We start from the raw sequence: 72,089 nt of genomic DNA, 5'->3' as shown, positions 1-72,089 counted from the left end.
AATGTTTGCTCTATTTATTAGATGGTGAGGAAGATGGGAGGCATTCCATCATTCCAAGATTTTATCATTCATTCTCTTGGGAGAATAGTGTTCTAAGACAAAGGATTCCCTGGCAGCAGTACGTTGATTGAGGGCTCGGGGGTGGCCAGTTGTAGCAATACCTTGCGCAATTGAGCCTACGGTTGGATGGAGAGTTGTCCCCAAAACCTTGTTGCAATTAGCAGACTTCAACTGAAATCACAAGTAAGTGTTTCTACTCATAGTTTTGAACTTTGATGTTAATTAGTTGATAATTTCATGTTGAATATAAATTACTTGATTAATTACATGTTTATTTTGGGCTATTACATGAACTTAAAGAAGATAACACCATAGAACACAATTAATCTCTTGTATTAAACAACTTCACAATTTTTACAGATAATAGTCTTTCTTCATAGTAAACATATGAAATGAGAATTAAGTAGCTAACTCCTCATCCTTCCTGAATCTTGTCTTTATAATAATACATTAATTTATAGAAACAAAATTGGCTCATAGACAGGGTTTTGTTCAATATCTTCATGAAAATACAAACAAATCAATATACGAGAAAGAAAATACGAGTCTATGGTGTGTTGTTCAATCTTCTCAAACTTCTTTTGGATGTGAAATCTGTTTCCTGGGAATCAGACCTCAAATTCCAGTTGTTAGCATTAATTATGCTGATTTGTCTAATTGAATTACAGGAATTTCTGAACTGATAACTAGCGTTCACTTATCATTGACTTTGAGGCTATGAGTGGCTATCGTAAGATGGAATATGAATTTATCCATCTCATGAAGATTTTGAACATCCTCCAAGTGTCAGATTCAGATTTGTTGACATGGAACAATGGAAACCTTGGAGAGATTGTGGGAAATCATTCTGAAATTGTTGAATTTTTTAAATTAGTAACTTAATAAATGATTTTAACTAATATTTAGAAACTAGAAATAAAAAAGTTATCTATGAAAGATAATTACCTTTATTATGCCCTTTTTATGCCATTATCCTCGCAAAACTGGTAAAACAGAAGAGATTTTGGTTCAAAAATGAAGATAGAAAGGTTGAATAAGATGGTTAACAAATATCAAAATTAGCACCCAACAGATGTTTGAGAGTCTTGTGGCTCTAGAAGTTCCACTACTCTCATAGGTCTTACAAGCCCTTATGCAACCAAGGTACCAAACCCAACAACCTCCAACCAACAGACTCACATTCCTTGTTAGCTTGCACCCGAGAAGTGCGCACCCTTCTCTACACCTGCAGTCCCTCGATATATGCCACTCCCCAGGGCACCTTACTCAGTCTAACATGAATTTTCCATAGTCCTGCGACATCTAGGAGTTCCATTACCCTCAAAAGTCTTCCAAGTACCCTTATAGGCTCTCATTCCATAATTGTCTCCATGCTTCCATGGCTAATCGAATCCCCGCCTATTTGCAAGAATGGATGAATATCCCCCTTCATAGTGCCAACATGCTTCTTTTTATATGCATGCCCTTTTTCTACCACTTGAAATTCACCCAATCCACTTAATGGACCTTGGGTTATATGCATGTGCTCTTTTTTTAATGATTAATAAATCATATGAACCTCTTTTATCATCCATGGATTCTCAACCCCCCTAACTCTTTATGTCTTCTCAGTTTGCAGTCATTATTTTTTTATTAAAATGTATGCGTTATCATAATTGCATTTCTATGCCTTCTAGCTACAAAACATACATAAATATAAAACATGTGCATATGGGCATACCAGTCCAAAAACACAAAACACTAATACACATGGGCACAATGGCACTCAAACGAAACCCTTGGCTCACTAACCTAGTTTCACATATACATGTTATTTACATTCAATGGGTCGAGCAAGGGTGTTACATTATTAATTAAAGTTAAACATGAAGTTTTGACCTCGATAGGAGTGCCACCGCAGTCACATAATGAATGATTAGTGGGAATTTTTGTGGTATAGCACCTCCTCCCTTTGAGGCCAACCACACCCATCAATTCTCATAAATGCAGTGTGGTGTTCAATGAGCCAACAACATGGTAAAAGAAGAGGCCTTAATAGCTAATGTGATAATCATTTTAGAGAAATATATTGCCACTCCTTCTCTAGTTGCATGCACTAGATTTCTATTCTAATTAGGCTTCTCTTCACATGGTTGTTTTCCTCCAGTGGCCATGACTTTCAACTCGAATCTTTAGTCTCGGCCATTGCAGCTCAACCTTCCTTCGATTATTTCTCTCCTCCCTTTGGTGATTTTGTAGGAAAAGGATTTTGTCGCATTATGAAACTCAGTCTTGGCCCTTTCCTTAAGCGCCAACCTTATCTTCTTCAATGGTCTCCACTCTTATCATCCTTCTATGCTGTTGAGTTTTAGCTTTATTAGTATTTTTCTCCCCTCGACTGCCATGACTAGGTAGCATGAGCATGCCTATTGCCATTGTGGGGGAGGTGGTTGTGGCTCTGTTGGTGGTTCTCAAGCTCATTTTCAAGTGGCATCTTCAACTCATCATTACCAGACCCACATCTACTTACAATTTAGTCTGAGATTAATGAGGTGGAGGTCGAAGTGCGCTAGAAGCATCAGACTACATTGGACTCATAAATTCTAGATGGTGTAGTAACATGGCTTCTAGAAATGAAAAATACCAGAGGATGCCAAAACCATTGTCTCCATACGATCGACCTCTATTGGCATATCCAATTAATTCCAGGAAAGGCTCTCCTTGACATATAAGAAGCACATGATCATCTTCGGCACAATATTAAGGAGCTTAAGGAGTTGTTGCTAGACGCGGAAGGTTGTTTGGACTACTCTGGGATGGGCTCGCTACAGGATCTCCATATCAACTAGGAAAGAAGGGAACACATCAACCCATCAACCTAGATACCTCACTTTCCTCTCGACATTATGGTTCCTCTTGCTCCTTTTAATGTCTCACTGGTCTAGGTTTTTTTCTTCCATGATTTCAGCTTTCATATTTCATTTCTCACCTAGGGGGACTGTTACTTTTATTTTATGCCACTCTAGGTCTCTCAAAGTTAAGCCTAATTACATTTTGTGTCTTGTAACTGTTGGTTTCCCCTACATTGGGGCAACAAAGCTCACTTGTCTTTACCAATTTTAGACTTAGCTTTATGCTATAATTTTTTGGATTATAAACTAGCTTCTCTTTTATCACTGGTTTAGTTTCCCTTGTGGTGGACCAATAATAGTTGACAAACATAATTTGGTGTAAATTTGGTTGACTTTATCAATGTAAACAATTAGCTTAGAAGAAAAAAACATGAAATTTAACAAGGTTATGAATATGAATTATCATTATTTTAGTTAATCTATATGGTAAGATGGATCTATGATTTATAACTATTATTTATATTGTATATATATTTCGCATATCATCCCCAGGGGGTTAGTTCAATTAGCGATGGTCGTAAAAATGAAGTGTTATGTACAAGGAGGCTAGAGGTTCAAATCCCCTCAATTCATTTGTGCCTGTGGAAGGGGCATACATAGGCACCTAGAGGTTATAGTGACAGCAATTGGAATCAACCCCATGTCAAGCGAGTACAAGACTAGCCTAGTTGTTTATTCCTCTACACACACACATATATAGGCATACATACATGTGTGTGTGTGTGTGTCACATATCTATATTTTTTCCCTAAAAAAAGAAATGTAATTTTATTTCATTTGGAAAATGATACAAAATTACATTCTACGTATACACATCATTGGTGTGTGTGTGTGTGTGTGTGTGTCACATATCTATATTTTTTTCCCTAAAAAAAAGTTGTAATTATATTTCATTTGGAAAATGATACAAAATTACATTCTGCATATACACATCATTATGTGTATTCTGTTGGATATCATAGATTCACTGTCTTCAAGTTAGTCCTTGTAAAAAGAGTATTGTTTGCCTTCAGGCCCTTACATATTCATATTTAAATTAAAATTACAAAATTGTGAAGATATACTTCACATTTAAAACTATTTTTAAGAAAGTAGTGTACCGCTACTGTATGAAAAACTGTAAATAAAGAGGAAGGAAGAGATATATAGTTTATTGTCTCATTGGCACAGCTAGTATGATTTCATCTATAAATGGCATGTGATAGAAAGAAGAGTTTTCCAGTCGTTAAGTAATCTGCCATAAGTACAGCTCGAGAGCTAAGCATTTTTTGGATAAGCGGTTTGCTTGAGAGTTCATCTCCTTCTAAATATGTGTGCATAAAACACTACCAAATTTTGATTTTAGGTGCATAACCTCATCCAAAATTGGAACAAGTAACATAAACTATTGTGATCCATTGATCCAATTTATCACTAGTAAAGAGCCACCATAAAATTGATTCTTATCACAACCTTAATTACTGAAGACCGTTTTAATTTTAAAGAAATGATTCTTAGAAAGATGAAGAATGACACTACCCTCACTTTGTTGGTTTTCTTCTTGTGACACCCCCTTAAAATATGCTCAAAAAATTGCTTTTTCAAGATCTTTTGAAATAATGCATCGAGAAGGGGGGGTGTCTTTGTCTTGAGGAAAATGTGTTAGAAAAGATACACCTTCTCGGCCATAGAAGAGGAAAAGAGAATAAAACCTGAAAGATTGGCTTGTTCCAGGCCAACCAAACCCCCCAATAGATGATTAAAGGTAAGGCCTTGAAGTTTCTTGTTGTTAGAGAAGAGCTACATGTTCTCCAAGACTCCTATACTATGTTGTCATCCCAGACAGAAGCCTGGCCTAGAGTCGATTGACAACAACTCCAAACCTGTAGAATAAAGGGACAACTTATGAAGAGGTGAGTAAGAGATTCTTCATTCATTTTGCACAATGCACACCATCCTAGGCCTATCTTAAATCTTTGTTGCATAACATCCCAAGTAGGGGCTTTATTGCTTAGAACACACCAGATAAAAATGTGTGCTTTTGTTGGACATTTAGGTTGCCACACTGCCTTCCACCACCATTTTAGTTCCCCCATTGCTCTACCCGTTTTCAGACGAACATACCCAAACTTAGGAGAATAAGAGCCAAATGGGGAGAATATCCATACTAGTTCATCTTTTATATTTGTTATTCCAATATGAACCTCTCGGAGAGCTTCCAAATATCTAATCCAAACTTCCTTGTATTCAACCTCTATGTAGATTTTTACTTGTAGATTCAACAACTTATGTGATATGCTAAAACATAAGATAGAATCTACTCTACTCATCAGTGGAAGCCAAAATTGATCGATGAAAACAATAAGCAAAAAAGGAAGAATTCCAATTGCACATAACACACTATTTTTTCTGGGGAAATCAACTACTCAAAACCCCGACTATCTATATTGCATTAACCAGGAGACCTGAGAAGAAAATACAATGCTTGTTCAACCCAAGCAATCTCTGCATAAGTACAATCTATCTCACTACTTCACAAACCAGCTCAAGCCAACACTTAGCCAATTCTACTGCCTGTCAAGCCCCTACTTCCTTGCACAATTCCTAAGAGAATTAGCCCATATTTAATTGTGAAATGCTCTCTCCATAAATGCGCAATCCATCCATATGCCCTCAACTAATTACATGCGCCATTTGTACAACTCGGAAAATTATACAACTAATAGTACATTGTCCCTTAACTCTAATCTCAATTGGGTCTTCCTAAGAACCGACATGCATAAGTTATTTATGATTGAATCTTCAGTTAACTGGTGGAGTAGTGAAGTTGCACTGGTGCTTGTCCCCACTATTAGACCTCCTACTAGTTCCCCCAACTGTTTGAACTAATTTAACTGACTTTAACTCAGTTAAACTAAGTTAATTAATTACAACTCAAAATAACTCAACCTGGACCCCTGAAATTTGGGAATCACTCTACACGACTCTAGATAGACTTCCAACTCGAATTTACTGAGCCAACTAAGTCAAATGAACTTAGTTAACTATTACAAGTTGCTATGAGAATAGAATTTCGATTTAATTCCTAATTTAATTCAAGGACAAATTAAATTAGGATTTTTTGTGGCTATTTTTAACACTCTATACCCAGATCAACTGCAGAGTTTCATCCATGGCTCCAAATAATAAAATTAATAGGATTTTCTAGATGGGAGAGCTTATAAATTACTTTGTCTCTAAGGAAGTCAGTGGGTAGTTGTGGAAGAATATGGCTCTCCCTATTTCCAAGCCAAGGATCCACTCTTATCCTTACCCTGTTGTTGTTTCTTATGCGACATGCAAGGCTCGAACCTATAAGTTCCAAGGAATTTAGAACGACCCTCCAAATGACAGAAATATTTGACCAAGGCTTTTCCTCTCTTCTTATCTATTATTCGAGCATGTTTAGAGTGATATACTTATGAGTCGCAACCATGGTCCAGAAGCTTTGTGTGTTCAAAAGCCTCCATCCACATTTTGCAGCTAAAGATTTAGAGAATGGAAAAAAAAAATTAACCCCTAGCCTCCAAGAACTTTTGGCAGTGATATCTATTCATATTTAACCCAAGGGAGAATAGATCATTCATGATGACCAAACCATAAGAACTTGAAGCATAATCATGTTTCCTTTTCCATAACACACTTGGGGATCCAAGTTGGTGACATCTAGTAGACTGGAATTGCCTCAAATACTAGTTTTACCAAAACAAATCTTCCTTCCGTGGAAAGCCACTTGTGACTCCATATTCGTTAAAATCCAGTTCCAGTCCTCCTTATTGTATTCGTTTGGTTTAAGATGGAATCCCAAGCATTTCAACTAAACGTCTAAATTTTTTAGCTCATATGGAAAATTATCTCTCTAGTGTTGTATCTCACTATCATCCAAGTTGTGAAAGGAGATAGTGGATTTCCTGTCATTTATAATCATTCTAGTGGCTTTCCCAAAAATAGGTAAAATTTCAAGGAGTTTATCAACATCACTAATGGAACTTGTTGACGGTGTTGGATATTGCCAACATACAAGGGATCTCCCCAATATGAGGTCCCAATTAGACCTTACACCATTTGATGTAGGAGTCTCATTCAGAAATACGACCCGACTATCGATTACTTAAAGATTTTCCTTGGCTTAAGAAGTTAGCATGAGAGAGAAGCGTGCATGTGTTTTTGAATGAGCAAGAGAATGTGCCTTCTAAAATGTTCAATTGTAGATGTATCAAGGTTCTTTCACTGCAGGGGAGAGGAAATGAGCCTCTAAAAGATAAGTAATAGTACTAATCTAAAGGAGACACACGCACATAGACGAGTGTTATCACCAAAAAATTGATCATCTAGACTAATTTACTAGATGGATCAAAGTACACCGTGTAAAGCCAATTTTACCATAGTAAAGTTGTTTTCACTGTGAGAAATTACTTAATAAACCACCTTTGTTAAGTAATTTATAATTAAACCTATGAAGAATAATTAAATAAATCACCATTTATTTGATTTTCTTCTAGGAATAATTAATTAAACCATTGTTCAATTATTATTCCTTGTCATATTTTACCGAGTTACGAAAAATCAACAGATAAATTATTAATTATCTTATTTTTCTCTAAGAATAATTAATTAATCACTAATTAATTATTATTCTTTGTCAAATTTGACTAAATCCCCAGGGAATAATTAAATAAATCATTATTTGTTTATTATTCCTTGACCAAATTCTTGAGATGATAAATAAATCATTTATTTATTTATTATTTCTAGATAAAAGTTTAAATATTTTTTCCCTTCTAACCAAATATTAAAAAATATTCCAAGTGGCTATTCCAAGAATGAGGTTAATAATATTTTATTATTACTCATTATTCGAGGATAACTCAATATTTTGTTATAAATAGAAGGGTTTTCCATTCATTATTCACTTTTGATTATTTTCATTGTTGCACTCAATGTTATAACTCTGATTATTTTCATTGTCCACCACCACTTTTCTTCCATTTGAGTTCCCATTGAGCTCAAACATTTTATTTGCTGGGCTTACACATTATAGAGGAGAAAGACTCTAGCAAAACGTTGAAAACGTTTGAGGATAGCCAAGAACCCATCCCATAGAGGGGGGCTGGTAACGTTTATTTGTTCCCTTCACAGGTGTTATAATAAAATATATTCTTTGTATATCTGGTTTTCATTGGATGATTGGAGTAATTACTGTTTATTCTTGTTATTTAGCTATGATTGTGGCATAGATCAGGACTTTGGCAGATTTTGTTTCTATCAGTTGTTGCAGATCTACAATGTTTGGCAGCCATTTATATTGTTGAGACTGTTTGTCATCCACAGTCTTAAGTGGGTTCTTTTCATACATCTTTGAGAAGAAAACACTACAACAACGAGAAAGAATCGTTAGACATTCTGAGCACACCAGCTCCAGTGGAGTTTATGTAGTGTTGTGCATGCGGCCAAGCATTTTCACAAGTTTTTCTCCGCATTCCTTGCGCAACTAATTTTGTTATTATAGCGACATTTTTGATCAAAAATTTTCAACATAAGGTCAGAAAAGTTAGTGGGGCCTCTAGAATCCAATCAAAGTTGGAAATATCAAAAGGCGAGTGGAGTTAGTGGCTTGATCGAGTCAATGAGCTGAATTTGGATCAAATGAAGCATATGAACAGAGTTTGTGGAGCTCAGTAGTTCTTGGTAATTATCGAGTTGAGCACCTACATTCATATATATATTGGAGAAATCTCAGTGATAGTTTGGTTGGATGAGTTATGTGTTGAGTGAGTGTGAGAGTGGAGAAAGTATGCAAGTTATGTGAGAGTTGTTGATGCATATTTTCTGAAGCAGTTTACTGGTGTTGCAATAGTTAGATGAAGTATGTTTCAACCAATATTTTGTGCAGCTAATGAGGAGATGATTAGAGTTTGATTGCAAGAGTATTTGGAGATTGTTTCGCAGTTTGTGTGGAGATATTTTGACTGCAGTTTGTGGTGTAGATTTGGTTTTTCATTGTGTGTTTTGATGATATGTTGTTGTAGTGCTCATGTTGAGTAGTTCTTGGTTCCAGTCTAAAATATTTTGAAACAAGAACCACACAGAGTGGAGTTGGAGGACATTGGTGAAATCAATATAAGTGAGAATTTTTCTCAATCCAATGGTGGTTGGATAGTTCGAAAGAAACTAGGTGAAGCTCATTGGTCGTGGTGGCTTCCAACAAAATGGAGTTTGTAGATTCGATTGATAGTTCAAGAGTAACTGGGAGAGGATCGTTGATCATGGTGGCCTTTAGCGGATGGTAGTGTGTAGATCTGAATGAGAAAGAGTCTCCATTTGAAAGTGGCCATTTGAATCTCTATGTAAAGAATTATTTGACATAATAGAATATTTGAGCAGTGCAATAGCAGCAGGTACTTTTTTTCCCTCAAGAGGGTTTTCTACTAGAAATATTTGTACCTATTGTGTTGATTGCATTCATGGTTTTACTTGTGTTTGCTGCTCTAATATTTGATTATGTGCTTCATTTTGTGCATGGTTTAAACAAATAATAATTTGGAGAAAATTTCTATAAGTGCCTTCACTACTGATTCACCCTCCCTCTCAGTAGTGAACTAGTTTCCAAGCAAGTTTAGAGCCAATATCTCTTTTGCATCTCATTTAACAAAAGAGGAAATGTTAGCGGGTAAGGCAACTATATAATAATCAATAGTAATTGAATCGTGAGGTTGCATATATGGGGGAAACTTGTTCAATATACGGTTAAACCTTTGATTAAAATCTTAAACTTTCACCTTTTGCCCCATCTTAATGTTTCCGAGCTCCTTTAACAACACGACCGGAGTCTTGTCATCGGTGAATTTTTCCAAAAATAATTTCTTAAAGTCCCTCCAATCATGGACTAAATTAACAGGCAGACTATGGTACCGTGTTGTTTCTCTACCCTCTAAAGTGAAAGGAAAAATCCTATAAGCAACATCATTGTACCATACTTCTAACATTCGTAGATGCATGTAGAAATCATCGATATGATCTCGTGCCTTAGTCTTCTTCTATGGATCAAACTTAGATAACAACTTTTCTAGATGTTTGGGCATTTTATGAAGGTTATCCAGAAGAGCGAGTGGCCCTTGGGCCATCCAATCCAAGTCCTGATCTGCCATGTCTTTGTCTCTTATTTCCTCCTTTATTTCAGAATCTGATGAGCCTTCTCCTTTACTGTTCAAACCATAATTAAATTCTCACTCAACTGCCAGCTGCTCTCCGTCAAAGAGAACAATATCTACTTTTTGTGAATGGGTGGAAGCAAATCTTGTTGAACTATCTTCTAAAGATTGTTAGTTCCTCGAGAGTGGCAAAAACTAAAATCTTCCACCGATGTGACTAACACACTAGTATGAGTTGCCTCTTTCTTCTTAGGATGATGAGGAAGATTATGAGCAACAGTGAGTAAATCGATAGCTTTCACAAATCGACGGGTAATAGGTTGAAGTGTCTAGAGTTGTTCATAGGTAACCTTGTAGGCCAACTCCGGACCAAGTTGAAAAGACCCTCCTACTTCGGGAATAGGAGTTGGGATAGTGCTCGGGATATTATTGCCTTGTCTAAGTATGAATGATTGGGATGTGAAGAGTTATCAACCATAAAAAAGCTTGTTGCCCTCCTTCTAGCGCTAGAATTTTGACAGTGTTAAATACCACCAACATACAAGGGATCTCCCTGATATGACGTCCCAATTAGACCTCACACCATTTGGTCTAGAATTCCTATCCAAAAATATGGCCCAACTACCATTTACTTAAAGATTTGCCTTGGTTTAAGCAGTTAGCACAAGAAAGAAGCGCACATGTGCTTTTGAATGAATAAGAGAGTGTGCCTTGTGAAATGTTCAATGGTAGATGTATCAAGGTTCTTTCACTACAAGGAAGAGGAAATGAACCTCTAAAAGATAATTAATAGTACTAATCTAATGGAGACACACACACATAGATGAGAAAGAATCGCTAGACATCAAGCATAGTAGTTCACATAGATGCAACAATCATTAAATCATTACAATACATTTCCAACAAGTTAAGCACCAAAGTCACCAAAATATTTCAATTACTTCAGTACATATGAAAAGCCAACATAAACCACAAACATAAGAAGAATAGTCTCAAAACATCTATGATTCATGCATGAAAATGTGATGGTCGAAATTCTTCAAGTATTAAGCAAAATATCTAGGGTACATAAGTATAATGAACACCACTGGCCCCAATAGTGGAGTGTTAGAGCCACTGCTTTCTCCCTAAAAGTACTATCTTTATCTCTCTAATGCCTATGGGAGAAGCCAAGGTTAAAAGTCCTTTGCTTGAGTAATGAGGATCCTTTTATAACTTGAGGCATGACCTTTCATATCCTCATGACTCTTGACTTTCCAACTTCTAATGACTCTTGGACTTCTAGAACCTTTGGACTTCCAAATGACTTTTGGAATTACATATAACTCTTGGAATTACATGTCTTTTGGACTTCTATACATGACTCTTTTGTCCATACATGACTCTTGGAATTACACTTCTTTGCCTTTACAATAATGACATGATTACATCATAACTTCCACATCATCATGTGGTGAGGACGTGGCAAGTCACTATCATTGATGACTTGGACTCATAGTGACTAATGGCATGGAATTTCTTCAATAGGTGTCATGGATGCCACTGTTAGGCCCCTATACTACTAGTGTAACCCCTTATTGTTATTAGTATAACCCACTTATTATATTGATGTACCCATGTAGTGCCCATATTGTTACTATTGTGCCCCATAGAAGCCCACTATTGTTATTATTGTGCCCTTACATTATTATTGTTATGTCGACTCTGATCATGTTATGACCCCTGAGACTCCTATATATAGAAAGGAGGTCTTTTCATTTGTATCATCCAAGAATTGTTCATTTATGTAATGTAAAGGAGGTTGCCCCCTCGAAGAGGCTGAATTCTAAGGTGTTGATCTATCTTTTTAATCTTTTCTTGAGCTGGTTTCATAACATTTGGTATCAGAGCTTTGGATTCTAGGGTTTCGCTGCTCCAAACAGGTCATCGTGGCATTTTCGCTATAACTTGTTTTCTGCGACGTTTCAAAAGTTGCAAAAAAAACCCATTTGAGAATAAATCGCGCTGAAGCTCGGGTCCAAATTTCAGAGTTGTTCGCGCTATATTTGCGGAGATATGATCTGAGGAAGTTGGTCTTTTTGCAGACTCCTGAATTACATTCCAAACAGGTGACCTGGTGTTACACTAAAAAATGTCACCATGACCACTTACAGTTAGTATGGCTCAAATCAACAGTCATGCTACCCTCTTAGGCAAGTCTTATGCCTCTGCTATCCATCTCAAACTCAAAGAAGAGAGAAAGTCTTGTCAAAAATATGTTTATCTCTGGGGTCGCAGGTTCTCTCTAGCCTTACCTGCGGGGACGCTCACAATGTTCACAAAAGGTGCGTCCTTGGACGCTCTGTATGTTAAGGGACAGGTGCGTCCTTCTGTAAAAGGCAAAATGCGCGAGTTTCATCTTAAAAAAGTTACTTGTGGTTACTTCTAGAACTTTCTAGAGGTCGGTTTGATGAATTGGATGCGCCTCCAGTTGGTTCATGTATCTCTATTAAGGAGGAACTTATCCCATCAATAAGGGAGCTATCCCACCCAAAGAGGGGGATTATCCCATTGATGGTGGACCTGAATAACCTCTTTACAGCACTATAAATAAAGACATTGAGCCAGAGGGAGGGGAGGTTGGAGCTATACATTTTCTTTGGGTAAATGCTGCAGGAATTAGGACTCCCATTTAGAACCTTGTGAGGAGAGATTGTCTTTGCTTGATTCTACTTGGAAGTGGGTGAGCTTTGTCAAAGTAGAGGAAAACCCTTGATGGACCCTGGGAGGAACTTGCACAACACCAAGGCCAGGTTGTAAGAGTTTCTTTGTTTCGTTATTAATACAAACTGGTTTATTTTTCTCAATAGCTTGTGTTAATGAGTTATTTCATGTGTTCCTTGGTCTGCATGTTGAATATATGTTTTATTATATGAAATGCAAGTGCTTGGTAATTGTTTGATTGTTTGTGGTTGCAGGAATTGACTTGAAGGAGGAGCTCATCCGGATCGGCAAGGACGGACTACAACAACCGCGTTTTGGAATAAGGTAAGCCTAAACACTTGTAGTTTTCATGTTTTAAAAGGTATATTTAGAGAAAGATCACTCCATTTTGTCTTGTTTGTCGCTAGAGAGTTTAGACTCCTAGGGAGGTCAGTTGTGTCCGCACAAACGACTTTTTCCGCCACGACAAATTGGCGACTCCGCTAGGGAATCCATTAATGAGAGAGTCTTTTCCTTTGTGTGAACTTTGCTCTGTGAAAATCACTTTTATTTTCTGGTTTTTGACTGTGAGAATTAGTATTTGGGTGGCTTAGCTTTAGATTTAGTTAGATTTGGTTTTTCTCAACTTTTCCAGAAGGACGCACCCTCTGAGTACTGCACAGTGCGTCTTTGGACGCGCTGTTGCCGTTTGCACAGAGCGGGCCCGCACCTGTTATAACGGGTTGCCTGCGTCTTCCTGTAAAATTTAGGAAAATTCCATTTTTTGCTTTAATTGCTTTTAGATTTTGATTTTTCTTAGTGTTTTCTACCCAGATCCTTTAGTACCCTGTCAAGAATTTTCACCTGAACTTGTTTTGTGAGCTTTGAGTGTTTTAGTGGATTTCAACGAAGTTTAGGCCTAGGGTTTGATTTTTCAATAGGTCCTGTAGTGACTTTGACGGTAGAAAGTTGTCCAGCCTTAGATCTCTCTGGTTAGTCAGCCTTCTTAGAAGTCGGGCCTGTCGTAAAGTCTCCTTGTGTGAGCAGCTTGCCATTTAAGTTGTTTTGGGTCAAATTTCGAATTACTTGTTTATAAAGTGTTGATTTCCATTTTACAAAAGAACAAAAAGATTGGAGTTTTGTTTTGACTAGTTTTTGGTTCTGCAATAAGTTAGTCCTTGATTTGATTGTGATCAAGTAAAACACCTTAGAATAATCATTGTTGGTTTTGGCCTCGTTAAGATTGCTTAGAGTAAATTTACCTTTTAGTTTGCTTATGAGTGCATTTTCATAGATTTTAATAGTTGTTAAGATTGATTTTTGGTTATATTAGATTTATTTGCTTTATTAAAAGAAAAATACAAAAACATCTTCTTTAAAAGTCTTGTTTCAAGTAGCTTTTTGTTTTTGAAAGAGAAAAAGAGTTTTTTCGTGCATGTAAAGAGCGGTCATGTTTTTTATGCTTGGAAAAGACAAACGAATTGTTTCTTTGATTGTCTTCAATTAAGAAGTTGCTTTTATAAAGATTGCATTCTCTCAACTTTTTAGTTAAGCAATTCATCGAAAAAGTAAAGTAGTGGGTAAATCATCCTAGGTGCATTTTGTAGTGGTTTCGAGTCGAGTCAACACACCACTGGTTTCACTTCCATCACCTTTTGACTTAAGAAACAACCTTAAAAGTAACGCTTAAATTAAAATCAATCTAGTAATTTTTATTTTTCTAGGGCTCTGAAACACCAACATAGCTTAGGCTAGGGTCTTGGAGTAGGTGAGTACTTAACTCTCCAAGACTACAAAACCAAACAGATAGTTTATCTTGAGTAGATTAAATCCAATTGTTTCAGTTATACTCTGGGAAAGCTCCTCTTAAAGGAGAAGCACGAGCTCGTGTCCGAACCAATGAGGGGATCATTCCTCCCTCGTTGGGAACGACGCCAGACAGTACGTATTACAAACGGTAAACCTCGGATTAACCATTGTCGAGGAGCCAGGGGTCACTTATCGGTAAACCTTGGATTATTGTCAAGGAGCCGGTAAGGGGATTGAGCTTGTTACTCTGCCCTTGCGTGCTGTCGGAGTTTAGACTGTTCCCCCAGGTGTAATTGTTGTGATTGGTAACTTTAGTGACCATAATCTTTAGGGTTCTACCGAGGTGACGGTGGAGGGAAGGTCCCACTGTACCTGGAGCAGACGTCGGTTATACTCACTTGGATTTTCCGGGGGGTTCACTTCACTTCGAGACGGTTAAAGTGGAGGAACTTGTGCCGGTCTATTCATTAAGCAGGTTGCCGGGGTAACTGTTCCACCCGCCATTTCTGTACTGAATCCTGCGAGGTTGGGCCTAATCACCAACTAGCGCTTTTGGTCCGGAAGACTACTGTTTGTGTGTGGTTTGACGCTCTAGATTATTTAGGCGTGTGCTTCAAATTTGTTTGCTTCTTTAGAAGACTTTAGGTGGTTTGATTTGAAATTTTTACTTTGTTTTCGTGTGTTGTAGTTAAAAATCTTTAATTGTGGCGGAATTACCGAGACAGTCCCGTAGACTTCGGGGCCAGTCTCCTGAAGTTGTTTCTGTGGCCGAATTGTTGAGAAGATCCCGTAGACTTAGGGGATCCCCTCCTCGAGACGACCCGGGTAATTTAGAAGGGTTAAAGGTCCTTGTAACTCCTCCTAGTGACAGTAGAGTAGGTTCACCTGAAGAAGGAGAATCTTCCTTGGTAGTCCATCCAGATTACCAAAGTTTAGAAACAGGTTACAATCCCGAAACTGTTACAGTTTCCGAGCTTGCTGGTAGTTTTTCATCTGCCAGTGAAACAGGCGAAGAACCTGAAATTTCCGAACCTGTTACTCCAACTTCTAGTGTCCCTGATTCACCGAGAATAGAAAGAATTATCACCGAAAATCTACCTTCTGGTTTGATTGCTATAGAAGAACTTGCTCCAGAAGAAGATATAGGTGTCTCTCACCTTGAAGGTCAACTTACTATTGATCTAAGGGAGCGTGAATCCATCTTTTACAGTCCTCCTAGAAGTACTTCTTGGTACCTTGCGTTAACCAATTTTTTAGACAACTCAGTCGGTTTTTCCACACCTCGTACTCCTTTTCCACCTGGAGGTATTCATACTCCTGTAAATATGTCTGGTCAGTCGTCCGTGTTTACACAAAGTCCTGAATCTTTTTTACACGGCGGTCCTTCTGTTCCCACTGGGTATCAGTCACTTTCTGGTACCTTTGCGGGGGCATCTCCTCAACCCATTGATCATGGGTTATTTGCTGGAAACAGTGGTAATATACCATTGGGTGTAGGAGACATTTACATGATGTCAGGTTCAGTTCCCGTTTCCCAACCTCAAGGTGGCCAATTACCGCCTGGGGGGCAACCGCAGTTAACGCCTGGGGGGCAACCTCAAGGTACACAAATCGTGTCTGGGGGGCAACCTCAAAGTCAGTATGTACCTATGGTGCAATACTTGCCTCAAGGTCAACCTCAGCCTCAATATGTACCCCAAGGTCAACCTCAGTATCAATATCAACCTCAAGGATGGCAACCTCAAGGATGGCAACCTCAAGGGTATCAACCCCAAAGTTATCAACCTCAAGGGTACCAACCTCAAGGTCAAGGTCAACCCCAGTATCAGTATTTACCTCAAGGTTATCAACCTCAAGGTCAATACTCAAGTCAAGGTTATCAACCGCCTCAAGGTCAGTCATATGTTCCAAGTATGGGAACTGCACCTTACAATTATCAATCCTACCCTCAATCTGGTTATGGATCTCAGTACCCTCAACCTGTTACGGGTCAGTACCCTGGAATGTTAGTGTGGGATCCCTCACAGGGTCAACAGGTGTTGCAGCCAAGTGTACAGATGCTTCCTCAAGCTGGACAACCCGTAGTTTCTGGTCCAACCCAGCAACCGCAACCTGTCCAGCCAAATGTTCAAACTTCTGTAGCTTCGGTAGTTACTCAGCCGTCAATTGCACCTAGTACTCCATCTCAAACGGCTGCTGCAACTATCGCTACATCTACCATACTTACTTCTGGAGTATCGACGGCTCCAGTTTCTACTGTCCCTGTTACCACACCTCAGACATCTTTACCGTTGTCTGGATCTACGATTCAAACCACGGTCCAGATGCCTGTAGGTCAGCCTGGTATAAGTACGGTTGTGACTACTCAACCTCAATTTGTTCAACCTCCGTACCAGGGACAGTACCAACCTGGGCAAGCTGTCCAACAACCGGTTTACCAGTATCAACCGTATCCTGGGTACACTTATCAACAACCTCAACAACCCCAGTACGGTCCGGTTAATCCTGGTTTTCCAGGAGGATATAATATCCCAAATGCGACTCCTGTTCCTAGTTATCCTGGATATCCTCCTCCTGGGGCTGGTATTGTGACCCAGAGTTTTAGAGATCCTAACCGGCAGTTACCGTTTATTGCAACTTTAGATTTACCCGACTTGACGCGCCTAACGAACGATCCAATTCAATATCTTCAGTTCTGGCCGCCAATGCCAAATAAGTTGCCCAGTGATATACCCAAGTTCGAAGGTAAGTCTGGAGAGGATCCGTCCAATCATGTGATGACTTACCACCTCTGGTGTGCTTCGAATTCTATCTCAGATGATTCCATCCGCTTACGTCTTTTCCAGCGTACACTCATTGGTCTCGCGGCCAAGTGGTACATTGAGTTACCACGGGCCTCTTTTTACAACTTTAGCCAGTTAGCTACCTCGTTCTTAACTCACTTTCAGTTGCCGGTCAGATACGATAACGGCACGGAGTTATTAACTTCACTAAAACAATCGACGTCCACGTATATTTCTGATCACATTCATGAGTGGAGACGTCGAAGGCGATTAGTGAAAGTTTTTATCCCGGACCAAATCTTAGCTGAATGGTTTGTCAAATCATTATTACCGAAGATTACTGAAGATGTCGCTAAGGCCGGAGTAGTTACTGAGGAGCAAGTCATTGCTCAGGCACAATACCTTGACTTAGTTTACACTCAGTCGGGTACGTTACACGAGAAGATTCCGGATCTTCCAAAGTCGAATCAAATCGCTGCTGCTCCTTCGGGATCTCATGCCGCTGATGGTATGATTGGTATCGTGACTACGAAGAGTAAGAAGAAGTCTTCCAAGGCCTCCAATACTCCAATAATCACTTTGCCTGATTCTCCGACAGGAGAGTCTTCTCCTCCTGAACTTACCGCCGACATTCACGCTGTAGAGTCATCTACGGCCAAATCAAAAAACGGTGGAAAGAAGAAAGGAAAGAAGAAGGCTAAAGCAGACAAGGCTCCAAAGGAGAAAACTGAAAAGTCGGAAACCAATGACGACAAACGCAAACCTCGATATCCTTGTCTTATTTGTGAAGAGGATCATTTTACGAGAGATTGCCCTCATCGGGCCGAGGTTGTAAAAATAGTCAAAGGTTCTCCCACTCCTGCTGTGTTAAAGAATCCATTTCCAGAGCAGGAGAATAAGATGATAGGTTCTTCTTCGAATGCCAGTGAAGAACCCATTTTGATGATGTCTCATGTGAGGATTGCGACTCGATCGCAAGATTATGGTAGTAAGGCTCCTGTTGATGGCAAGGAAGCAGAATCTTCTCACTCTAACCCATCAACCTCAGCTCCTGGTTCCGATCCACTACAGATCGAAAAACCTAACCCAGACTTAGTAATTAAGCCGCCCGCCAAGGGTGTACTTCGAAGGTCTGCTTTCAATCCACATGCGAGAGCAGCCCAGAATTACAACATTGTTGAGGACTTAGCTGTTTCACCTTCAGCAATGTCGGCACTCGAAGTGCTGCAATCATGCCCAGCACAACGGAAATTGCTTTTGTCGGCTATCGGAGCTGTCGATGTTCAGGACCCGAACCTAATGATCTTTGATCTAGAAAATAGTACACCACGTCTCCCCCATCAAATGGCTTTCCAAATTCCAGTGATAGTCAAAAACAGGCCTATTCATCGGACTGTGATTGATGAGGGAGCTTCTACGTGTATTATGTCGATTCAATGTTGGAGATCGCTTGGTTCTCCTTCGTTGAACCAATCCCCCACCATCCTTAAGGCCTTTGATGGCCGTGGGTTCCGTCCGTTTGGTATTCTACAAGAATTGCCTATAGGGGTTGAAGGTAAAACCGTTAGTCTGGATGTGGAAGTGGTTGATGCCCCTCTAGACTACAACCTTCTTTTGGGTCGAAGTTGGTCATATGCTATGACAGCGGTCGTTTCATCGGTCTTCAGAGTAATTAAGTTTCCACATAACGGTAAGATCGTGACTATTGATCAGCTGACATACTTTTCATCCGACCCAACCTCTTCAGAGAGTATCCAGCATGTTGGTAAAACGACAATCCCTTATAGGGATGTTGGTGTAGGTTTAGTTAAGGATTCCGGTTTACTGGGAACTTTTCCTCTCCCTCCACTCAGCGCAGATCCTTCGTTTGCAACCATTCATATGATTACATCAGAAAACATTATTTATGATGATCCTTGGTTCGTCCCATCTGACTCTGAGATAGACTCACTCGGTGATGTTATGCCTTTGAGTCCATATGAAATTGCTTATGAAGCTCTCATGTCTTTTACTGATTTTCATTCAACCGAAGTCGACCAAATGAATGTGGTCAGTGAAGAGTCACTTTTCACCTCACCCTTAGAACGGATAACGTTTCCCGAAGTCGTGTCATCTGACGAACAACTTCGCGAAATCCTAAGTGTAGACGATCTACCATGGGAAGATCTCCATCACAGATCTTCGTTTTTACCTAAGGATGATGCATTTGAAAATGATTTTTCATCTATCTTTACCGCTGAATATGTCAAAGACGCTCAGGATCCAACGAAACATTCTGATTCAGAGTTGAATTTAGGGAATATTTCTCGTACTATTCCCATTGATATTTCAGTGAAGCCCGGAATCGAGGAAAACATTCATATAGGTGCCGCATGTACTGAAGAAGAAATCCAAACTTACAAGGCCCTATTCCAAGAATTCCGCGACGTGTTTGCCTGGTCTTACGAGGAAATGCCGGGAATTGATCCTGCCATTGTTATTCATGAAATAAAGACCTACCCGGATGCTAAACCCGTCCGGCAACGGTTGCGTCAAATTCACCCTCGAAAAGCGGCTGCGATTAAAGCAGAAGTCGAAAAGCTGTTGAAAGCAGGTTTCATTTATCCGATCCCGTTAACGGATTGGGTATCGAATATTGTTCCGGTCAACAAGAAACAAGGAACAATAAGAATCTGTATCGACTATAGGGATATAAATCGAGCTTGTCCAAAAGACAACTATCCTACGCCTTATATCGATCAAATTATTGATGATTGTGCCGGAAGTGAAATGTTTTCCTTCATGGATGGTTTTTCGGGCTATAATCAAATCAATATTCTACCTGCCGATCAACCAAAAACGGCATTCATTTGTCCATGGGGGACATTTGCTTATTGCAAGTTACCTTTTGGGCTTAAGAATGCCGGGGCCACTTTTCAACGGGCGATGTCTTATGCATTTCATGATATCAAGCACATTGTGCAACCCTATCTCGATGATTTGCCTGCTCATTCTTTACATCGAGCTGATCACCTTGTCCACCTACGAGCAATCTTTATGAGGTGTAGGCATTATCGAATTCGGTTGAATCCCCACAAGTGTGTTTTCTGTATAGAAACAGGTCGATTGCTGGGATTTGTTGTTTCAAAAGCCGGCATTCGCGTCGATCCCTCGAAAGTCGAGCTATCATCAAATTGCCTCCTCCTTCGAGTTTGCGCCAACTCCAAAGTTTGCAAGGGAAAGCGAACTTTTTACGCCGATTCATCCCAAACTACGCCGAGGTCACTAAAGGTTTTACACGGTTGTTGAAACAGAATGCACAATTCTTTTGGGACGAGATTGCCCAACAATCTTTTGATGCACTTAAACACGCGTTGACCCATGCACCGTTATTGCATCCTCCCAACTACAACCAAGACTACTTCTTATACCTCGCAGCTTCGCATTCCACCATTGGAATGGTGTTAGTTCAAGAAGATGAATTCGGAGCGGAGCATGTGATATATTATCTTAGTAGGACCTTGAATCCAACTGAGCTAAAATATTCGCATGTGGAGAAATTGGCCCTGGCAGCCGTTCAAGCTGTCCAGCGTTTCCGTCACTACATTCTTCTCCGCAAAACTACAGTTATTTCGGATTGCAACCCTATGATTTATATTTTGACAAAACAACTGCTAGGGGGCAAGTACTCTAAATGGATTGTTATCCTGCAAGAGTTCGACTTGGAGTTCGAGAAGTCCAAGTCTAAGAAATCCTTAGTTTTTGCGGAATTGATGTGTGATTTCCCGAGTGCTGACACAGAGACTGTGGCAGAGGAGTCCATTGCGGACGAATCTTTGTTTCTTATCAGTACTGTAGATCCGTGGTACGGGGATATAATCATTTATCTCCAAACCCAAACCTTTCGGCCTGAAGCTTCCAAAGCGGAACGTCGAAAAATTCGGTTTCAATCCCAGCCATACAAAATTATTGGAGATACACTTTATCGCCGGGGGGCAGACTTAGTTTTTCGACGTTGTTTAACTCACGAAGAGGCTGAGAGGGTTTTGAATGATTGTCACTCTGGAGCATGTGGCGGTCATATGTCTGGGTATGCCACAGCTCAGAAGGTGTTGCGCGCTGGTTATTTCTGGCCGTCTATGTTTAAAGATTGTATCATTGCAGTCAGGAAGTGCCACAACTGTCAAGTGTTTGATCGCAAGATGCGCGCTCCACCTGCTCCTCTCCACCCTATAATTGCCGTTGGTCCATTCGCCAAATGGGGTATCGACTTTATTACTTGTAACCCTCACTCGGCCGGGGGGCATGCGTATATCATCCTTGCGGTTGATTATTTTACTAAGTGGGCCGAGGCGATGCCTACATTCGACGCAAGCGGCAAAACAGCTGCAGTTTTCGTATTCAATCATATCATAACTAGGTTTGGTGTCCCACAAGCAATCATTACTGACCATGGGAGCCATTTTCGAAATGTCATGATGACTGAGCTTACAAGCCAGCTTGGTTTGCGCCACGATAGCTCTACTCCTTATTATCCGCAAGCCAACGGTTTGGTTGAGTCTATCAACAAAGTTCTAGTTACCATGATCCGACGAACCATTGGTGTTCATCGGTCGAATTGGCACAACATGTTATTTTCAGCGCTATGGGCATACCGAACCTCAGTGAAAAATTCAACAGGGTTCACTCCTTTCCAGCTAGTTTATGGCTTAGAAGCTGTGTTACCCATTGAATGCGAAATCCCATCACTTCAAATGGCTGTCGAATTACTTCCAGCTACTTCCGAAGAGGAGACACGTTTATTGTACTTGGCTAAATTAGATGAGACTCGACGTGACGCTACATTGGCAATCGAGACTCACGCGAAACGAATGAAAGCTCAGTATGATAGAAATGTAACCCCTCGAAGTTTTTCGGAAGGAGACCTAGTACTATTATATGATCAAGCTAACGATAAGCTAGGTGCCGGAAAATTCGTTCCCATGTGGCATGGGCCCTACATTGTAAAGCGAAAGCTAGCAAAAGGGGCTTATGAGCTAGTTGACTTTGATGGGGACTCTTTGGGTAAACCCAGAAATGGACTTTACCTAAAGAGGTATTATGCTTAAATGAGGGGAATGGAGAAATTTTTAGATAGATTAGATTTTCTTTCTAGCTAGCAAGTGTGTTAGTTTAGTCAGTGTGCTTAGCTTAGAGAGTGTGGTTTTATTCTCTTATCTTGGTTTTACTCTTGATATTGCAGATGTCGACGCCTCTCCAAACATATATTGGATTTGCTGATGGTGCTTGTCGTAGTACACGGAACATCTCTTCCGCAGCTTGGGTTATCTATTCGCCCTCTGACGAGTTAGTTTCTATGCATGGGGTAAGCCTCGGTCAAACAACGAACAACATTGCAGAATACAGTGCAGTGATTGAATTATTATCCGAATCTATTTCATTTGGAATTCGACGTTTGACAGTGAGGTTAGATTCTGAACTTGTTGTATTACAGCTTAATAGAGTTTATGCCATTAGGAATCCTGTGTTATTAAGGTTGTTTTTGAGAGTGCGTCTCTTGGAACGTGAATTTGATTACATTGAATATCAACATATTCCAAGGTCTTTGAATACATTAGCAGATGCAATTGCTTCTCGAATGTTGGACAGACATTTACGATAATCATGCAAGTAAATTTAAAAACATTTCATCACATATGTTAAACAAGATAAGCCGGTAATAGTGATATATATAGATAGAAGTGTGTCAAAAAATATATACATCGTCTTCGATCATAGGTTGAAAACACCTTATGATCGGCAAAATGATAGTACAAAAAATCAAAATGTCACATGTGACTACAAAAGTGACTAGTCAATCACTGGTGGTGCTCTCTGTATGACACCACTGCGCGGGCTACCTTACGCAAAAATCTCCTAAACGGTCCAGGGACCGCGACTACGAAGCGCTGAAGCCGGGTAGGAATGTCATCCATAGTAGTCTCAGGTATATCTGCCGTGAGACGCTCTAGATCATGCTCCAACTCAGCTAGTACTTCTGCAGCCGCGTCCTGTGGGGCCGGTACCGGTGCAGCTGGATGTAGTCTATCAAAAGGCCGGAGGTTGGCTGGACGCTGTGGACCAACATCTGCATTTTGAAAATTTTACTGTTAGTTTTGAGACGATATATATGAAAAATAAAAAATACATAATTAGAGAACTTGTGAAAATAAAAGTACCTCTGTCATCCCATTGTTCTCCCGGTGGAAGAACCATGTCCGGATCACCTCTAAAATCCACTCCGGCATACGGAAAGTCCTGTATCGAAAAAACCTGGTCCTCTAACCAGTGAAAATAACTATCTGAGAATCGAACCACTGTCGCACCCTCGTCAGGATGCCGGGCCATCACCGCAACCCATCGTATCAGCTTTGGCTCCCGAGGACCCAAGATATCAACAGTGAGTTGCTGAGGGATCAGCATTGGAACTCTCTCCAAGGCAAAGCTCACGACTAGAGGCCCATATCCAAAAGTCTTTAGTCGTCCGTTCTTTGCCTTGGTCAGTTGGCTCTTCATATGAGCCGACACAGCTTCACACCAGTTGAAAATGGTGCCTTGGTAACAGTCAATTGCCATCCGCATTTGGGATCCGGAAGCAATGTGTAAAGCGGCCGCGCCGCAAATTCTGGTAACCGTGAACGCTATGACTTTGAGTTCCGGCAAAGTGATGTGTTTTATCTCTATGCCTTTTGAATGGTGAGCCCCAGGTGTGCACCACTCGTCGCGGAGACTATCAAGGGATTGGCCACCCGGCCTAGTCCCCGCAAGACTGAGTTGCTCACCTCTATTCGGCAAGCCAGTGAGAAAGTATACATCCAAGGGCTCTATCTCGAGCTGGTGCCCTCCTATGTAAAAGCATTGTTCTTGAACGTTCCATCGCTCAACCAGCCATTCCAAGAATCTTACCTGGCCCCTCATGCCCGGTATGGTCCAATATTTGTATAATCCGCATGCTCTTAGGGCATCCAGGGAAGGTTGATGATTTATTGCAACTTCATCATCCTCTACATGCTCTCTTTCTCTCCAATCTAACATGGTTAATACCCTGCACATCAAAAATAGCAATTAGAAATTGATTTGGGAATTTTTGGTGGTTTTTGAGGGAGTTGGGGTTTTGAAATGCGCACTTCTCGGAAGACGCACCCTGTCTTTGTAGCACAGGGCGCCCGGACGCGGCTGGCCTAAAGGCGGGCCGCGTCTTCCGACCTTTTTCCCGTATGAGAAAAAGTCGGGGAACGCGGGTCACCCGAAGGGCACCCGCGTCCGCCGAGAGGCGCATTCCAAAACCAAAACCCCCCCAAAAAATGAAACTAAGACCTAAAAATTGATTCTAAACGGATAGAAATGCAGAGTAGGATGTGTAAAATACCTGGATAAGACAGCGTTCGATTCCGACGGTCGGATTTTCCGCAGCGACCACGGGAAGTTTCTTGTCAAAAGCTCCTTTTTCAACCTCAACAGTGAAACGGTAAAAATGACATGGTAAAAGGTCTTTTTATAGGTTTTTTGGATGAATTAGTTCATTTTTTACCATGAAAAGATGTTTTTCTATGTATTTTTGCCTATTTTAAACAGGTATGAGTAATGTGTTGCTTTTGTGCAGGACAAAGGGGTTTCGAGGGAAATTGTAATTTTTCACAAACAAAAATATCAGAGTCATCTTTTAAGCCCTTTTCTGACTCCTAAAACATGAAAAGATCGTCGAGCGTTTCTTTCACACTTTTGAAAACGGAATTAAAAGACGGTCCCCTTTTAGCTCTTTTCTGACCGCAAAATCAGGAAAAGATTGCCGGGTTTTTGTCGTTTCGAACTCGATAAGGAAATAAAACGACGTGTCCTTGATCGCTTTTTACTTTTCAGGTCAACGACACTATTATGAAAGTACTCCTTGGTCGCAAGATCAAGCGGTTCCCCCAGGTATTATTTTATACTTTTTCGGGCTTGAGGGACACAAATATACGAAAAAGTTCAACGTGGAGTCTCCTTTTGTTTTTTCAGACTCTCTAAAAATGAAAAACGCCGAGTTTCTCCTATACTGGGCTCGTTAAACTTTTACAGTAAAGGACCTGTTCAATTACAAACAGGAACGAACCACTCCTTCCTAGGGTTCGAATTTAAACTAGGTTGGACTTGTCCGAAGGATGAGCTTATAATCAAGCATATGTTATCCTCCTCAAGCTTGTTAAAAATAAAGAGGTACTTGCCAGAAATGGTGGGGGAAAAGAGAGAAGAATGAACCTGTTTGTTACCTTTTGTCTCAAAAGAAACTTTATTACCACTCTTGAACACGATACTTTTCATTCACCTGGGTTGGGAAATCTTTTACCTCACAGTTGACCAAACCACTTTGAAAGTCTTTAACCGGGTTCCGGGGATTAACTTTGAGTTATTCGTCACCAAGCCATCTGTCGTGTCGTTATGTGTTCAAGAGGTCTGCAAGCAAAAACTTTCATCTGCAAAATACTTGTCATCCATTTGACCATCCCTGAGTCAGTCCTTACAGCAACATTTCTTCAACTTGAACAATGATTTCGTGTTGCGGGCTTGCCTGCAACGGGTCGCTTTCTATCGACATCGACACATTATCTAGAAAGATGACTTAGGAATCGACAGCACCTTGAAGTCTGCATGCATCAATGGCAGGTTTCTCGCCTTTGACGTCAGTTTACATCATTGACTTTCGATCAAAGGATTCCGTGAAGTGTTCGACATCAAAACATCTATTCACATTGCACGGGTTGTGCTTGGTGCTTTGAGAACCATTGACATTACTGGTGGTTTCTCTCACGCTTGTTAACAGTTTGCATCATCGACTGGTAATCAAGTGGTTTCTAACATGTTCGACACCGAATCATTTAATCACATGGCTAGAATCGTACCAATTCGGGAAGTAGAAGTGAAGACCCTGGATCTAGTTTCTACCATCCAGGCTGCGAGGAGTTTTGTATTCATTATCTATGTAGACTAATCATAAACAGATGGCTGCGTCCATACTGTGTCTACAAAAGTCTATAAAAATGATGTACTGCAAGATCATTCCTGTATCAGAATAGTTAGTCCATTAGTTAAAGTTTTGAATCTGAGTATGGGAATGCCTACCTCAGTGATGATATAATCTTATACATGTATTTTGTGTTGAAAATTGCAGGTTCCAACCAGGTCATCCACAAGACAATCCTTGAAATGATAAAGCGCTTCACCCTTCCTAGAATTACAAAACCCTAAATCTATTCCAGGCTTCGCACTTTAGGGGGCAATCTGTTACACTAAAAAATGTCACCATGACCACTTACAGTTAGTATGGCTCAAATCAACAGTCATGCTACCCTCTTAGGCAAGTCTTATGCCTCTGCTATCCATCTCAAACTCAAAGAAGAGAGAAAGTCTTGTCAAAAATATGTTTATCTCTGGGGTCGCAGGTTCTCTCTAGCCTTACCTGCGGGGACGCTCACAATGTTCACAAAAGGTGCGTCCTTGGACGCTCTGTATGTTAAGGGACAGGTGCGTCCTTCTGTAAAAGGCAAAATGCGCGAGTTTCATCTTAAAAAAGTTACTTGTGGTTACTTCTAGAACTTTCTAGAGGTCGGTTTGATGAATTGGATGCGCCTCTAGTTGGTTCATGTATCTCTATTAAGGAGGAACTTATCCCATCAATAAGGGAGCTATCCCACCCAAAGAGGGGGATTATCCCATTGATGGTGGACCTGAATAACCTCTTTACAACACTATAAATAAAGACATTGAGCCAGAGGGAGGGGAGGTTGGAGCTATACATTTTCTTTGGGTAAATGCTGCAGGAATTAGGACTCCCATTTAGAACCTTGTGAGGAGAGATTGTCTTTGCTTGATTCTACTTGGAAGTGGGTGAGCTTTGTCAAAGTAGAGGAAAACCCTTGATGGACCCTGGGAGGAACTTGCACAACACCAAGGCCAGGTTGTAAGAGTTTCTTTGTTTCGTTATTAATACAAACTGGTTTATTTTTCTCAATAGCTTGTGTTAATGAGTTATTTCATGTGTTCCTTGGTCTGCATGTTGAATATATGTTTTATTATATGAAATGCAAGTGCTTGGTAATTGTTTGATTGTTTGTGGTTGCAGGAATTGACTTGAAGGAGGAGCTCATCCGGATCGGCAAGGACGGACTACAACAACCGCGTTTTGGAATAAGGTAAGCCTAAACACTTGTAGTTTTCATGTTTTAAAAGGTATATTTAGAGAAAGATCACTCCATTTTGTCTTGTTTGTCGCTAGAGAGTTTAGACTCCTAGGGAGGTCAGTTGTGTCCGCACAAACGACTTTTTCCGCCACGACACCTGGGGAAAAGCATCATAACTTTCTCTCTGGGGATCGGATTGAAATTTTGTAAGAAGGTATAGAAAGAGGACGGACTGTAGTTTCTTGTATGCATTTTTTAGATCCAAAGGTCGAAACAGTGACTCGTGGCACGTCGTACAAGTTCTCTCTACTGAGCTAGTCTATAATCAAGTCACTGTGGGAGATTTCACATAACTCTTCCTTGGAGAATCCAATTTGGGTCAGACTTGTGGCATTGGAAAGAGGACACAGAGGGCTACTATAGGTCACAATTTCAGAACTTAAAGATCTGAAAGTACAGAGTTACAGTCGTTTCAAGGTCAGGATCCTAAAATCAAGAAAAAGCAAGATGAGGAAGTTTGATGGCAAGGATCCAGTAAATTGGATACTTCAGATGGAGCAATATTTTGATCTACATGGTGTACAACTGTTACAAAAGGTATGTATTGCATCTTCATATTTAGAACCAGATCAATTTTTATGGTACGAAGGGCTTTGTTCTCGTAAACAACTTGTTACGTGGTCAATTTTCACGGAGGAAACGATAGCACATTATGAGGATACAAAGAGCAACACCTTGTTTAGAGAAACACCACAACAATTGGAAAGAGTAAAAGGGCTTTGTGACATAGTGGAAAGCAAAATTATGGAAACCAGGAAGCGTACCCCTCACAACTATAAAGATGGAAGTGTTGTTTCTCCTAGCCTTCCACAACCTACAAGGGTTACACCACAACAATTGGAAGAAAAAAGAGAAAAATGGCTTTGTTACAATTGTGATAGCAAATGCACTAAAGGTCATAAGTGTGTTGAGAATAAATTATTTTACATAGAATATGAAGAGGAGGAAGAAAAGGATCAAGAAACATCAAAAGAAGAAGATATACGCCAGGACCCCACCCCAGAGAAAGAAGAAATGAACCAGACCATATCTTGTAAAGCATTGGCAAGAATTACCACTCCTCAAACTCTCAATATAGAAGGACATATCAAGAAGAAAAAGGTGCAAGAAGTGAAAGATCACATCGAGAAAGAAGAGATGAATCCAACCATATCTTGTAATTCATTGTTCGAAATTAACACTCCTCAAACTATCAAGATAGAAGGACATATCAAGAAGAAAAATGTTCAAGATGTGAAAGATCACATCGAGCACCAAGAAATGAATCCGACCATATCTTGTAAAGGATTGGAAGAAATTACCACTCCTCAAACTCTAGATATAGAAGGACATATCAAGAAGAAAAAGGTTCAAGCAGTGAAAGATCACATCGAGCATCAACAACAAGTTCTCCAACTTTTCAAGGATAACACCACTTCGGTGCAAAATCAAACGAAACAACAGGGAGATCAACATCATAGTGAAAAATGTTTTGATGTAGGTGATTGGGTATTTTTACTGCTACATCTCAAGCAAGCTATTTATGAGAAGGAAATGCTGGCAATACTACATGCACTTAAAAAATGGCGACCTTACCGAATGGGAAGACTCTTCAAGGATGAGGATGTGGAAGCATTGTTTTGTGCTATTTATATTATCCAAACAGATTGGATAAACGAAGCAAGGGATGAATGGAAGAAGGACGAAGAAGTATGGCCACTTATTCAAAAGTTGCAAAAGATCCCAATTCAAACAATATTGTCAGAAATTGAAGAGGAAGGAAAAATCATATTGGAACCTGGAGCAGTCACAGAAACAAGAACCCGACAGCTACGAAATCGATCAATTTCAGAGTATCACATCAAGTGGAAGAGCTTACCTGCTGAATATTCCACATGGGAGGACAAGAATTTTATACGGAAGCATCAAGAACTACTCAAGCGTTGAGGACAACGCTTTTTGAAGGAGAGGGGTATGTTAGGCCCCTATACTACTAGTGTACCCCTTATTGTTATTAGTATAACCCACTTATTATATTGATGTACCCATGTAGTGCCCATATTGTTACTATTGTGCCCCATAGAAGCCCACTATTGTTATTATTGTGCCCTTACATTATTATTGTTATGTCGGCTCTGATCATGTTATGACCCCTGAGACTCCTTATATAGAAAGGAGGTATTTTCATTTGTATCATCAAAGAATTGTTCATTTATGTAATGTAAAGGAGGTTGCCCCCTCAAAGAGGCTGAATTCTAAGGCGTTGATCTATCTTTTCTATCTTTTCTTGAGCTGGTTTCATAACAGCCACTCATGTCTTTGATTTTGCATGCAACTTTTGATCATCGATGTCTTCACCCTCCAAAGGGTCTTTGATCTCATGGAGTCTTTAGGAACACTTCGATCATCAAGGCTTCAATGTGTTCCTTTTCCTGGAATGCTTCCTTTGACGTCCATCTTTGCTTGATCTTATTCGTGCGTCCTTTCCATGTTGTTCTTGAAATACCTATAACTACAATCACCCATGGCAAGCAAACATCAACCTGAAAAAATCTCCTTTTCTAACATGCTTCATGTATATTTCTTGTTCATGTCTCGAAAGTTCACTTGGGAAAATCAAGGAGAACTTCTAAGCGCAAGGGCGCACTTCGAAAGGCTGAAGAGTTGAGGAGATGAAGATTTGAGATGCACTCGTGTGCACAAGAGGAGAGAGAGAAACTCAAGGGAGGGTGCAGGGCACAAGTCTAAAGGATGAATGAAAGACTTTTGGACTTCCCAACTATGGTATGCGCTCAAGGGAAACCAGGAGGGCACATGGCGCACTATCGAAGGAAAAAGGGGTTAGGCTTCAGGGCTTCTGATCAGGTGCTCAATATTTAGCTCAAAAATCAAAGTTATCATAATGGCTCGAAACTTAAACGACTGCGTTTGTCTTAGAAAAATGAATCATCCTAACGCAACTCGTTTCACCAAAAACCGAGTTCGTATGAGAAAGTTTTTGTGTTCTGATCGCTTTGCTAAACATGTGAAATTAAAAAAAAAATGCCCAGTCACTACCACATCAGCAGTCCATACTACTAACCTGGCAAGTGACTAGGCATGGTCAAATATGGTTAGCATCATATCACAAATGGACAAGTGGCATAATTTCATTGGGTTTTAGGGGGTGTGTTGGCATGTTTCTATTGGTTCGTTTTAGGCCAATGAAAGAATGCCATGGGGCAACCCTGAAGGCCACCACATGGCACCTCCCAAAGGCCTTGACAGAGGAGAAATTTTTTATGGTGGAGCTCGGGGTCGAACCCGCAACCTCCAGCATACCGTCCACATATCTTAACCAACTCCGCTACCACTGTGGTTCTTACCCCATACGCTTTCCGCATCAATTTAAAGTTTAACATTGTTTGGGTTGGCAGTTAGGAGGGCCAGCTCGCAAGCCAGTCCTCCGTATGTGATCGCAACAACCCATAAGTGGTTATGGTTAGTGTTAACTCCGACATATCCAACCCACCAACACTGCAACGGTTTCACATGTGAATGCGATAGTTGTAATGTCAAACAGTTTATAAAGCGGACAATCCAATACACAACTTCGACAGTTAATGCTCCGCATGTGAACACGATGTTGTAACACCAAACAGTTAGCCTTCCAACAGACCATCACCCGATAGTTAATGTGATATTAACACCGCATGTGAACACTACATGAAAACCATCAGATGTTAAGGTCTATGGTTAACACTAATCGTGAGGTTATGTTAATTAATCTAGGATTTTATTTAATTAAGCGCAGTTTAACCGATAGTTAAGCCTCAGTTTAAAACAATGGATGTTTTGGTGGAGCCCCCATTTTCAGGCCTACCTCCACATTTAGTGCGCTAATTGGAGTCATTCCAGATTTAGCAGAACTTTTCTAGGAAAAGACTGACTGAGTCATAGAGAAGGCAATTTTCGACCAAATTGAGCTTAGGAAGAGGTGTTCTTGGCTAATTTGGACATTCTGAACACATTGGTACAGGTATCAGGAGCCATAGATATTTTTAAAACAACATTTTCCATATTGAGATAATACAGAGGCCCAAGCCATGGAAGTTGGACCAAGGAGATGTAGCCCGGGAGGGGTGAACTCCTTCATCAAAACACTGTGTTAAAGTGTCTCTTTGATGGTTTGTTGTACTTTGAATGTCTACTGTTAAATATTTGTTTTTTGAAGCTATTTTTCTCATGAATGTCATTTTAAACTTAAGGAAATTTACCTGATTACATACACAAACAACTAATAACACCTCAGTACAAGAAGAAATAAGCAAGTACATGTTTAGAAATCTGTAATTAATATTAGCACAAAAAAAACTAATTATTCAAAAATAGATCAAGTTGGTATCAGAGCAAGGTTGAATTGCTTGATTGCTTGAGTTTGTGCAATTAGGGTTTTAATGGTTGCAAAATTGCGATGCTTACAAGGTTAAAGTTGCAGAAAGGAGAAGGGAAATTATTGGTAGCAACTCCGAAGGTAATGCCCAGAAGAAGAAGAGCCACAGGGCCACAATCTCCACCACCCAAAGTTCCAATTCCAACTGCACTTGAAACTCCTCAAGTTTTGCCTTCAACTGAGATTAAAGAGGTACAAGCAGCACCAGTTTCTGAGCCTGAATCCACAACCATTATGTCTGAAGAAAGAGAGCCTGAAGGTCCTTCGTTAGAAGAGGAAGAATTCAAGAAAGCTTTCTTCACTTTGATTGAGATGGTTAAAGGCCTCAATGAAGAGAGGAACACTAGAATGGTTGGAGAGAGTTCTAAACCTCCACATGGAGAAGGAAGCTCAGAGGACAAAAAAGATGAGAAGAAGGATTCAAAAGGGAATGGTTGAAAGCCAACTCCATCTCCACCATCCTCATCATCTTCATCATCTCACACAACATCATCTTCCACTACCACCACTGAAATTGCCCATACTCATTCAAAAACCCCAAAAGGAAAGACTCCCTTACTTAAATTGGACATAAAATTCGAACTTCCCATGTACAATGGAGAGGTGAATGTAGAAAAGTTGGACAACTGGATTCGACAGTTGGAGATATACTGCAGAATTCAAAACCTTCAAGAGGACAACATATAGATCTAGTTGGCTTCACTGAGGCTAGAAGAAGCTGCATTAATTTGGTGGGAAGCAAAGACTCAAGAGGAAATGTGAATCCATGGTAAGATATCCATTACTTGGGTTGAATTTGTTTCTACAATTAAAAGACAATTTTATCCTTTAGCCTATATGCAAAAAGCCATTATGAGTTGGCAGAATTTTAGGCAGCTTAAAGGCCAAACAATCCAAGATTATACACAGGAGTTTAGGAAAAGGGCTTTTTTGTTAGGAGTAAATTTGAATTCCCAAGATACACTGCTAAAATATATTGGGGGTTTACATTCCTACTTGAAACATACTATTCTTATGTTCAATCCAAACAATTTAGATGAGGTATGTGTGCAAGCCACTCACCTTGAATATAGAGGAAAGAACATTCAAGAAGAGGGTAGTAGGAGGAAGCCATTTAAGGGCAAGGAGAAAGAGAAGGGTAGAAAAGGGAAGGGAAAGAAGAATACAAGTGTGAAGAAATAAGGGGAGAAAATTACATGCAAACATTGTTCCAAAGAGGGGCATGATGAAGCCCACTACTGGAAATTGCATCCCGAATAAAGGCCTAAGAATCAAAACAATAAGGGAAAAAAAAAAGACGACCGCTACCACACAACATGACCTTGGTTTAGACTCTGGTGATGAGACCAAGATTTCAGCCATTGTTACAAAAGGAAAAGAAAATGTTGCAAGCACTAGTTCATCACATAATCAAAACAACACTCCAAATGAAGAGTCAAGAATAGAGTTGTTTCATGTAAGAGTGATTTCAAATCATACAAAGGTTGATGCATTATTTGATAGTGGGTCACAATCAAACTTGATATCAGAAGACTTGGTTAAAAAACTAAACCTTGAAACTGTACCTCATCATAAGTCGTATCCATTGGGTTCGATAGTTAACAATGCAAACTTACAGGTTACAAGGAAGTGTAAATTCAAGTTCGCCATTACTAAAAAGTTCATTGATGAAGTTGAGTTAGATGTAGTTCCACTTAACATCTCAGGAATCATTTTGGGTAGTCCTTATTTGTATGATAGGAAAGCAGTATTTTATCGCCATGAAAAAAAATACATATTGCTCAAGAATGGGGTGGAGTACATAGTGAGAGCCCATCGCAAAAAGCTAAACATTTCCTTGGTTAATACAGGGCAGATGAAGAGATTAGTAAATGCAAGTAAAATTTTTGTGCTTCTCAAGGTCAAGAAAAAAAATGATATTGATTATGAATCTTTTGAAGGTTGTGATGATAAATTGAAATCTGATTTGTTTGATGTGGTAAGCAAGCACGTCGAGATGTTTCAGGAACCAAAGGGGTTACCTCCCAAGAGGGGAATTCAACATGAGATTCAGTTGCAACATGATGTTCCACTTCCAAACATAGGCATGTATTTCATGTCGATTATGGAGAGCATGGAATCAAAAAGAAAATTCAAGAATTGTCGAACAAAGGTATCATACGCCCATCTACTTTGTCATGTGGTTCTCCCATTGTCTTGGTGCCAAAGAAGGATGGAACTTGGCACATGTGTGTGGGTTTCCATGAACTGAACAAAATCATGGTAAAGAATCATTATGCACTCCCAAGAATTGATGATTTGCTTGATCAGTTGAGGTATGCAAAGTATTTCACTAAGTTGGACTTACAAAGTGGTTATCATCGAGTTAGGATAGCTGGAGAAGACATTTGGAAAAACACATTTAAAACTAAACAAGGATTGTTTGAGTGGCTTGTTATGCCTTTCAGTCTTACAAATTCTCTAGCTACTTTCATGAGGGTAATGAATGGTGTATTGAGACCATTTCTAGATGATTTTGTCATTGTCTACTTAGATGATATCCTCATATTCAACAAGTCAAGAGATGAATATGTCATGCATGTAAACAAAGTACTAAATGTCTTGAGAAAATAACAATTGTTTTTAAAGATGTTGAAGTGTGAATTTGGCAAGACTTCTTTAGTGTATTTGAGACACATTGTTGGAGGAGGTGAGCTAAAGATCGACCCCTCTAAGGTTGAGGTCATTCTGAATTGGCCCAAGTCCAATATAGTTACAGAGGTAAGAAGCTTTTTAGGGGCAGCACAATACTGGAGAAAGTTTATTGCTAATTTTTATTCAATTGCAGTTCCATTACATGCATTGACAAGTGTCAAGAAAGTCTTCCATTGGGGAGATGTACAGCAAAAAGAATTTGATGCTTTGAACCAAAAGATAAGTTTAGCATTGGTATTGGCTCTTCTGGATCTTAGACAACCATTCGAGATTCAAACATATGCAAGCGATTATTCCATGGGAGCAGTTCTATTGCAGCATGGTAAGCCCATTTCATTTCATTCCGAAATCTTTAATGGAGCTGTAACTAACTATCCCACTTATGACAAAGAACTTTATGCATTGGTACAAAGTGTTAAGAAATGGAACCACTGTTTGATGGGGAAGGAGACCATCATCCATACCGACCATCAACCATTGCAGTATTTACAGTCAGAATCAAAGTTGCAGCAGTCATGACATTTCAGATGGATGGGTTTTATACAACAATTTCATTTGGTTATCAGGTATAAAAAGGGAATCTACAATAAGGTAGTTGATATGCTTTCAAGGCCTATTGTAAATTCATCTGTTATACTCGAGCATAATTATGTTTTGCATGAAAGTTACATAGAACAATATGCAAATGATAATGACTTTCAAGAAGTATATGCAAGCTTGAGTCAAGGAAATCAAATTGAAGAGTTGGATTATCATGTACATAACAATTTGTTGTATCACTTGGGCAAGTTATGTATTCCACAGGGAGAAAGAAACAATATCATAAGGGAGGCACACACTTCATTGATTGTTGGACACTTTGGTGTAGGCAAGACAATAGTGAACCTTCAAAGGTATTGTTATTGGCCACGCATGTTGGATAATGTTTCTTGTTTCATAAGAGGATGTTCTTTATGTGCTACAAGTAAGCCTAGCAATAGGAAACTTGGTTTATACACTCCACTTCCAGTACCTTCACGTCCATGGGAGAGTATCTCAATGGATTTTGTAGGAGGTCTTCCATTGTCAAGGAAAGGTCATGATTACTTGTATGTAGTTGTAGACAAGTTCAGCAAGATGTGCATATTAACACCATGTAAAGAGAAAATTACAACTGAACAAACAACTCATCTTTTCTTCCAAAAGATTTGGGTTCATTTTGGTCTTCCTACTTCTATTGTAAGTGATTGGGATTCTCGATTTGTTGGGAATTTTTGGTCAAATTTGTGGGACATGATGGGCACAAAGTTGAAGAAGAGTGCAACCTTTCATCCACAAATAGATGGACAAACCGAGGTGGTCAATAGAACAATTATTCATCTTCTTAGAGGATATTGCAGCAAACATCCCCAATTGTGGGATGAATAATTGCATTACATACAACATGCATACAAGAGGGCAAAGCATTCTAACACAAACACATCGCCATTTGAGGCATGTTATGGGTACTTGCCAAGATCTCCATTGGACTTCAACTTTGAGAAAGATGTCGCCATTGATGGTCACAGTAACATCGATAAGGCAAGGAATTTCATAGAGCAAGTTCAATTGATACATCATACAATGCAAGAACAACTTGAGAAAAGTAAAAGAAGCTACAAGGCAAGGCATGACAAACATCGAGTTGATCACAAATTTCAAGTTGGCAACAAAGTTTGGTTATATATTAGCAAAGAGAGACTTCAAGGGGAAGGAAAAAGCTTAAACCAATCTGTTATGGTCCTTTTAAAATTCTGGAAAATATTGATAACAATGCATTTAAGCTTGATTTTCCTCCTTATATGCAAATATACTCTGTTGTTAATGTTGAGAATTTGAGATTGTTTGAACCTCCTTTGATTGATGATCAAGGAGAGCATGTTCAACTGCCATTAATAGATGATTTTTCACCAAAATATCTTAATGAGCTTCAACATGATCTCATACTTGACAGAGGAATCAAGACTTTGAAGAGAGGGGATGTCGAATACCTTAGAGTGGGACTCAAGGGACAAAAGACTTCTCAATCCAAATGGTTGTAGATCGAGAAGGTGAGGGAGTTGTACCCTCACCTGCTGAACAATTGATAGTATCTTTTGGGGTCCAAAAGGCTTCTAGTGGGGAGGAATGGTCAGGTGCTTAGTATATAGCTCAAAACTCAAATTTATCATAATGGCTCGAAACCTGAACGAACGCGTCCGTCTCGAAAAAACGATCCTAACACAACTTGTTTCGCCGAAAACCGAGTTCGTATGAGAAAGTTATTGTGTTCTAATCACTTTGCTAACACAGGCGAAATTTAAAAAAAATACCCAATCACTGCACAGTCAGCAATCCATATTGCTAACGTGGCAAGTGACTAGGCATGGTCAAAGATGGTCAACAACGTATCATAGATGGACAAGTGGTATCGTTTTATTGGGTTTCAGGGGGTGTGTTGACATGTTTCTATTGGTTCATTTTGGGCCAATGAAAGAATGCCACATGGCAAGCCTAGAGGTCGCCACATGGCACCTCCCAAAGACCTTAATAGTCTCGAAAAATGAGAATTTTTTTATGGTGGAGGTTAGGGTCAAACCCGTGACCTCCGACATACCATCCACATATCTTAACCAACTCGCTACCACCATGGTTCTTACCCCATATGCTTTCCGCATCAATTTAAAGTTTAACATTGTTTGGGTTGGCGGTTAGGAGGGCCAACCCGTAGGCCAGCCCTCTGCATGTGATCACAACAACCCATAAACGGTTATGGTTAGTGTTAGGAAAAGACTGACTGAGTCATAAAGAAGGCAATTTTCGACCAAATTGAGCTCAGGAAGAGGTGTTCTTGGCTAATTTGGACATTCTGAACACATTGGTGCAAGTACCAGGAGCCATAGAGCTTTGTAAAAAAACATTTTGCCATATTTGGCTAATACAAAAGTCCAAGCCATGGGAGCTGGACCAAGGAGATGTAGCTCATAAGGGGTGAACTCCTTCATCAAAACATTGTGTTAAAGTGTCTCTTTGATGGTTTGTTGTACTTTGAATGTATGTTGTTCAATATTTGTTTTTGAAGCTATTTTTCTCATGAATGTCATTTTAAACTTAAGGAAATTTACCTAATTACATACACAAACAACTAATGAAACCTCAATACAATAAGCAATAAGCAATTACATGTTTAGAAATATGTAATTGATATTAGCACAACAAAAACTAATCAATCAAAAACATATCAGCTTCAGAGTGCGCTCATGCACTCAGAGAGGGCACAGTTCTTCGAGTCGAAGGAGTGCGCTCACAGGAAAACTTGATTCTGGAGGGCACAATTCAGAACAAGGAAGCGGATTGATGCTTAGGAGTGTTCCATGCGCTCTTGAAGGGTGCAGGGCATACTTTCAAACAATGAAGGATTCTTGATCAAGGCTTGAGTGCATTTTTGCACTCCTTGCCTTAATGGGTTCACTTGAGCAACCAAAAATTGTTTTAAGCCTGAAGGCTAAGACCATGGGTGATCGCAATGAGTTTAGACATGACATCATGTGTGACATGTAACAACTCCCCAATAAAACTTAGACAGGCTTGAAGAGTGATAAATATACATCAAAACACTAATTTATGTACACTCCCCAAGTAGAACAAACAAAGTGTGTGCAACTGCTACCAAAAGTGTCATTTTGCAACAAACAAAGGTGTCATGACCATGAAATGTAGCAGAGATGTTCCAATTAATGCAACGACACTTAAGGATGGTCAAGAACACTTGAAACACATAGAATGACTTGACACGATACTTGACGACCAAGGCGACACTTGATGTGACAATTGAGTAGGCTCCAAAATTTAAATGTAGTGAAATTTTGGAGGGTGTTGTAGCAGCGACAACAAAACCATTATGAAATATAAGAACATCATCAACAAAAAGTAGATGAGTAACAACAAGACCTTGAGCAATGATTGTTCCATTGAACTCACTTCTTTGCTTTGCGTCTGCTAGAATTTTGCTTAAGCTTTCTTCCACTAAAAGGAAGAGGAGTGGAGATACCTGACATCCTTTCCAAAGACCCCTATGAGCATGAAAGAAAGGGGATGCAAAACCATTAATTAGAAATGCAAAGGACATAGTTTGGAGAAAACTCACTATCCATATTACAAAGGTCGAGCTGAAACCTATATGAGTTAACAAGGACCTAATATATAACCAACTAGCCCAATCATAGGCCTTTGAGAGATTTATCTTTAGGACAACCCCTTTCATCTTGTGTACTTTGATGCTATGAATACCTTCTTATGCCACACAAATTGCTTCATGTGTCTTTCGACCTTCTAGGAAGCCAACCTATTATTTTGAGATGGATTTAGATAATATATGATTCAATCTCATGGCAATCACTTTGGCAACAACTTTGTAGATAGTAATAGGATTGAATTCATCTATGCTTGAAGGATTATCCAGTTGGGATGAGGGAAATGAGAGTAGAATTGAAGGATGGAAGAACTCTACCCTCTCTCCTTGAATCTTTAACAATCTTTAGTAAATATTTCCCGAGGATGCCATATAGGCCCAAAAAAATTCAATTGGCCAACCATAAAGACCAAGACTTTATCCCTTTGAAGGGAATAAAGGACAATTTTGAGTTCTTCCTTAGAGGCCTCCTCCATGAGTGACCTATTGTCCTCCTCCTCAATGAAGCTTGGGAAGGAATGTGCCACTCGAATGATTTCTGCAATGGTTACCTCCTCTAGCACTTTAAAGAGATCTTGAAAGTGATTATTCCCTAATGATGCCATATCTTTGAAGCTTGAGAAATCTCTTCCATCGCTATCCATAAGGGTCCAAATAATGTTATACATCTTGTGTTCCTTGGCGTATGCCTGAAAGAATTTTGTATTTTCAACCCCCCTCTCCAAACATTGCCCTAATTTTAAGTCTCCAAGTTGCTCCCTTTGCTTCCAAAAGAATTTTCTTTTAGCCTCCCTTGACTTAACATCTAGGAATCCTTCACCTCCATCATTGGAAAAAGAATGGAGATACTTCTCCACTTCTTTGAGTTCTTAATCCTCAACTTGTATCTTCTTAAAGGCCCATTCCTTGGTTATGTTTTTTGTATAAGTTTGAGATTGGCCTTGAACTGACTTGCTGCAGAACCTCCTGCATGAACATCATAATCTTTCCAACGTTTTTTAATGAGAGACGAATTCCTCTTCTTTTAACCAATAGGAATTCATTTTGAAAGGGCTAGTAGGCTTATCCTATGACCCTTTGGCTTCCAAGTTAATCTGAAAGTGATCAGACTCTTTCCCATTCCAAACCCATTGTCTGATTAGGTTAGAAGGTTCCATTATATCCCCAGAAATTAGAAAATGATCTAATCTTTTTGTAATGTGCTCTTATTTAGTTCAATGATTTCTCCATGTTGCTTTGAGCTTCACTAGTTCAATATCCACTAACTTAGAGGTTATTAGCTCGTGAGAGAAGAATTATGTTAGTGAATTTGGTCTGATCCTCAGACCCCATGCCTCTGAAGCCTCCAATGAGAAATTTAGATCCCCACCTATAATCAACGAGTTTGATTTCACAAACGATTTTGAGAAAAATCTACTGTAGAATTCCATCCTATTTAGATATGGACCATATGCATTAATGGGAGTTAGAGAGGTTCCAATATCTTTATATAGAAAATATATTCCTAGACCGAATTCAACACTCCATGAATTAGATACTTTGATATTTTGATAATGCCACCCAATAACTAGTCCTCCTGAGGATCCTCTTACATCGAGACCTATAAAATTCCATCCACTAAAGATATGTTTCGACATTGTAGAAATAGAACAACCATCTCCCAAGGTTTCTTGAAGCATAATCAAGTCTAGTTTGTTAAAACCAACTAATCTATTGAAAGAAATGGACATGCTAAACCCCTGCAATTGTAAGAGAGGATTTTTGTTGGGTAGCACCACAAAAAGAACTTCCACATCCAAACCTCCTTAATGACCTCGATCCTCTGCCATTTTTGGAGCTGTAGAGTTAGGTTGTGGAGCCATATATGAGCCCACTGTGTCCACATAGCTAGACCCAACTGAGCTAGAAAAAAAATCTTAGGTAGTTACCCATATTAGTCCTTCCCCTTCTTTCTTTGGCTCGTAGTCAATGAGCTCTTTGTTCTCCGTGCTTCCTCCTCATGCTAGATCAACAATGGGATCGATCCTCCCCTCCCAAAGCACATGCACATTCCACACCTTTGACACCGATATACTAAAAACCTACTCAAACCTCAAACCAACCCCATCTCAGGTTGCAAGCATCCTCTAATACTCCCCCCCTCCCAAAGCACATGCACATTCCACACCTTTGACACCGATCTACTAAAAACCTACTCAAACCTCAAACCAACCCCATCTCAGGTTGCAAGCATCCTCTAATACTCCCCCACTGGCGCATGCAAACCTTGGTTAAGTCTTCAAAAAAACACAGTAGTCTATGTTTTCACATATCTATATATACAAATACTTTTATTTTTAATTCTATTAAAACCTTCTTAATACATATAACTACATACATACACATGTGGTGATTTTCTTTGACATATATATTTTTTTAATTGTAATTAATGTTTTAATAATTATATATATTTTAACTTTATATACATTATATAACATAAATTATATATAAATATATATAATTTTATTATAAGAATTTATTTTTTTGATTGGATTCAATTTTTTTTGGTAGGTAAGCACCCACAGGGATTTGAACTAGTAACCTATCACAAGGAGTGCCTTAACAGTGCACCCATTCACCATCAATCCAAAGCCCCGTCGATGCTTTGGATTTAATGTTTTACTACAATACTACCATATTAAATTATATTTTTTTCAAAACAATTTAAAAAATATTTTTTAAACATATTTTAAAAATTAATATAAATGATCTACTTTTTACTTAATATTTTTTTTTAATAAAAAATCAATTAACTTGATAAAGTAATTATTTTTACTTATTAAAGAAATTTATTTAAAAAGCAAAATATTATCCGTGTTTATTTTTACTTATTAAGGAAATTTAGTTAAAAATAAAATAAAAATATAACACTCCAATTAATTGATAAAATGTCTATTTTTTTTTAATTATATATAATATATGTTATTTAAATTTGAAATCAAAATATATCACATTTTAATTTTAATGCTTCATTTATAATTAAAATTTATTTATTATATATAATTTATTTATTTATTTATTTTTTTTTTTTAATATATTATTGAGTTGAGGCTTTTGTGATCCATATTAATGTTGAGAAGATTTATCACATCATGATATATTTGACAGTTTCGAACCAATTAGTGTGGTAAGTTGAAGAACCAGAACTAACCAGTGTGGTTCATCGTCAGGACAAGATGAAGAACCAGAACCAATGAATGTGGTTCATTGTCAGGACAAGTTGAAGAACCAGACTGAGGCAACAAATTAATTAGAGAGAGCAGATCATCCAATGACTAAATTAGACCAAGAACGTCATGACCAGGAAACCCCTAAGTTTGACCGGAAATTGTACCAGTGTGGTTCATCGTCAGGACAAGTTGAAGAACCAGAACCAATGAATGTGGTTCATTGTCAGGACAAGTTGAAGAACCAGACTGAGGCCAGACAAAATGTATTGTCATTGAAGAACCAGACTGAGGCAACAAATTAATTAGAGAGAGCAGATCATCCAATGACTAAATTGGACCAAGAACGTCATGACTAGGAAACCGCTAAGTTTGACAGGAAATTGTATTGGACCGACGGATAGGGATAGGGAAATTCAAAAGATAGTTTTGTTAATTTTATTATTAAATTTAATAGTTTAGGGAAATTAAAAAGTAAGTTTTTGTTAATTTTATTATTAAATTTAATATTTTATGAGATTAAAATAATAAATCAAGAATAGTTATTAAAGGTTCATTTAATTGGTTAGTTAGAGTTGTGTACATTCAAAATAATATTATTAATATTAAAAGAAATAATAAGAAAGATTAAAAAGTTAACCAATAAGGATCTAACTTAGAGGAAAGTGGCAATATCTTAATTCTTTTTTTATTATTTTAAGGTTATCAAGGTTATTAGAGTTATATTCGATTAAATTTTTAATTGTTAATATTTAATGAGAGTAAGTTAAATATTAATTGAATTAAGAATGTTTACTAAGGGCTCACTCTATTAAACAATTATTATTAGTTTAAGGTTATTAAGGGACTAAAGAGAAATTCTAAATGGTTAAATGAATATTTATTAATAAAATTTATCATCCTCTAAAAATCCTTTAATAAAATAACATGTTAATAATGTTGATTAACTAAGGCTTAAAGAGATTCTTACTATCCTTATAGATGGTTATCTTATTATAATAAGAGAACAAGTAAAATGGTTAAATAATACTGAAATCCAAGAGCAAAGATAGGATGAGGGAAAATCCAAGGACGAGGGAAAATCCAAGGTCAAAAGACAAGAGAAGATAAGTGGCGGGGGTGGCGGTGGCAGGGCAGGAGTGGGAAGGGTAGGGGGGCTAGGATGAAAGGGAAAATCCAAGGTCAAAAGACAAGAGAAGATAAGTGGCGGGGGCAGGGCAGGAGTGGGAAGGGTGATCCAACATTTGCTAATCTTCCATCCGTCATCTCCATTGAGATTTCTAGGTCTTTTTTCAATTTCTGTGGCCTCCCTAAACTTTCGGTGATGAAAGGTGACAATCTTGGCAATATAAAATATATTGTTTAATTATTTTCTATTTTGATTATTTTTTAAGATATTTTCTAATTAATTATGTTTAAAATTATGTATAAATTTATTTTTAAATTTAAACTGTATAATTTATATAATTCAATTATTTTAATTTTTTTTATTATGATAAGTTTATTTATGTATTCAAAAATACAATGAAAAATTATATCATCAAATTTTATTTAAAAATTCAAAACTTAAAATAATTAAACTATATTAAAATAAATAAACACATATTTAAAAAAATAATTTATTTATGAAAATTAAAATTAAAATACATTATACTTTAATACATTTAAAAAAGCTTATTCAACATATAGATTTTTTATGCATTATGGATCACAAAAGTCTTAGATCTAGCATCTTATAATTTTTTTTAGGATATATTTGATATATATTTAACTAAAAATCATAATTATTTTTTTATATAAATTATTAAGAAACTATTTCTTCCATTTTTTTTCAAAAAATAATTTGATATATATTTAACTTCCTTCCATTACATTCAAAAAATAAAATATAAATGGCTCTTGATCTCTATATAAATGACTTTTGATATCTTATTTAGTGTATAATTAAACTTTATAATAAGTATAATATAAAAGGTCATAGTCTAAAAATTATGTTTTTTCACTTTAAAAGTATTGGAAATTCTGGCCATATTTTAAAAAAATTTGGCAGTGATTTTTGTAAATCCAAGTAAAAGCTATTAAAATTCATAATTTTTTTAAGTGACTTATAAGTTTTTGATGGTGCTGAATCCATTTCCACCATTAAAAACATGATTCAAACACTGCATCTACAAGATCTTTTGAAATTTTTTTGTTCAAATTCCCGTCACTTTTAATAAACCGGAGCATTCCTCCCTAAACAATTTATAATATCACATTTTAAAAAATAAATATGACTTCATGAAAATACCCATTATTAATTTTTTTATATAATTAAAAACTAAATTACCGGGAGAATTTTTTATATAATTAAAAACTAAATTACCGGGAGAATTTTTTATATAATTAAAAACTAAATTACCGGGAGAATTTTTTATATAATTAAAAACTAAATTACGAGGACAATAGAACTCCGAATCCCCTCCTTCACACAAAACCAAAGAAGGTCTCCGGCAACAAACCTACTTTGAGGAAACCAAACACCCGGTCACGCCCCCCACTGAGCAAAAACATTGACACGTGATATAAAATCTCTCCGTGAAACCATTTATACAAAACCGCGGTCATCTACAGAGCGGTATTGGTGCGGGGTTTCTTTGCCCGATCTGATGCGGAAATCTCCATTGGTCTTCCGCCTCCGTGTTTTGTCTTCTGCAGAAGATCTGCGAGGACGTCGCAATACTTCTTCCTCGCGTCTTCTCCCCATTCGCCCACCCCGCCTATCCCTGTAGCCAACGTCAAGGGTTCGAATCCGGCAGCATTCTCATCCGCAGATCTACATGTGTGTTTTCTGCGGCAACAGCTTGGAGCGACCGGATTTTATGTGGGTGTTGTTCAGTTCATGGCGAGTGATGTTATACAAAGGCCGGCGTGTTGATTAGGGTGTTTTGTTCTCCAGCTGTTTTTTTGTTCGGAGGTTCCATTTCCTTTAAAATTTACTGAAATATGGTTAGTTCGGAAGCCTCGGCCGGAGAAACCTGTTCTCCGGACGTTACCAGGCAATATGGGATTACGAAACCAATTTCGTTATCAGGTCCATCAGGATCAGATCTTCAGAGAAGCCGAGAGTTGGAAAAGGTGAGATGACTCTATATTTAATTTATTCTCAGGACATGTTTTCTGTTTAATCCTTACAGGGAGCTTATTTTGTTCGGGACTTAGTATGACTTTTTTGTATTTTCTCTTAAGACTTATTTTCTAGGGCGTTACACTGTAGATTATATTCGAGTTGCATTTTAATTTTTGGATTTTCGGTATTCTGATTATCTTCACGATCCTTTTGTGGAACAATTGTAAATTGACAGTTCTTAGTGAGTGCTGGGCTTTATGAGAGCAAAGAGGAGTCTGCATTAAGAGAAGAAGTGCTTGCCCAAATTGACCAGGTAAGGCTTTTGTATTTTTTATTAATTTTATTTGAAACATATATATTCTTATTATTGTTCTTTAATTTCTCGGGTTCATCTTCCGTTACGGGCCATGTCTTTGCACTAGGCTATAGTTAATGTTTTTAGTATTTTATCAAGGTTACTCTGTTTTCTGGAATATCTGTTACCGGATTCCTTTCTATTGTTTTTTTGAGAGTTTCATTTAAACTCAATATATGCATTACAACTAGTCTGAAGAGGTTGGGAACTACGATTTGCCCATCGATGTGGCCGAAACGGTTCTTTAAGGTCGAATCACTGAACACAAGCACTTTGGTTCAGCTAAAGCTACTGTGGCAGAGGGTCCCTTTTTTGCCGAAATCATCCAGGACTTGCAGCTGTTCCCAACTGCTTCTTTCATGTCTCCAGGAGAATTTGAACCTTGGTAGGTGGCTTACTGTGACACTGTCTTCACCACTGAACCACAACCCTGCCAATGCTGTAAGATTCTTTAGTTCGGTAAACATATAGTTTCTAGGTAGTTGCAGCATTGCATAGCTGCCATTCTCAATCTGATACCTGCGTGTCGTATGGCTTTCATCTGATTGCAATAAGATTTGTATTGGCATATACTCTTCGCTTGCTCTTGTATGCTGGATTCCACAGGAGTTTTGTCCTACCCTTTTCTCATTAAAGTGGACTTAGGCGTTTCTATCGACGGAGATACATTGAGCTTATTTTGCAAACTGGACTTTTATTTTTGGTTTATCGGTCATGATTTCTCTGTTTAGAATATTTTCTAATAGCAGTTTTCTTTCCCCAAACCTGCTTACTTTGTTTATATAAGATGTGGTTAGGGCCATTTTACACCGCCTATAGTGGTAGAATACTTCAAGTTAGTTTTATTAAGATCATAGTTGGAAAAAGTGTCAAGTTTGACCCTTGCAAGTTGCTAGTCACATTCTTATACTCTGGCCTCACCAAACCAGTTCACCAAACCACAGCTTTAACATTGATTGAGATAATCTGGGTGATACTATGGAAAGCTGCACAGGTTTTATAAAAAGTGACTGAAAGCAACATTTACATGAAACTTTAACAGGATACACTACAAATTTACTACAAATATGATCATAATCATCCGCCTGTTGATAGTGGCCCTTGTAATGTTTTAGATTGCTTAACACTAAATGCCTTTGAGAGCAAGAAAAATATGGTGCAATTTCTATTATGGAAGGGTTTTTTCTCAAATGCAAATGCTATTGTTTGCTGAGATGATTATGGGTGGTGTCCTGTAAACTGTTCAAAAGCAATTCCCATCATGTTTTGATAGTCTTTCAAGGTTACATATTGTTGAGCATAGAGCTGATATGCATCAACTCCACTGCCCCTGCTGCTTCCCAATCGTTTAGACCCATTGTCTGAAAAGATTATTCACAATCATATACGCCCACCCATTGTCCGAAAAGATTAATCACAGAATCATATATGCCCACCTTAGGCTTTAAAGTTTAAACACAGTTTCCACACATGACGGTTATGGTACAAGGCTAAGCTGCCAGGGTTCATGGGTAGAACACTTTCTGAAATAGGAGACGAGGTTACATCAGGGTATTATTTTTTTCCATATAACCAAGCATACCACCCTCCAGCCCGTAGGGAACGATAACATATCCTTCAGGGCTCAAGGCTCAAAGGCATTATAATAATATACTTGATATGAGCTCAATATGTCACTTATGAGAATTGAATTTGTGTAGGGAGGATAATAATCATTTCTCCCAACCACTTGAGATAAACCCAATTGACATAAATTAAGTTACTATATAAAAAAAACTGAAATTAATGTAAAATTGTAAATCAATGATGATTCAGATTCATATTTATATTCAAACTATTTCAGTATCCAGCAATCCATGTAATTGACATTCAAGATTGCACCATGCATCTGAAGCAAGAAAAATGGTAAACTTTATCATTGATTATTGTCATAATTCATTGGTAGAAAATTAATAGATTTTTAAAGCAGGTAGATACACGAATTGTCCAGTAGCTTTTCCACAAAATGTAAAACACGGCTGAGTACTAGTAGCCAAGGCTCAATGTTCTCTGCTGCTATATCATCGTCATTGCATAAACTTTGGCCCTCAGTCAACAGGCTCTTTATCTATTCATCGCTTTCAAAAGTAGGGTCATCTTTTGGGATTGTAGTTGGAGGTCAACTATATTATATGGAATATGTCATGAAATGGATTCCCTTGTATATGTGCCTTGCCAACATGCAGGATAAAGCATGCACTTGATTTCTGTTGTCCCCCACTGCACCCTTGGGTCTCATCCTCCTCCCATGGTATTCCCACAATACGTATTGATAATTGAAATTCCTTTCTTGTCTAGACATGGTGTGGAAGTGACGAACAGAAAAATCTACAAGTCGAAACTTGTTGGAACCGAAATGTGGGAACTTGGGGAGTGAAGAATGCATAAAATGACGAATGTTGAACTTCTGGACTCCAGTTTTCTGCAAGAAAAACATTGAACAATGTCCTAATTCCTCTCTCCTTCTCATCTGTTCTCTTCCAAATAGCTCACAGCCAAACTGAAAATGCAAAAGTCAGCACAAAATCAATATTTTCTTGGTACAAAATTAGGCAACATTTAGTTCTTTTAGGGTTTCCTGTTGGTTTCCCCATAAACACAGGATTATGAGTGTACATCTCTGAATTTGCTTGTTGTACAACTGGCTACATAATGGTGCTGTGGTAATGTGGAGTATGATGAGGTATGGGGTAGACTCTACGGTATGGGCATGGCTATGTATCTGGTACATTGGTACAGTAGTTGATACAGGGACAAGGATTACGGTCCCCTGGTACACATGTACAACTGGCTACGTAAAGGTGCTGTGGAGTATGATGGGGTATGGGGTAGACTCTACGGTATGGGTATGGCTATGTATCTGGTACATGGTTACAGTACATGATACAGTTACAACTTACAAGGATTACAGTCCCCGGGTACATGTGCCCATGCAACATTTTTATGGATTTGTACTTTTGCAATGAACTTTAAAAAAAAAAATATAAATATTTTCAAGTGTAAGTCTGTTCTATTAGATTACTGCTATTTTCTTTAATTCATGTAGATATGGGATTACTTGCAAGTGTTTGATCTGGTTTACATCAAGATACATTGCGAGTGAAGTTGCTCTGATCACTGCATTTTGGCAAACATAGCTCATTAATTCAATCTCAATTCTATTATTGTCTTCAAAGTGTCAAATGTGATACAACCTGTAATGCGTATGGCATGGCAAATATATGGTTGAATCTGCCACTGGACATTGCCCATATGACATGGCTGGCAAGGAAAAAGCGCATTGGTCATGACTTCATAACTTCTGCAAATAGTGTTAGATTGCTGTATAACTGCTGAGATCTAAAAATTGATTTTATCCAAGGTTTAGGTGTTGGGAACAGAATGTAAAATTTATCATAGGGAATTGTGAATATATGTTTTGGAAACTACTTTCTGATCAGGACTTCCTTAGGTTGAAATTGGCAAGTCACTAATTTATTTCTAAGTAGTGATCAGTTACCCAATTGCCTTATCTGACTTTGATCTTGATTTGACTTACTTTTGTGATTTGCAGATTGTGAAAAAATGGGTCAAGCAATTGACCAGGGAAAAAGGTTACACTGAACAGATGGTAGAAGAATCAAATGCAAAAGTGTTTACATTTGGTTCTTATCGCTTGGGGGTATGTGTTTTATTACTTGAAATTTCAGATATTATTCTATCGTTAGCAATATTCCCTTTGGCCTTTAGTCTTTTTCCATTATACGGTCTTGGATTAAATCTGTGGAAGTCCCTAGGAGTATAATTTATCAGATCTTTTTGTTCCTAAAGCTGGTTAAACTTAAAGTATGCGGCTTTGTTTCATGGATAATCATTTTCAATGTCTTTACAACCATTATTTCGTTGTCTACATTCCCCAGTGTTTAGGCATGGTACATCATTGAGTAAGTTTAGATTTCATTCATCCTCAGCATTGAGTTTCTCTAATTCAAGTGTTTTATTCCATTTTTGTACGCTGCATGAGGTGCATGCAAAGTGACAGAGATGTCTTGTTGTAGAATCTACTATCCTTGTGTTGTGAATCAGCTTCTTGTCTTCTTGGGTATATTCTATCTGTTTATGACTTCTTATACCCATATTGCAGGCTTGTAGTAGAGTTCATAAGAGCCACATTAGAGTTGTATTTATCTTACCTGAATTTTGCTGATGATTTTTCTTGAGGCTATACTCTGGAATGATATGGCATCTATGCTTATTGAAGAGAAATACTGATCTGGTAGTCTTCTTTACTGTGATAATTCACTATGACAAAAGCAGGTGCTGTCTGTCAGGAATGCGAATTGTGACCATCACCAAGTGGAAGTTCATGGCCCGTATCTTCTTATGGAAGATGTCTTATCCAAGTAGCCTGACATTAACCCCATGCATGAGTGGTTATTGTTTCTAACTTGTCAATGCAATGTTGATTACTCTGCCATTGCTGGTTCAATGTCTCGTGATTTAGCGGTTTGCTTAATATGCAAGATGTTTTCAGTTTTCACTAATAAAAAAGCCATTAGAGTAGTTTCCATGGTAGCTATTTTGAATAATAAGAATCATAGCAAACTCCTCAATTGTCATAGTATTTACTGCTAGTTTATTGTAAACAAAGCAGGGTCTATTTGAGGGGGGGGGATGTAAATTATGACCAAATAACTAAACATATGAACGTTTCAATTTGCATCCTACATCTTTTGATATGCTCTGTTTTGGCCAAGAAGTTTAATGCTCTGATCATTTATATGTTCAGTGTTTGTCAATAACAATGCTGACTTCTAATTTTTGCCAGATTCAAATATCTAAAATTTTAAATTACAGGTACTGCTTGTGAATGCTTTGGCTAGCAGGTACTTTTTGTGAATACTTCGCCCCCAACAGCATTTTCCTTTTGGAGGTTAAAACATGGTTATTTTTTTTTAATTTTTTGAGGTAAAAATATGTTGGTTCTCTTATTTAGTAATGGAACCTTAGACAGTGACTGAATCCATATGCCTTAAAGAGGCTGGAGGCAGATAGAGTCCAGACTCCAGAGCATTGATTGGGTTTTATACCACTCTCTTCCTTTTCCATTGGAAAAATCGGTAACCTTTTATTTAAAAAATGAAAAGCTACACAAGCAGATGCATTGAAGCATTTCCATAAGTTGCCCATTGGGCTCGAGTGCTTTCGCACCCCATGCATCGTTACAAAACTAATGTGCATTTAGAAGAAGAAAAAGAGAAAGAGAGAAGAAAGGAGAAAGAGGCAGAAAAACTGGATTCCGGTAGTGAGTAAAGGACTCACACTTCAAGTTTTTCTCCCCTTTTTCTTTTCGACCTTGCGCCACTCTCCTTGAGTGGGCTCAATCGAAGCTATGACTAAGTGTGTTTCTGCTTTCTGTGAGGCTGTTTCCTTGTCTGAGTCTGAAGTATCTGAGTGGTGATGCTGTTTGATCCCTCCCATACTCAGATCCTCGCTTGCCTTCTCTGCCAGATTTGAGTGGAACTGTGAAGCCTTGTTGTCTGATGTGGTTTCCTTCCGAGTCTCCATTTCTTGAGAAACCTCAGCATTCTCTGCGGGGGTATCTTCCTCTACTGCTTCTGATTCTTCGTCCTCTGAGTCGGGGGGGAAATTGCCATCCTTTCTTTTGCTTCCCTTTTTGCTTCTTTTTACTGTTTGCTTTCTTGGCTTCTGGACATGTGCTTTGCAGGTGTCCTGTCAGCCTACAGAGCCTACATCTGAAAGCAGTGTTTTCATAGTCTAGTGCTTGCAGCCAATTTTGTTGTTTGTAGATCAGCCTTATGTTGTCCGGCAGCCCTTTACTTAGATCTACTTCCACACAAATGCGTGCAAAAGTGTAGACCCTTTCATCAATCCTTTCCAGATCTGTTTTGATATATTTCCCTATGCTGTTCCCAATTCCTTCCAATACTCGTTCACTCCAAAAGTGAAGGGGAAGGTTATATAGGCGGACCCAGACCGGCACTTTGGATACAGTCATTTTGTTTGGATCGAAATCTGGAAACCATGGGGTCATAAACAGCCCCGATGTTCCCCAAAACCAAGGCCCAACACTGATGATTGTATCTCTGACTTCCTTGGATGCAAATCTAACTATAAAAAACCCCTTGGAGCATAGATGTATATCACATTCCACGGTCCAATTGGTGAAAATCCAGTGGAATAAATCCATTGGTTTTGGCCAAAAACTGTTAAAACGGCAGATTAGGGCCTGCGTTTCATAGGACTTAACGAAATCATCAATCCCTGTAGAATCAAAGTTAAGGGCTGGGGTTTGCCCTAGCTGATCTACTATGTATGGCCTAGGTGTGTATCCGCCTTGATCTGGAGAGGACCCTGAATCTCTGTTACCCTGTAAAATGTTTTTGTAGGAGGAACCTCCCTTGGGTTGATGCTGAGGTGCTGTCTTTTTCCCCTTGTCTCCTCCTGAGGAGCTTGGCTGTCCCTGAGGCTGAGCCCCTCCTTTCAGCCTAAGGTTTAAAACAATGGTTGTTTCTGGACTTATCTCATAGCTATTCAGGGTTCTATTATCCTGGAGGGACCACCTACCACTGACCAAATGTTGGATCTGAAAGGGGTATCCCGTTACTGCCCATATTTGCTGTTTCAGCTGCATGATGGTGCTTTCTGCATGTACCCACACTAAACAGGTTTTCCCCTCAGGGGTTTTAATAAAAATCTGAAAACGAGTTGTTGTTACTTGTAGCTTGGGTTTTGACTGAGTTCCTGATCTGCCTAAACCGGTGTCGCGGCTATTGTCCGTGTGCTCTGGCTGTAAACAATCTTCCAGATCTGACCTCGTATTGGGTCGTTCTTCCATTTGCATGTCTAGGTCTACCAGCCCTCTTCTTGATCTATGCTCATTGCCGCCGATCTACTGCCTGAGTTCTGGCTGTTCTCGAATATTGGCCAGATCGGGTAGATCCAGGCCGGATCTGCAATGTTTGAGCCAATCCATTGAGGGAGGGAGCAGATCTGCATCATGCAGTCCCCCTTCTTTGATTGCAACGACCGAACCGATAGTCCACGACTGGAAAACGGCCGAGGAAAGAGAAACGTATAAGAAAGAGGAAGAAACGGGACCGGATCCTTCGGCCTTATGCGCCACATTTATGAGCTGCCGCTGCAAATCGTAGGTAGAGGCGGTCGAACCCTCCAGATCTCCCGAATGCTGCTTTGCATTCTATACGCCGCCTGATGACTTGCAGATGAATGTATAAACACCCATTCTCGTGTCGTCTCCAAACGCTGTCCTTTTCCTACCACTCTCTTCCTTGCATTAAATACAAAAACCTTTTTGTAGTCATTCAGTGGACCTTAGGAGTTGACTTACATATATGTACAGATGAATGCTCTGGATTTTGATGAGGCCAGAGGTTTAAAACAAAAGAATAAATGGTTTTGTAGCTTTTATGGAGATGGTCCACAAGCTACACAGATTGTGAATTTCTGGTCTATAAGTGAAACATTGGCAAGTTTTCTAATGGATATATTAGAGTGCTCTTTCACTACACATATTCTGATGTTCAACCTCTACCATTATTTTGATTCACTGAAAGCTATTATAATTTCACGCTTCATTTACTATTTTTGCCATCTTAAACAGCAAATACTAGTTCAAATACAGTGGGTACTGTTCAACTAAAATGTAATGATATGTGATGCCTTCTTATGTAGGCTGAGTTTATTTTTGGTTGTTGATAGGCATGCTTGAATATTAAAAGGATGTAGCAGTTGATTTTTCACATACTAGTTTATGGACAGTTACTTTTTAGTAGTACATATATTTGAAGAAATTAGTTCATCAATTTGAGCTGCTCAGATCAAGAATAAAGTTAATCCAAGTGCAGTGAGGCCAGTAATACGTATGCATAAGGGCAGTGATTTTCACCAATAATTATTAGCTTTACTGAAGGATAATTTTGCTGGCATGTTTACCATATTTCACTATTGTTCTGTTTCTTTCCCAGTTTCACATGATATTTGAATAGATCTGCATTTGTGAGGTCTTGCTATTAGAGATCTCTTAACTAATTTGTGCAGTTACTATATATATACCTCGTTTGATCGAGTTGTATGTCACGGTTTAGTCCATTTTTCCATTATTAACTGTGTTCATATTCATTTAATACATTATCATGGCCAAGTCTGCATGTCAACAGGTTCATGGCCCGGGTGCTGACATTGACACGTTGTGTGTTGGGCCTGAGTATGCAGATCGGGAGGTCAGTTTGCATGGAACCTATTTATATGTTTTTGTAATATTGCTGTCTCAGATGGGGAGATAAATTTCAGCTCAATGCTTATTATAGTCATGGAAAGTTTATTCTTTTGCTGCAGGAAGATTTTTTCATTCTTCTTCATGACATGTTGGCTGAGATGCCTGAAGTTACAGAACTGAATCGTGTTCCAGATGCTCATGTACCTGTTATGAAATTTAAGTTCAGAGGGATATCTATTGATTTGCTTTATGCTAGCGTTGCTCTCCGTATTGTTCCTGATGTAAGTGAAATTAATCAAGTAGTCAGGTTTATATCTTGTACGATATACTATAACATTGCCAGTGTTTGAGCATCTGGTGATGGATAACTACTGGGTGTAATGTTTTTGACATAATATCATGTGAGCTTCTATTTTTGCAGTAAGAGAATTGAAGGGGTCTTACATCCGAGCCATTGATCACACTAATAAAAGAAAATGGGAAAAATTTGAGGCTAAAAAGAAAGAGTGGATGAATAATAATGATAATGATGATAATAATAATAATAATAATGATATAAACTAGCATATATCCATTTAAACCTTGGAAATACTGAGAGGTTTGTGGCTTGGTATTTCTTTGATCCCTTTAGGTTTTTGTTAAATTTGACAACTAGGGCCAAACTCCACCTTGGACAGCTCATATGATGGAGATGATATTTTTGTTGGATTAAATTTGACAACTAGGGCCAAACTCCACCTTGGACAGCTCATATGATGGAGATGATATTTTTGTTGGATTCCTCTTTCCGAGAGGTGTAGGATTGATCTAAAGATCATCTCATTCTGACATGTATAAATGGAATTATGAATTTATTTCTTCTATGGTCAAATTGTCAAGGTCGGCCAGCAATCTAATTTAGGCTCAAAAGCCCAAAAGTCACGTCTCTTCACCCTCAATGTTGCATATAAATAGGAGCATCTACCTCATTTGGACATTCCTCATCTCACACATATCTCTATCTCTCCTCATTTGATTGGGTTGTACGAATTGCAGGGCAGCCTTCTTCTCAACGAAAGTTTGACTAGGGTTTCTGATTTTTGCGCTGACCAAGTTGCAGCAGGTTTGACCAGCATTGACTGGGCAGCGTTTGACCTTGTTTGATTGCGGTTTTTGTGGGATTGTCTCTGTTTGGGCTGGCTGCATTCTTTGGCATAGAAACCGTGAATTTTTGTGCTGTTTGACCAGCGTTGACCGCAGCAAGTTTGACTGCAGGTTTGACTATGCATTGACCAAGTTTGACCAATTTCATCAAGACTGTTTTGGGCTGATTTGGACTGTTTTTGTAGGCTGAATTGACTGGGTTTGACCTAGCTGATTTGGAGGAATAGTTGCAGCTGTTTGACCAGTGTTGACTTTTTGGTTAGGGCATCTTGTTGACTGCAGTTTGACTGTGTTTGGGCAAGTGAATTTTGTATATTATACTCTCTCTGCTGAAATTTTGAAGAATAATAAGAAGACTTGATCAAAGGGTTTCCCCACATTGGGGTTTTTCCCTAGCATCCGCCAAATATTGTGTCCTCTTGTCTTGGCTTGTCTTCTGCTTTTTATTTATGTTCTATTTGCATTTATTATCATGTTAATGTGATTGTTAATCTGGAAATTGATATTGTGCTAAAATTATCATGGTATCGGAGCTGAGGTGAAGACAACCCAAGCAAGAGTGAAAAGAGCAATCACTGAGACTTGTTGGACAAGGACAAGATTCAATGGCCTCCGCATCTTACTTCAAACCCGATGACAAGCTCAATGATAAGTCTGATTATCATGCATGGAAGATGTCTCTTGATTTGACTTTGGAAGAGCAAGATGGTATGGACTACGTGCAAGGAAAGATTACTGAACCTCCTTCAAATGCACGGTTGCCGCTAAGACAAAGTACAAGAAAGGTGAAGTCAAAGCTAAGAAGATCATTAAGGATTCTATTAACAAGCATTTGGTTGCATACATCTCCGATTTGAACACATCTAAGGAGATGTATGACAGGTTGGTTGGAATGTTCAAGGTTAAGAATGCAAACCAGGTCCTCTTTCTCAAAAACAAGTTGAAGGACATAAAAAAGGGAAGAGGTGAAGATATTCAATCCTACTTCATGAGGATTAAGTATTGGGGGTTTTCGCAGTGCATTATATTAGATATCATTTTTTTGAGATTCAATTGCGTTAAGTAAGTCATTCATCTATGACCATTTCCATGAGAGGTAGTCGTAACCGACTAATTTTTCAGATAACAAGCAAAAATAATTTTATCTTATATCTGCCCTCTCTACTGCCTCTCCTCCTGATACCTTGGGAAATTGGTTGATTGATAGTGTTGCCTCAAGGCACCTTATTGGGTATAAGGAAGCTCTTTCAAATCTGATAGAAAAAGATACAAATTTGGAAATCATTCTTGGAGACAATGCCACCTGTCCTGTGAAAGGAGTTAGGAATGTTACTCTTCATTTAAATCAAAGTAGCACCATTCATCTACAAGAAGTACTCTATGTACCCAATCTAAAGAAGAATCTGGTATCCATCTCGACAATGGAGGACAAAGGATACAAGGTGGCATTTATCGATGGAAAGGTACATGTTTGGAAAAGAAATTTCAAAGAAGCATTTACTCTTGGATTCTGTTATGAAACCAACTCACAAAAAGATAGAAATGAGAGATCAATGCCTTCAAAATAAGCCTCTTTGAGGGGGGCAACCTCCTTTACATTACACAAATGAATAATTCTTGAATGATACAAATGACAAGACCTCCCTTCTATATGTAGGAGTCTAAGGGGTCATAATATAATCAGAGCCGACATAACAGTAATAATGTAAGGGCACAATAATAACAATAGTGGGCTTCTATGCGGCATAATAATAACAATATGGGGACATGTGCACAACAATATAATAAGGGGGTTGCAATAAACAATAAGGGGTTAAACTAGTAGTATAGGGACCTAATAGATTCAGGGTTGATAGTCTATATCAAGTTGGAGGAAGCCCATTGGGAGCTATGTCTTGGAACACATTTCTTCAATTTGAATTATGGTACAGGAGGTTTGCTCGTCTACATTGTAAGTGTTAATTTTAGGTATGTCCTATGCTTAGAGCAATTTATTTCAATTTTCATAGTTAGCTCAATATCTTTTCCAGATTAGCAATCATATCAGCATTAAAGTAAATTGCAGATAGAACATAAACATAGATCGCAAAAGACAAGCCAAGACAAGAGGACACAAGATGTGGCGCTAGCCAGGGACAAGCTCCAATGTGGGGAAACCCTTGATCAATTCTTCTTATATGTTCCTCAATAGTTCAGCAGAGAGAGAGAAAGATAGTACATTTACAACAGAAGTCAACACTTTGACTTATCTAAATAAGAGCATAGATCATCTCTAAGAAGATGATACATGAGATGGCTGAACTCAGTTGAAGACATGCTGCTTCAACTGATTCTCCAAGGTGACTCCTTCACCTATCATTGTGTTGCATCTCGTCATCATGTTGCACCTCACCGTGCTGCACCCATCATCACTATGTTGGACCTCATGACCATGCTACACACATCATATTGCTGCACCTTATGCTGCCACTGCTGTCCCATGTGCCATTGTTGCACCATGCTACCACAACTGTTCCATGTGCCATTGCTACACCATGCTAGCCACTGCTGTCCCATTTGCTTGCTCTACCAAGCATCATAGCCTTGTTGTCCCATTTGTATTGCTGCTGTCCCATCACAGCTTGTTATCCCAATTGTGTCATCATTGCACTATGCCATTGCTGCTAGCACTGTTGTCCCACTGTTGTTGATATTCCATGTTTACCATACTGCTGTCCATGGGTAAAGTTTTGGTCACTGGTTAGGGCATCCTCCTGTAACCTACAACAGCCCAATGATCATGCCAAAACCCACCTTAAATTATGCGGCCTTCCTTTCTTTGCAAGGTAAGTGACCTCGCTATTTGAGGATGCACCTACAACTCCACGTGTAGGGCTGTTTGACCCCCAAAATAACACTCAGGCTTGCGGCTTAAGATCCCTTACTCGGCCTATCTCAGGGAGGATTCTCCTTGGTTTTCTAGCCTAGAAAAACCTTCTATGAGGGCGACCTTCACACAGACCTTGCTTCCTCTTCAAACAGTCCTCAAGGAGCAAATCCGAGCTCCTTTCCTTTGTGGCCAGCAACAAGGTAACTTCGCTATGCCATCAGTCACAAAGGTGACCTTATCGTCCCCTCTCCTTTGCTGAAGTAGTCTCGGTATTGTGGCCTTCTAGCCCAGCGCCTCGGCCCTCCTAACAGTAGCTCTGTCATCCTAAAAATGACCCTGAAACAATCCTTTTTTAACATGATGTTCCTGCTTCCATATGTTGCGGCTAGGGCATGTCATAACCCTCCTTGATTGCACCTAGGTAGCTACGTCTAGGGCTGGTTATAACCCTCCTTCTTGACTTCGTCCTCTAGATTACTGGGGCTGTGCTAGGACTGCGTCTAGGGCTTGTTTATGACAACATTAGGGCTGTTTTAGGACTGCGGCTAGGCTTGTTAAGGCCTCCTCCATTGCTGCGTTAAACTTCTTCCATGAGCTCTTTTAGGTCAACGTAGATCCCTTCCATAGCTTCGCTGGCCTGTCTTCTTTGATGTGGCTAGGGCAACCTCCTTTCCTCCAACGTCTAGGGCTTCTTCTTCCTAGATTTCTCTCACACTAAAACCTAAAACAAGTGGAGAGAAATCAAGAGAGAAGTGTGTGTGAAATGACTCTCAAGTCATCTCCTTTTATACCAAAACGTTGAGCACATGTGGGGGTTATTTGGTTGCTGGCCGACCTTCATGAATTGTCTTATAAGACAAATAAATTCATAACTCCATGAATACTTATCGGAATCGGATGATCTTTAGATCAATCCTATACCTCTCGATGAGAGGAGTCCAAGAAAAATATCAGTTGCCATAAATAAGATGACTCGCATGGAGTTTGGCCCTAGTTGCCAATTTTAACAATAAGGCTCTATCCGATGTGAGGAAAATGGTGACAGGTATGCCCGAATTCAAAGTAGATCATGAAGGTGTTTGTTAGGGCTGTGTCGAAGGAAAACATACAGGGGGACCATTCCCCTCGAGTGATAACAAGACTACTGACATTTTGTAATTGGTTCATTATGATCTATCTGGTATGTTGCCCGTGACATCTTTGGAAGGATATTTATATTTTGCTGTCTTTGTGGATGACTTCTCCCTCAAAACTTGGATTTATTTCTTGGAGAAAAAGGACGAAGTGTTCACATGATTCCGTTCTTTCAAAGCCTTGGTTGAAAATCAAATAGGGAAGAAGATCAAAATATTGAGGATCAATAATGGAGCCGAATATGAATCAAATGAGTTCAATGACTATTGTAGAGAAGCTGACATTAAGAGGGAGACTACCACCGCATATACCCTTGAGCAAAATGGTGTTGCCGAAAGGAAGAATTGTTCCAGTATAGAAGCCACTCATGCCATGCTTCATGATCAAAGCCTTCCGAAGTTCCTATGGGCAGAAGCTGCCAACACTGCTATGTATGTTCAAAGTAGATGCCCTCATCAAGTGTTGGACTCCAAAATTCTCGAAGAAGTTTTCACCGGTAAGCTGGCTGATGTTTCTCACTTTAGAATTTTTGGTTTCCCTCTGTTTTCATGTGCCGAAAGAAAAGAAAAGCAAATTGGATGCATTTGGGAAGAAAGGAAAATTTGTGGGATATAGTGAAACTTCTAGGGCATATAGAATCTATGTGCTTGGTCAAAGAGAAGTGGAGATAAGTCATGATGTCACCTTTGATGAAGATGTTGCCCTTGGGAAGATTAGTAACCTTCCTATTCCAAGGAAGGACAAAGAAGCAAATACAAAAGAGTAGGGAGAATCACAGGATGAGCTGTTGCCCGATGTTGAAGGACCAATGGATCCCATTGATCCACCTCCTCATGAGCCCTTCTCTTCAAAAAGGAGACCCTCAAGGCTTAGGGAAACTCTCGAAGATGCTAAGAATTATATTGCTCCAAGGGGAACTTTTCGTGAAAGTAAGAAGCCGAATAGGTACCAAGGGTACTTAGCTGCCATGAGCACCATTGTTCAAACTGAGCCTTGCACATTTGAAGAAGCTGTGAAGCACCAAGTTTGGAAGGGTGCTATGAACCAAGAGTATGAGTCGATTATGAAGAATGATGTCTAGGATGTGGTCCCTAGACCTAAGGACAAATTCATTGTCACCTCGAAATGGCTGTACAAGATCAAGCATGGAGGTGATGGAAGTGCTGAAAAGTTTAAGGCTAGGTTTGTTGCTCGAGGCTTCTCTCAAAATGAAGGTGTGGACTACGATGAGATATTTGCACTAGTTGCCTGATATACCACCATTTGTTCGATTATAGCCCTTGCTGCCTCAAAAGGATGGAACCTACACCAGATTGATGTCAAAATCGCCTTCTTGCATGGTTCAATTAACGAGGAACTCTATGCAGAACAACCCAAGGGGTTCGAAGTTCAAGATTGTAAGACACATGTATGTAGGTTAAAGAAAACCCTTTATGGGTTGAAGCAAGCTCCCTGAGCTTGGTATGAGATGATCAACAACTATTTGATGACGATGGGATTTACAAGAAGTGAAGCTAATCCGAACTTTTACTTTAAGGTTGAGAATGATAGACCTCTCATCTTGGTACTTTATGTGGACGATCTCTTTCTGACAGGTGGAGACCCTCTCATTCTCGAGATGAAGGATCTAGGACTGATGCATTATTTCCTAGGGTTGGAGGTATGGCAAAAGCTAGGTGAGATTTTCCTTTCTTAAGCAAAATACATTGTGAAGCTACTTGAAATATTTGGGATGGTGAATTGCAAGTCCATGACTACTTGGATGGAACTTCAAGAAGTTATGTGGAAGTGCTGTTGGGCCCGATTTGGGAAATCCTTCTGAGTATCGTCAACTTGTGGGGGCCCTGATGTTCTTGGTGAACTCCCTTCCAGACATATGCTTTGCAGTGAATGCATTGAGTTAGTTTATGGTTGAGCCTTATCACATACAGTGAATTGTTGCCAAGAATCTGCATTGAGTTAGTTTATGGTTGAGCCTCATCACATACATTGAATTGTTGCCAAGAATCTTCTGAGATATCTTTGGGGCACAATCACCTATGTACTGAGGCTCCATGGTTATTCTGATTCTCATTGGGCTGGTAGTGTGGTGGATCGTAAGAGCACATCAGGATGTTGCTTCTCACTAGGTTCTGCTTCGATATCTTGGATGAGCAGGAAGCAGAAATCAGTTGCTTTGAGCACTGCCGAGTGTGAGGCTCCATGGTTATTCTGATTCTCACTGGGCTGGTAGTGTGGTGGATCGTAAGAGCACATCAGGATGTTGCTTCTCACTAGGTTCTGCTTCGATATCTTGGATGAGCAGGAAGAAGAAATCAGTTGCTTTGAGCACTGCTGAGGCCGAATATATTGTTGCTAGTATGGCCTCCTGTGACACTGTTTGGTTGAGGAAGCTCTTTACGAAGCTATTTGGACGTGTGCTGATACCACTGTGATCTTCTGCGACAACCAAAGTGGGATTCGTCTTTCTGAGAATCTCGTGTTTCATGACTGCTCCAAGCATATTGATATCGGGTAACACTTTATCTGGGATATGGTACAATGGGGAGTAATAAGGCTCTGTCACTTTGGGACTGATGATCAGGTCGCAGGTATTCTTATGAAGCCCCTAGGGAAGGTCAAAATCTCAACCTTCGGTGAACGACTTGGAGTCGTGGAGAGACCCTCTTATGAGGGTCCCGTCTGAGTTGGATATTGAGCTCTGGGAGCTTCGGGGGGCTTGGGGTACTTCTTGGAGCGATGAGCGACCATAGGGTGAGTTGTTCACCTTCCCTTAGTGGTGCATTGTGTACAGGCTGAGTGGTTCACCTTCCCCTGTGATACTCCATGATGGTTGAGACATGCATAAGATGAGTGGTTCACTTTCTTTTATGGCATATGAGTAGGATGAGTGGTTCACCTTCTCCTATGGCATATGAGCAAGATGAGTGGTTCACCTTCTCTTGTCGATACATCCTACCCATGTAGTCAGAGACTCATGGGAAGTACCTCTCATTTGGTCAATGAGTTAGGAAATGAGCATAGAGACCATAGTACTACCGATGGACGCATCGTGTACTACCATACTCCCTATGCTAGGATGTTCGATATTGATCTGGGATCAATGGAGATTGACTTCGAGTCAGTGGAGAGTGGTATGATACACTCTCGATCATTTCCTTTTCATTATTTCTTCATAGTTCAGCAGAGCAGCAGGAATGACACGGATGGTATAGTTTGTCAGATGGTTTGGCAGGGGTGGAGTTCTCCCTAGTTGAGAGGGAGTGTTAAATTGCAAACTCCACCTTGGACAACTCATATGATGGAGATGCTATTTTTGTTGGATTCCTCTTTCCGAGAGGTGTAGGATTGATCTAAAGATCATCTCGTTTTGACATGTATAAATGAAATTATGAATTTATTTCTTCTATGGTCAAATTGTCAAGGTTGGCCAACAATCTAATGTAGGCTTAGAAGCCCAAAAGTCACGTCTCTCCACCCTCAATGTTGCATATAAATAGAAGGAGCATCTACCTCATTTGGACATTCATCATCTCACACATATCTCTCTCTCTCCTCATTTGATTGGGTGAATTGCAAGGCAACCTTCTTCTCAGTGAAAGTTTGACTAGGGTTTTCTGATTTTTGCGTTGACCAAGTTGTAGCAGGTTTGACCAGCATTGACCAGGCAGCGTTTGACCATGTTTGATTGTGATTTTTGTGGAATTATCTTTGTTTGGGTAGGCCGCATTCTTTGGCACAAAAACTGAGATTTTTTGTTTTGTTTGACCAACGTTGACTGCAACAAGTTTGATTGCAGGTTTGATTGTGTTGACCAAGTTTGACCGATTTCTTCAGGACTGTTTTGGGCTGATTTGGACTGTTTTTGGAGGCCGAATTGATTGGGTTTGACCGAGCTGATTTGGAGGAATAGTTGCAGCTGTTTGACCAATGCTGACTTTCTGGTTAGGGCATCCTGTTGACTATAGTTTGACTAGACAGATTTGATTGTGTTTGGGCAAATGAATTTTGTATATTGTACTCTCTCTGTTGAACTTTTGAAGAATAATAAGAAGACTTGATCAAAGGGTTTCCCCACATTGGGGTTTTTCCCTAGCATCTGCCAAATATTGTGTCGTCTTGTCTTGGCTTGTCTTCTGCTTTTTATTTATGTTATATCTGCATTTACTATCATGTTAATGTGATTGCTAATTTGGAAATTGATATTGGGCTAATAAGAAAAAAATTGAAGTAAATTGCTCTTAAGCATAGAACATACCATTGTTATCTAAAATTAACAGTTTTTAATATATCTAGTGTTAAGATGGATCTATGCTAGTTCTTTCCAAAATTAGGTTTCTTAATTTGCCAAGCGCCAAAACCTTTCGCAATTGAGAGGAAAACCCAAATGAATTCTTCTTCTTATAGAGACTTCAATTGATGAATACCAAGACCAAGACCCTTGACCTATTTGCCACTCCAAGACCAAGACACAAAGCCACCTTGATGAGATTCTTCTTGCTTGACTCAACAATAGTCAAACCTCCGCTTCTCCTTCTCGGCTACCTTTCAGAATTTTGGCTCCTTGATTTATGTCTGCAATCTTCGACCCTAATTCAGAAACCCTAGTTTCAACTTCTTGAAGTGTCACCTTCTAGAAAAAGCCCTTGATTCCTTCACTTAGGATAGAATCTCCTTTATCTCGGCTTCTCCTTTGACTTGCCCTTCTTCAAATTCGGTTACCCAAGAGCATTGCAATTCCTCTTGGCTTCTTTTGCAGCAAATGACCTCTTTCTTCTTCGCAGGTCTGATATCAAAGTGACCCAAAAATAGATCCAAAATGATGCTAAAGACTTCGCTCTTCTTCTTTTTCTCTTCGTTGGTGACGAGGCTCCTTCCCAAGAGATCTTCACACTTCTTGTTACAGACTTGATATTGACCGAATTGCTTCCTTCTGAAATGAGGCCGAGCTGCCTATTTATAGTGGTTTCCCAGTGTTAATAAGCCGACTTGACAGTTTCCTGGGCCGATATGACATTTGGAGTATCTTTATTATTTCATTTTGAAGCTGACTTGAAAGAGATGCTTTTGATTGGTTTTGGAGGGCCTTCTTATTCATTTAATGACTTTTACAAAAATGTAACATGCCCAAGAAGGGTCCTTCATACATGACATTGACTCAATTTGACTTTTATGACTTGATGACAAAACCTAAAGGTTCACAATGGGAACCTTAACAAAAATAAAAATTCCTTGATCATGAAACCCATGATTCAAGTACTACAAAATAATTCTATTTTCTTCTTTACATCAATTACATAAAATCACAATTACACGTCATTATGAAGATCGAACAAGGAAACCTATGAGTAATAATATAATATATCTATGTATCATGACCTTATTCCAACGTCCAAGTCACAGAATATTCTGAACCTTTTTTTCTCCACAGGAAAAAAACTGTTATTTCTATTAATTAAAATAAAGATTATATTTTGTAGACACACTCAGTGTGTATGCATATAGAGATCAGTCCAGTGCAAGTTGATAATGATAGATGGAGCTGAAAGAAGCATGAAAGGTCAGAAATATACATGGATCCTCAGAAAATAAACTAGGAATAGCAAGAAGCAAGAATAAGAATTATGTCTGACTGGTGCATATCTTTTCTATTTTGCCTTTCCATCTATTCACTGTTTGCCAGCCTTCAGGATTTAGATCAACTAGGACCAAGGCCAATTCTTGTCCCACATTTGGGATTTCTTTGTTTGAGTCGGAGCTATCTGAGACGTGCTCTTTTGGAGCTCCCAGATCCGTCCACTGTCAATATGCCCAGCGGCTCCTTTTCAACCTGTTGTACACTGCCAGAGGCCGGCTGTGCTGTAGTGTTCCCCTCTTGGTTGTCCTCCTGCAGTTTTATGCCATTGGTTTCTTCCTGTTCTTGTTGACATTCTTTTTTATCGTCTTCTTTGTCGTCAAAGGGATATTCTTCTTCGTGGGATTCTTCTATGCCAGTGGGCATGCCTGCTGTAGATGGCCTGTCTGAAAACACACACGACATCGAAATGATGTATTTTCATAGTCTATGACTTGTGACCAACAGAAGTTTTGGTGTTTCAGATTTATATGATCAGGAAGACCTTTCCTTAGGTCAATCTCCACACATATATTAGCATTGTTAAAAATACTATTTTCTGTTCTCTCCATTTCCAATTTTTTAAAATTTGCCCAGTGTGTTTCATATGTCTTCAAGCACTTTATGGTGCTAGAATGGAAGAGGGAGATTTGGGAGCCTGAACCAAACCGGCATAGTAGAGACCACCAAAGAGTTTGCATGAAAGCCAGGAAACCATGGAGTAACGAATAGAACAGCTCTGCCCTAAAACCAGGGCCTTGCATTTAGTGCGTGGTCCAAATCCTTTTGCGTTTCAAACTGTATTATAAAAAAAGTTTTGAACATAAAAAATTTGAATTTCCGAAGTCCAAGTGGAAACAATCCATTGTATGAGAGCTTCAGATTTGGGCCAAAACCCATTGAATCTGCATATGACAGCTTTGGATTGTAAAACAGAGAACAAGGAATTTACCTCAGGAAGGTTTACTTCCATGGAAGGGGCTTTTTCCATTTGTTCAACTGTATATGGGCCAGGAATACTTTGAATCTGTTCTGTTGGGGCTGAAACCTTCCTATTGGAGGCATTCTTATAGGGTACAGGGGTCCCATTAGAAGATTTAGCACCAGGTGCACCCCACGAAGTCTCAAGTTCAGAATGATGGTTGAGTTTTTAGAGATATTACAGTCTTGAAGCAGGAATGTGTCAGCTAAGACCTTTCCTTCAAATTGAAGACTTTGATAACAATATGAGATACCCCATCTTGTTTCAATGGCCTGCTCTAATGAACTTACAGTAGAAGAGCTGTTGACCCATAATAGTTTAGTTTCCACACAAAAGCTCTTAATCAAAATCTGGAAGATGAAACTTGCTCTGTTTCCTGTCAAAGGGGAAGCATTCTTAAATCTGGCCATATTTTCAGGTTCTGTCTGGAAAAAGGGAGTTTCAGAAAATTTGGGTAGAGAGCAGTGGTTGCCCTGTCCCAACGCCGACCTGACGGAAACTGTGCGGCCTCATGGGCATATATATCTCAAATAATCCAGGGAAAAGTACTGCAAGGGAAAAATGGACCACAAGAATGGGGGATAATCACTGTGGTACCTGTTATATGCTTTACCTGCGTCCATAACAGCAAGGATTGACCGCCGATGAAGCATTCAGCGGAGTATCCGGAGGACTTGGAAAATCCCTTGTTTTGGCTCTACAAGTTCCATTGCTCTCGAACTCCTGGCAATGCTGCTGCAAATAAAATTCCCCCAAATGGGACCAAACTCGTTCGAACCCCACGGAGCGGGCATGGGAATACACTTTGAGACCATATGCAGAGACGGAAGCCGCAAATGTGGAGGCCTCATATGCATTGGCGGCTTCAGGCTTGTGAGAAACGAACAGAGAAACCCTAGTTTGATTCGCAATCGCTCTCAGAATTTTTTTAATGATTTAATTGCAAGAAACAGAATATTCTGAACTAATATGAAAAGAGATGAATTCTGGCTGGCTTTGACTGGCTAATTAATATTATTTGTTGATTATGATGAACTTGAGGATCACATGTTACAAGAAAAATCAGAAGGATCTTAACGGTCATTAGACTTCAGTGATCTATTAATCTGTAAAAGGGTAAGTAAGATGATTCTCAATGTTGCTATCGAACTTTCTGATCTTTGTGCCTATGAAAGATCTTTGGTGCATTCCATTGAAAATAAAATTGTGGCTATAGAGAATATAGTAATATTTAGGGTATCGAGAACTTTTAATATCGACACTTTTCATTACCTGAACCCTTATTTGCATTTTAAATTTGAACCTGTTAGCTTAGCTTGTAGTTGATGTTTTTTATGATTTGCAGTTATATTTGACCTTTATTCATTGATATTTGCTTAAAATACAACGAAGAAACTATTTCTCAATTGAATTGTTTTGATTATGAATATGTTATTTTATTCAGTTGCCAAGTCTTGATGTGGCTTTTGTTGCAGGACCTGGACATTTCACAGGAATCAGTATTGTACAATGTGGATGAACAAACTGTGAGAAGTCTGAATGGTTGCCGAGTGAATGAACAGATTCTACGTCTTGTTCCTAATGTCGAGGTGGAGTCTGTACATCTGATTTACTGTATCATCAATTTGTCCGTTCATTTGACTTGGATTAATTCACATTATTTTCAGTACCTTTTATTTTGGTTCAATACAATTTGTGGTTGCAGCATTTTCGCACCACACTCAGATGCATGAAGTTCTGGGCTAAAAGACGCGGTGTATACTCAAACGTGAGTTACTTGACTCCTTAAAAATTATAATGGTTTTGTGGTTTCTCAACTTTAGCAGTATAAGTATCAACCAAGAGATGTTGAGAACTGTGCAGGTTACAGGATTTTTAGGTGGTGTAAATTGGGCATTGTTAGTTGCTCGGGTTTGTCAGCTTTATCCCAACGCGGTTCCTAGCATGTTGGTATCTCGTTTCTTTCGTGTTTATACTCAGTGGCGCTGGCCAAATCCTGTGATGCTTCGTTCAATAACAGAAGAGGAATTAGGATTTCCAGTTTGGGATCCCCGAAAAAACCCCCGGGATCGGACTCATCATATGCCCATCATAACACCTGCATATCCAGGCATGAACTCCAGTTACAATGTATCCACAAGTACTCTTCGTGTCATGACAGAGCAGTTTCAGCAGGGAAACAAGATATGTGAAGTAGGTGTTGAATGGTCATGCCTTTTTTCCACACTATCTTCATAGTCAATTCTCAAATATATTAGTTCATTGACGTTCAGTTTTTTGATCGAAATAGGATATTGAGATGAACAAAGCAAATTGGAGCGCTCTTTTTGATCCTTACCCTTTCTTTGAGGCTTACAAAAATTATCTGCAAGTGGATATTGTAGCTGCTGACCAAGATGATTTACGTCTATGGAAGGGTTGGGTTGAGTCCCGATTAAGGCAACTCACATTGAAGGTGTGGCATTGTTTTCATCAATCATCATATTTGTTGTGGATACTCCTCGTACGCAGTCATCCGTCTGACATGTATTTGTTAGCATGCATTTGCAGATAGAGCGAGACACTTTTGGGATGCTGCAATGTCACCCTTATCCTACTGAATATGTTGACAATTCTAAGCAATGCCCCCACTGTGCTTTTTTTATGGGTTTACAGCGGAAACAAGGGGTGCCGATACTGGAAGGTCAGCAGTTTGATATACGTGGCACTGTGGATGAATTTAGGCAATCAGTTGGTATGTATATGTTCTGGAAACCGGGAATGGATATTTATGTTTCACATGTACGTCGTAAACAAATTCCTTCATATGTGTTCCCGGAAGGAGTTCGACGAATGCGTTCTGGAAGAGCTACAAACCAAACTGGGAAGAGATCTCCTCATGGGAGAGAGTCTTCACCAAAGAGCTGTAATGGGAACTTTGGGGATGATATCGTTGAAGAATGCAATGCTAATTCTGTTGAGAAAGCAAACAAGAGGAAACATGATATGAGAGCTGATGTGGAGAAGGCAGAAAAACGAGCTGCTGTGAGTCCAAATGATGTGAAGTCTTCATCTCTATCTGTCTCTGATGTTAGCAATAGGTCTTGTTTGGCATCTCAAACAAGTTCTGCTGAAGAGGCTGATCTTTTGAGCTCAACTGCTGGATATGGTACTATTGTCAAGCCTGTGGAAGATGGAGAGAAGCCAAGCAAAGGTTGTGTCAAGAATGATGACCAATTGGAGCAAAAAGGGTCCTTCAATCAGAAAGAAAAGGTAGAGGAGATTGGTTCTGGGAAAGGATTGCAAAACAGTTGTATATTGAGAGCTGGAAAATGTCAAAATGGCTCGGAAGAATTGGAGGTCTAACTCCAGAAACCCATGCTTCAAATTGTTTGAAAGTTTGTTTCTGCTGCTCACTTTTGCATTATACAACTGTTATATTTTTGTGATCATCTACACTGTTTTGGAGTTGAAGCACAGTCATTGTAGGCACTAAGTGTATATATGATTATCTATTTTTCATTAATATGATGCATTGAACATTTATTATTCTGCATTATACAACTATTACATGTTTGATCATCCACACTGTTTTGGACTGAAGCACAAACATTGTAGGCACTCAGTGTATATTAATATATGTTATCTATTTTTCGTTATTATGCTGCATTGAACAGTAGAGGCATATATTTGGTCGATTCTTGTTAACCACATAGTAACACCTTTGATTAACTGGCATTTTTCATATTTTCATTTTTTAACAATCTACTGACCTTATTGGCTGGGCATGTTTTCCATATTGTTTTGTTGTTATTGGATATGTATATGCGTTTGGCTTGCTGGTGATTAAGTCCTCTATAAATGTGGAAATGATCTTGCCGTCTCATGCTGGAGTAAAATCAGAAGCTGTACAAAAGCCAGTTTTAAGGCAAGTTTCAAGACCACATTTTCTGATAAGTTGAAATATTTTTCTTACTGTTGATAACGATGATACTTGCTAAGCATTATTGGCAATGGCTGCAGAGTAAGTCTTGCTTCAACAGCGTGAAGATTTGGTTAAACCTCTTTCTACATGCCACTCAATCAGAACTTCTGTTGCCCTGTTTTGAAGATTTTCCCTCCTGGTTCAGTGAAATTGTCTTCGACTTCATTATTTCAGTCATCAGACTGGCATCTCTTGATGTAGGTTTTCCCTTGAACAAACATGTAAGTGATTATTTGGTATTTTGTTTATGTGAGGAGTATCAAGAATTACAAGATTCTGTTTAATAATATAATTATATCATCCCGAGGAAGAATACCAACATATTTAACTAAGACTGGTGAAGTACGGTTATTTACGTGCTACAAATCTTTCAAACTGAGGATTTCTTCCTGCTTTTCCTTGAGGTGGTCTTAGGTTATTAGGTAAAATATTATTGAATGTGGAGGATTCAGAACACCTTGTACAAACTTTAATGTAATATGATTTAGGTTATGTAAGCATTGTCTTTTTGTATGTTATCTGTTCATCTTTGGCAGTTGTTTTTCACTTCAACCTCTCATTAATACTCTGCTTCTGAAGACTTTATGAGTCTTGCTGCTTAAAAAGCTCATGTTCTAGGCTAAAGCTGTACCTTCCAAGATTGGGTCTTATTTGAATTTTTTAATATATGTTTTTAATGATTATCATCTTATGTGATTTGAAATAACTTTTGAGATGAGGCAACAGGTTGAAGAGTGTATGTTCTTTGGTAGATTGGAAGCTAATAATATAGCTGATCAGAGATAGTTGACAGCACAGGCCAAAAACATTAATTCTTAACACGTTTCACGATTTTCTTTTAATGTGAGTATTTTTTTACCCATTTGTAGATTCTGAACATTTCTCTTAAAATGAAACTATGAATTTGAATACCTTGGAGGATACCTAAATTATTAAATATTGAACTATGCAGTAGTGTTGATATTCTTCAAGCTTTTTGATGAAGGGAGATTGTCATGCCACTGCCCTTTCAATTACATGCATGCATGTCATTGAAATCTAATAAACGGCATAAAAGTCCATGCTTTGTTCAATTGTTGCTGGATTGATGTATATATAGGAGTTAAACTGTTAAACATATCAATCTTATATAATGAATTAGCTTCTGCTTTTTGTTTATGATATCATATATGATATTCTTTGCATCCCCATGAATAGATGCTTTTCTGGACAGTTATAATCTGTTTTAGAGGGAACTACCACAGAAGATAATGCCTCTCTTGGGCCTTCTATCTTTGCAATAAACATGTTTGTATCTTCTATGTCTGCATCTAAGTCCACTGACACGGGGACACGGGACACAGGACACGAAAATTCGAGTGTCCATCCATCAGAAACAATACTAACCCCAGATGTTGGACATGCTGATTTAATAGGCTCAAACGTTTTTCTCACCTCTTTCTTTGCCTTAGTCAACAATGTGGTTCTAAGCTTCTCTGACCCAAGAAGGACATACCCTGATGGAGCCCCTTGAGTTAGAGCTCTGGAAATCTCAATAAATAAAGGTGAGCGTGCAACATTAAAGGATAAGTTATGATAGAAAAAGAATGCAATGGTGAGATCAAGCTCTTTCCATTTCTCTTTCTGAAAAATTTTGTCCATTGGACCAAGTGCCACTGCCTTTCTTTTTGCTGCTTGACCCCCACCAAGACTCTCAATTCGAAATTTGTTGTTTCTTTTCCTCAAGAATGGAAGGGGATCATCATTCTTGTGTTTTTTAGATGATGTAGCCACTTTTTTTCCATTTCTTTCCTCTTAGCTAAAGACGCCTGTGTACATGCTCCAATTATACAACTTAGTAAAGCCAACAAATGAGCTTTCACACGTAATAAGTGCTCATGAAATGACTGTTGCAATAGTTGCATTTCCAAGCAACATCTTCAACTTATTGCCTGGCCCTTGCTTTCTTGTGACATACTTCCACAAGGGATATTTGTTTTCTTGAGCCTGCTGTCTTTCTAAATTAGTTTTTCCCTCAACATTTGAAGCTGCTGTTGCAGCCCCAATTCCAATAGAGGAAACACTTACAGAGCCTGATGAAATTGGAACAGGAGGGGCATCTCCAATGGGGACATTCTTTCCCCTTCTTTTACTCCTTCCCTTGATTGAGCCATGAATGCTGTAAAAAAATAAAGAAAAAAATGCACATGTAAACCACTGTAATAAAAATGAAAAAAAAATAGAAGCAAAATGCACTTACCTGTTGCTTGAATCACCTCCAAAATGCTCCCAAACCGTTTGCTAGTTGCTCCCACATATCCATAGCAAGAGAGACAAAATAATGAGGGAGAAATGAGCCAAAACCGGGCTTTATGGGCCACGCAGCTCGCATTTTCAGAGGACACTCAAAGTACACACTAGGACACGCTAGGGCATGCTTGAAGAACATGTGTCTCTTCGAATCGTGTCCGATTTGTGGGATTCAGGACACGGTAGGGGTTTTGAGCAAATCTGGTTTCTTAGGTCTGCATGA

General features: G+C 39.0%; 1 protein-coding gene across 1 annotated transcript; it reads left to right on the top strand.

The window, feature by feature from the left end:
- Positions 1-44,640: 44,640 nt before the first annotated feature.
- Positions 44,641-70,095, top strand: LOC149259178 (nuclear poly(A) polymerase 4-like). The gene is made up of 12 exons (XM_089417615.1): positions 44,641-45,246; positions 45,474-45,551; positions 49,186-49,293; positions 53,813-53,875; positions 53,991-54,152; positions 67,089-67,202; positions 67,319-67,381; positions 67,477-67,806; positions 67,904-68,068; positions 68,164-68,952; positions 69,444-69,520; positions 69,616-70,095. The coding sequence occupies exons 1-12, from the start codon at positions 45,115-45,117 to the stop codon at positions 69,638-69,640; spliced, it is 2,106 nt and encodes a 701-aa protein (XP_089273741.1). The 5' UTR covers positions 44,641-45,114; the 3' UTR covers positions 69,641-70,095.
- The last annotated feature ends 1,994 nt before the right edge of the window (positions 70,096-72,089 follow it).

Source organism: Pinus tabuliformis, chromosome 6, assembly GCF_031772625.1.
Source record: "Pinus tabuliformis cultivar Carrire ecotype Pingquan chromosome 6, CPIR1, whole genome shotgun sequence".
Taxonomy (NCBI): Eukaryota; Viridiplantae; Streptophyta; class Pinopsida; order Pinales; family Pinaceae; genus Pinus; species Pinus tabuliformis.
This window is presented reverse-complemented; position numbering and strand designations above follow the sequence as displayed.

Excerpts from the sequence above, each read along its gene's own strand:
- LOC149259178 (XM_089417615.1), top strand. The coding sequence starts at position 45,115 with ATGGTTAGTTCGGAAGCCTCGGCCGGAGAAACCTGTTCTCCGGACGTT. Across the intron at positions 67,807-67,903 it reads AGGGAAACAAGATATGTGAA|GATATTGAGATGAACAAAGC; the intron begins GTAGGTGTTGAA and ends TGATCGAAATAG. Across the intron at positions 69,521-69,615 it reads GTACAAAAGCCAGTTTTAAG|AGTAAGTCTTGCTTCAACAG; the intron begins GCAAGTTTCAAG and ends CAATGGCTGCAG.